At 41.1% G+C, this 72089-nt stretch overlaps 1 non-coding gene across 1 annotated transcript; it reads right to left on the bottom strand.

Annotated features, from left to right (window-relative positions):
- Positions 1 to 53309: 53309 nt before the first annotated feature.
- On the bottom strand, positions 53310 to 53388 carry TRNAL-UAA. The gene has a single exon. It is a non-coding gene; the product is annotated as a tRNA-Leu (tRNA).
- Between the last annotated feature and the right edge of the window lie 18701 nt (positions 53389 to 72089).

Raw genomic sequence — 72089 nt, 5'->3', positions numbered from 1 at the left:
TAATAGTGCCCAAAATGTATTAGATACCTTCTAAACAGAGAGGAAGACACAGACTCTGTTCCAGACAGTGTCCAAACTAAAAAGACAGGGTGGTCAGGAGAAGGAATACAAGATACAATCAAAATTATCAGGGAGAGGAGGAGAAGAGCGGCATAAATTTCAGTTTCATATTTGGTTGTGGTTGACATGGTTTAGTTTGCTTTTTGTTAAATACACTAAGTTCTCCTTCAGCATTTATCTCCCTCCTTTCCCCTCAGTTCAATTCCAAAATGCTATATCATGTGTGGGCCATGAAAATACAGCCAGCAAGCCAGGTGCTTGACACCAGAATGAAGCTAAATAAGTTGTATGAACCTCGGTTCCTTCTATTACTTCAGAAAGTAGGGGGGTTCAATGTTTATGCTCTCACCAATGCCAATTTATGTTTTTTACTGCTTGGGAGGGAGCCAGGAAAAGATATCCTTTTAATTTTTATTCCATTCACTGCAAAAATGCAACACATTTACTTTTGTCAAAAAGCCAATGCACATATCAACTGAAAGCATACTTTCCCTCTCAAAAATAAAGAGATGTGTTTTGCTGAGGTTTTCGGGGAGTAAACAAAGGGTTAATCAATAATATAACTGATTTGTAATACAGTAGTTAGCACTGAGTTTTCATGGTTTTCATCATGTTCTCTTAAAATACATGTAATCTAGACAGAGGGAATAGATCAAAAGCCAAAACTCCCATGGAATATCTAATGATTAAGCAAACATGAGCTGTCCAAAAACAATGGAAAGACCCAATTATTCATGTTCCTTTATTAAAGCATCTTTCATATCTAATGATGTTAATACTGCCCTGGTGGCATGATTTTCAATGCCTTCAACAAGAATTAAACCAGAAAATTTCATAATAGCAAACCATAACTTGTTATAATGAAATTATGTACTTGCTAAACAGCTGAGAAGCGTAAGAGCCAAACAAACACATAGAAAAGACTATTCTGAAGTGAGTAATTCTGATGTGGATGCTTTAGTAATCTTGGCACCTGAAGCATATTTTTGTGCATGGCAATTATTTGTTAAATTGTAATCAGTAAATTGAGATTACCATCTAGGCACATCATTAGTGGCAAAAGAATACTGAAATGATTTCTGTCATGCTTTTGCTAAGCAGTTTTCTTTGGTCTTTAGGAAAAACAACAAGGATAGAGTTAATCAACACAGTCAATAGCTACAACTATTTCAAAACAAAAAGATCCTGACAACCATCTCATTCTATTGAAGCTGTAAGAGCAGATTTAGAAAATAAGAATAATCAACTGCAATTACCAATAATTTACTCCCTATGATTGTTGAAAAATACTATACAAAAATCTATCATAAAAATGATTAAAATTCCCATGAATAACTCATTTCCATTGTGAGGCAATGTGTACAGGTATAAATTGCATTTAATTGCCTTCTGTTGTATCCTTTATGCACTTCAGGTCAAATTATAGTCTCACTTCCTGAAGTCAATGGAGTTGCAAGGATGTAAGAGAGCAGAATTTCACCTTGTATATTCTTAACCATTTTGTCCTAGAGGAGTATTCATTTACATCTTATGTTTTATAGTCAAATTATATATTTTTTCCTATCTCTAATCTAAACAAAACAAGAAATACCCAGTGACACTAAGCTGATTTCCAACACCCTAAAATATGTTTTGCAAAGATATATTTCATCTCTTTAGAGCACCAATGTTACCCAGAAGGTCGTGCATCCAGTTTCTGCACCCTGTCAAGTTTTTTAGCAGGAATTTGGCAGAGAGTCAGGGAAATTTTGACAAGCAACATGCGTACCTCCTATGGAGAGCCAAAAGGGTGGTAGGAGACATCCTTATAATACCTCTCCTTCGCCCTCCCAGAAAACTAATGCAAATTCACCAGAGCCAGAAACTAATGTTATGTATCTGAAGAAGCTTTGGGGGCATTTTAAACATTAAGGCTGCTCCAAGCCAGAGTACAACTGATATATCTCCTTAATCTTGCCAATAGTTAGTAATAGAATTGAATGACTTAATATTTGCTCACTGTGGTAGAAGGCCACAAAAGGAGTTCCAATAATTGGTATAGTGCAAACCCTATCCAGTTCCAGTATAATAAAGATGCCAGCCAGCTATGGGGTTTAAAAAGACAGCCTGCAGAATGCAAGGAGCACTCTCTCTTCTGGCAGCATATTCTCATATATTAGGCCTGCCATGAGTAGTCCCTTCCTGAGTTTGTTTGGAGACCTTAAAAATTAACACCCTCACAGAATACGATTTTGCTCTGGTCCTCTTCTCCAGTGTAGCTGGGGACCATACAGACTAAGCAAGCCCTTTAAAGATGGAATTCAGAAACTCACTGCTGATTTTATTTCCTCTTCTTTTCCTTTGATTGTAACACTATTTTATTACACATGCATAAAAAACATGTATGGAATAAATATAGTGTATAGAATACATAGGACTTTGAAATGGATTCTGTATTCCTCTCTGGGCACTGGCAATGGTATATGTCCAGCCATGTACAAAGTAACTATGAGACAATAGAATGCAATTTCCTCTCTGTCACCATGGCATCCTTCTCCTCTTCCCTCCCCTGCTCTTCAAGCATTTTGGTAAAAAAACAAACTCAGGAAGGAACCTGTCTTTGTTATCTTTGCTCTTAACACATTTTGCTTTGCCAACATTTCTTGTGCATGCCATGAGCATAGCACCTCTCTAGGACAATGGACCAAGAAAAAAAAAGTGGGCATTATTATTCATTGTCACCTTCTGGGGCTGTTTTATGAATGCATGAATCCTTGAGAGTCATCAGCTGCAGAAATCAAGTTATGGAGGAAGGGGTTGCTGAGCTTGCAGGTGATGCTGAAGAGATGGGCTGCTGTTGTTATCAGCTACTTAGGCAAAAACACATTCTCAGCACCCGATTTTCAGAGTCTGAAGAGATCAGTGGGATTTATAGAACAGATGCTCTGCTGGTGTAAATTGTTATAGCTCTCTTGAATTTAGTTGGAGTGATGACAAGTTATATGATCTGAGGATTCCCTGTCCCCCCAAGTGCCTAAATCCCTTTGACCCCTTTGACAATGCCAGTGATAGTGACATGGTCTACCAGAACTGTTGGATTCAAGTGAACTAAAGGGATGGGTACTTCTTCCTTGAGTATATTCACATAAAAGAAAAGTAATGATGAATATAGAGGGCAGCAACATAGACAAATCTTAAGCAGTCCTAAGAAGTATGCAAAAAAACTTCCATCCAATGACTGCTTATTATGAAATCCATATTGGTTTGAGTAAGTTATTTACTATTTGGCCCAGATAAGCTGTATGGACCAGTAAAAGCAGCAAAGAATCCTGTGGCACCTTATAGACTAACAGACTGTTAGTCTATAAGGTGCCACAGGATTCTTTGCTGCTTTTACAGATCCAGACTAACACAGCTACCCCTCTGATGTATGGACCAGGTCATGGTGATCCAAGATCCTGAGGATGAAGCAATGCAGAAGAAGCCTGAGGTGCAACAAAAACTTTTAATTCATGACAGAAATAAATTGCTAAATGGACAATCCTCCGCTTCCAGGGAGATTTGCGTGTTCTGGGGAAAAAACAAAACAAGTCTATCTGTAGTAGTTTCTTCATTGTAAAGAGGCCTGGCATCTGTTGATAGAAAAGGGAAACAGTGTCTCCCTTTGAGAGCTTTCCTTGTGTAGAGGAGAGTAAGAATAGCATGTTGTCATGTTTTTTGTCTAACAATAGCCAAGAGTCTAAAGTTTTTCATACATAGACATCTCTGTCTCTGGAATCGTGACAAAGGCTGCACGGCAGCCAAGCTGTGAGAGCTGCACAGCTGCAGTCAGCAGAGCTACAGCACTCCTGACACATAGTAAGCTGAGGAATTGAGCCTACTGACAAATACCTCAGTGTAAGACTGTTGTACTGAGGTGGCATTATTAACTCTGAGATGATAATACTAAGTATGGAAAGATGCACCAGACACAGGTTTCATTGTTATTTGAACAGTGTCAAAGTTAATGACATTATGAAATTTTTCATAATAATACTAATTCGATTGCTATCTGGAATTCACAGGCAACATTGAAACTTCTGTACTGTTCAATCATTGTTTAACCATAGTGGGATCAGACAAAGCATCTTCACTTTAGATAGGAAAATGGCAAATCACCCAGTACAGATAGGTATGTTTTACACTTGATATTTGGATAATGAGAGGGCACTTTTTGTGTGCCAGGTAATAAATGTGCCATGGGCAAAAGAAATTCCAGAACTTCACCCCAAGTTTTTATTAGCCTGTGATATGATTGTTACCAATTAGATTATGACAATAATAATTAATAATAAATAATATAACACCTGCCCTTATATAGTACTATTCATTAGTGAATCTCAAAGTGCTTTACAAGATGCAGCCTCATGTTTTATTTTATATTGAAATGTATGCTGGAGGGCTAAATCTAGCAGTCCTTATTAGACAAAACTCTGAGTTTTGTGAGGTGTAGCAATTGGCCTGTATGATTAACTATTCAAAAAGCATATACAATAATAAAATGGTAGAGCTAAGGTAGATTGGGTACTTATATTTCTCCCCTTGGACATTCAACATAACCAAAGGGCAGAAAAATGCAAAATGCTGTAAAGAAATAACATATATGGTATGGTCTATACAATTATCCTGTGGAACTGAGTGCCACAATATATCATTGAGGACAACAGTTCAGAAGAATTCAAAAGGAAAACTGGACACTCATATGCATAACAAGAACATAAGAACATAAGAATGGCCCTAGTGGGTCAGACCAAAGGTCCATCTAGTCCAGTATCTTGTCTCCCGACAGTGGCTAATGCCATGTGCCCCAGAGGGAATGAACAGAACAGGTAATCATCAAGTGATCTGTTCTCTGTTGCTCATTCCCAGCTTCTGGCAAACAGAGGCTAGGGATACTTTTTCTGGCCACTTAAGGTTTCAAAAGAAATAACTTTTTTTTAAACAAACATGAAGGTTTGAAAATTATATAAACCCTCATGACTCAGGAGATAAACCAATCTCTTTGTGGGAATGTTATTTTGTAGCTGCTTTCTGCACCTTCTTCTGAAGCATCTGGTACTAGCAATTGTTAGAGACAGGATAAGATGGATCCCAGGTGTGACATGGTATGGCATGTTCTGTGTCCCTATTTTTGAGAAATAATTGGACTAAACAAGACAAAATAGTTGGAACAAGAAAACCGTGGCAGCCACATATGCTGTAGTCAGGTGATAGGGTGAAAGCCAGAGTGCAAGTATTTTTATTTCAAACAGTTACTGAAATGAATACATAGTAGCAAATCAGAATACAGGAATTCTATATCTACATTCTGAGGCACTGACTCAGCAATTTTTTAAGTATGTGAATGCTCTAATTGAAGTCACATGTGCTTAAGTACCTTCTTGAATCAGGGGCTGAATAAATATAAACCATGAACTAAGTGTTCACTTTAGTAAATATATGATATGAAAAATACTGACACTCTCTCTACGAACTCCCTATAGCTGCAAGTTTGTAATTGCACTCTTGTTTGCAACTATTCCATTTTGGCACAATCTTGCTTACATACAAAACGAAAGTGAAATGTGTGTGTTACTAATACTCTTTAGCATTGTACACACATCTTTCTTTTCTGAAGATGAAGTGAAAGGTGTTTTACACTGTTAGACATGAAAGGGCAAAGACCATCATAAAATTCAAAAGACTAACACCTGCTCTTAAAAAGAAACAAGATGTTACAATACCTGATAATAGCATTGGAACAAAATAGCACGTATCTTGGTCGCCATCCTCCTTCTTGATGGTTAAGAAAGTTTGAAGGAGAGAGCATGAGTACATTTATAAAACTCTTGTCTCTTCTCCACTTCCACCACTGTTTTGTATGTTGAAAGAAATCATCAGTAGCCATGAGCTGAAATCATGCTGAAGTGTCATTCAGCACTGTAAGGCGGGGGCCGGAGGGAGGGAGCGGGGAGGAAGAGAACAAGGAATAAAACCATTTGCTTAGTCTTAAGACAACAGGTAGTGGAGGCTAAAACATCCCACTACATATCAATGCTGTCATCAACTTCATTATTTTTCTTAGGAGATAATGACAGCTAGAAGACATCCATAAGGTCCATATGGCAAGGGAGGATGCTGATGTTAACAATATTACTGGGCTACAACTGGGCTACAACTACTGCCCAAACCAGAGTATTTAGATCAGAATCTATGAGACATATGGGACTTTTACAACAGTATCAAGGTTAGTGATTAGGCATACTAAAGACGTTGGCATACATGTTTTTTAGAAAAATCATAACCAGAGAAGATCTGTCTCAATGCACTTCCCACAATGATCTCTTGTGCAAAGGTCACAGTAGAAGTAGATATATAGGTGGAGTTTAGCTATTAATCACCTAGAATGGATAGAATGAACAAATGCCATGTAATGCTCTGATGCTGGAGCTGGATCTATAAAGGTAAACCAATGTTCCTGCATAGAGCCCCGTTACCACAGATCTAGTTGCTTTTCTTTGCTTTCCATATGACACTGGATTATATGTGATTTATAATTACAACATACATTCACCTGATCATTCTTCAGTCTTTACAATTTTGCTGAAATTAGATTCTAAATCACATCCTTTTTTCTTACATTGCTGTTAATTAGGTATAAGCTATTAAGGTCTCAGTTGTGTGAGGCAGTTTATAGGTGCACTGCCCCAGAAGAAACAAATTGTAACTCGTAAAGTCACAATCTGTCCCTTATTTCTCCCCCTGCTCCAGGGTCAACAATGCCCCTTGTGCCAGCTATGTACTTAATTCAGTTCACATACCCCAGTGCAACTGCCCATTGTGAGGGGCGTAGATGAGTCAAGGGTCCTCCCACTCCACATACCCCCACCTTATCTATTCCCCAGCCACCTGTGCAGGGGGAAAGTTATGGATCCCAGGCTTCTTCTCCCTTCTACACCATACTGCTACCCTTCACGAACATGAAAAACTGGTCCTAAAACATCACCCCACCCATTAATGTTAGAGATTTTTTAAGTTAATTAGGGTTTGGGTTTAGATTCCTTGACTGAAAATCATTTATAGATGCAAATAAGGCAATCTGTCAGAATGTGTTTTCTGTCCAATCTTCTTCTCATCTGAAAGCAGTGAAATAAGATACTCAAAGGGTTAGCTGACAATCCAGTAATACAGTATATCAATCATTCAGGGCTGCTCATAGGCCAGATTGTTAGCTGGTGTAAATGGGTGTTATCGCCACTGAAATCAATGTCACTTTACACCAAATGAAGATCTTCTATATAATAACAGCTGTGTTAGGGCCAGAAAACTCTGGATGGTATCTCTCTCCTCTGCAGTCTTTCAGCAGTGGGATGAGTTTTACTCCCCATCTCAAGTCACTGTGAAAAAGTGGGGGTCTGCAGATTCCTCCAGAATTGCCCTTAAATAGGATTTTCCCTTATGTACCTGTACAGGCTTTGGAGACATCAGCTTTCCACAGGGTCCATGAAGCACAGTATATACACCCTAGTTTCACCCTCATCCACTTACTACTCCAATGGCCCAACCATTCATGTTAGGTGGGTTCTAACTCAGTGAGTACTGAACCTGTGTCCCAGCACAATGCTAGGGACCATTGTGCTCCAAGGAGTGTAGTATTTCAGAGGAGATATATAATCAGGGTCTCAATACTTGCAGTACTTAAAGACCTCATGGCATTCCTTGTAGGAATAGGGGTGTTAACTCCTGTGATGTGGCTCAATACTGTGTCAGGTAATTAAATTCTGCCTGTCTAAATTATGACTGAAATTTCAATGATATATGTGTGACCCAAGAACCTTTTCATGCCAACTGGCAAGGGGGTTGCTGGAATGTCCTGATTCTGGTACAATCATTTTGGTCCAATAAAGAATATCACATGGGATGTTAAATAAAAGCCAGGGTCACAATGGTCATTAATATCACTGACATGGAACCTGAATCTCGACTAACTAGGATTTTTAAACCAAACTTCATTAATGTCCTAATGTAACCTCTTCACTGCTGTTATTTCATCCCTCTGAATACATGAATGTGTTATCATGTCTGTTCTTAAAAAGGCCAGAAATGCAAAACGATAATGTGTCTGATAGTAGATCTGAAGTATCTTTTCACTGCTGCCCATATGCTCCCTTTTCAGTTGATAAGGTGCTGCTAATTGGCAGATTGTTATATTTTGAACAGTTTAGCATCTTGAGCTCAGTAATTTTTTCCCAAATAAATGAATTTGACTTCTGGTATTTTACATATATTAATACTTTAAATAGCATTTACACATATTCTCTATATTTTAACTTACTTTTTAAAATAATGTTAATAATGAATGTACCTTATGAGACAAACATGTTGACCTTCCTACACCAGCCCCTCTAGACTTTTAACTGTAGTTTTTTGCAGCACAATGCTACCTAGATAGTCCTGAATTGATGTATGTAGCAGAATTGAAGCCTTCTGTGAACAATAATGTTGACATCTTATATATGATCAGTTTGTAGAATGGGTTTGTTGAAATAAGTTTACAGAAACCTTATCATGTGTATACAGCTAGCCCTTTGGATGATGAAACTGCTGTTAGTTAGGATTTTGCAAGACTGGAGGTTGCAAAATGTAATTTTGCAGCAAAAATACTTGTTTAATCTGCTTCAACCACTGGTGAGCACTCCATCATTACAAAAAGTGCCACACTGACAGCAGTCTGTAGGCGCCTGTAAAGGTTAAATAGTGATATACGGGTGCTAAATTAAGGCTTATCAGGTTACCACACATCAGAACAGTGATACAGCTCCCTCAGGAAACTACCAAATGGAACAAGGGTCTATTCAGGAACTGTTAGTTAACAGATGCACCATTACAATGGAACTCATCTAAATGACAGCATGGCTTAAGTGTGGAATTTTTTCTATGAAGTCAGTAAATTCTATGCAGAACCTGGTGACTGACTTGATTCCTGTGATGTGTGCAGAATCTAGACTGTTATCAGAGATACTGTAGGGCTAGTTTTGTGAGTTATCCAAATGTGATGGATCTGCACAATCAGGCAGGAAATCTTCTCGGAACAGCCTTTCTTACGTTCTTTCAGCATTTTGGCTCCAAGCCCCTACTAGGATGAAGAAGTAAAAAAATATATGAACAAGGATATGTGCCTTTGACCATAATAAAGCTTCATGTTGAATTTTGAGAGGCGGTTCATAGTGAATATTATTGAATCTAAACTATTATTAATTTAAATTTAAAATTATTTACCATTTCTACTTCCAGTGTTGAGGAGGAGACTCTGCTTGGCTCAAAGGGAATGAAGATGCTCCACCCCACAGATTCTCAGTGTACCAGTCAGCTCCCCAGAGGCTGGAGTCTTCTCCATGGAGGACTCCTTTCTCTTCTCTTTTTGTTAGCCCTCTCCCTTCTGATTTCATCAGTCCAACTGAGCTATGTTGCCACTGGCTGCATCCCACTTGTTTATCAGTAGCAGCCAGGGAGGTGACTTACAGAGTGTTAATTCTGCTTCAATCACTAACTCTTGCTGGAATAGCCAGGAGCTTCAAAGGGGACAATGACATGAAGAATGTCCACTTTCTGTTCTTCCACCTTCAAAACCCTGCAGAGCCTCTCATTCTGAGACTTCCAGTGGAGGAGAATCAACTGGATTGCAAAGAGATGGATGAGATGGCATGGCACTGCCTCCTTCACATTTATTCAAGGGTTAATTCATCCACTGAGGAGAGAAGTAAGGGTGGCAATGCCATGCCTAATGCCACTCTTACTTCTGCACTGCTGCTGGCAGTGGCGCAGCCTTCAGGGCTGGACACTCAGCTAGCAGCTGCTGCTCTCTGCTCTGCCTTCAGAGTTGGGTGGCCAGAGAGCGGCGGCTGCTGGCTGGATGCCCAGAGAGGGAGGTGTAAACTACTAGACACAAAGAAGGGGTGTGTGATCAAATAAGTTTGATAACTACTGATCTAGAGGACATAAAAATTGAACTTTCATATAATTTGGAGAATGGAGATACCATTAATAATCTATTTTATAATTTGCTGGATATACCAAATCCACTTGAGAGATGCACACACAGAGATATATCATAATGTATCATTCCACTCATGGAGCCCAGTACAGGCAGTGGAGCTATGATACTGGTATTTAGTTTAAAAGTACAATGTGTAAAGTAATATATACATGTACACATAGATATAAATGCATTTTGAAGAACATCATATGAAAATATAATTTGCTGGTTTAGAGCAAATTAAAATATTTCAAGTCGTTGGTATTTAGAATCTTTGCAGTTCGTCCCTTTTCTGACTTTAGCAATATTGAAACACTACTTTCACTTGGGCTCAACTTTTCAGCTTCAAAAAACTAATAAATCAGACACAGCAAGCTGTAGATCTTGATCTTAGTCATAACAGGAAAGAGTTATTTTCAGTACCAATGATGTAACTGGTTGCTAATATATTTGTGGGCAGGGGGAATGAGACCTATTAAGCAAACAAAGTTTATGGAAAGGCATCATGGCTGTGATTCATGGTCATGACAGCAATTAGTTTCTGATCTTGACATGCCAGGGAAGGAGGGAGTGCCATTCTTCCAAGTCTGGTAGTGAAGGGTAGCAATACACTTTCTTGAAGGTAAAACTCAGTTACTGTACTGCTTAGAGCTTATGTTTTGTAAACCAGAATTTTAAATTGTATAAATTTTACACAGAACTGATATAGTTTCATGAAATTATCTATGGCTAGCCTCTCCTCCACATCCACATCTACCCATCAAACATGTGATCGTATCTTCACTATACATATTTTTGGCATGAAGGATTACAGCAACTGCTGAACTGATTCAGAGCCACCTCACTTTGCGGCAACTTGAATGACATCCTGAAATTGGACAATGATTACAGGATCTGATGTATAACTTGTCCTCAATGTATTTTCCACAAAAAGACTTTAGCCACTTTGAATAGCGAACATCATATCTACTATGTCAAGTTCTGGAACCATAATTCTTATAGTACCATAATTCTGATAGCAACCAGCCACTGACAGAACAGAAATAGGTTTTTCTTTAAACAGAAGTAAAGTGGTAGATATGTATAAGTCAAACTATGTCAACTCAAAGGATCATAGACCGCAGCTACCTTGCTTTGAATATGCAATTTTTCCCCCCAAAATCTAAGCTTTAAAAAAAAAGCAAAAAAGAAAGAAAAAAATGAGTCAGTAGCATTTAAGATTGCAAGGGCCACATTAAAAATGTGAGCCAACTGTAAATTTTTGCAGTTAAGTCTCCCTGAGTCTGTAGGATGACTGAAACAATAGCTGATAGGTGTGAACTATCCCCTATATATTTTATTGCCTCTGGAGTCTAAAAATGAAAATGCAAAGGTAAGCACTGATCAGCAGCATTCAGAGAACACAAGGAAGAAGAGGGATGAGCATATGAAGATATGTACAAGCTACTAAGAATGGTGTATTCTTTTGCCATATCTTTTTGGCATCCTAATTATGCAGACCATAGAAGAGTACCACTAGGGTTTGAGAATTACACTTTGTTGTCAGTGTTGCATTTTTTCCTGCTTATTAATGCAGAAAAGGATTTAACACATACACAAATGCAAACTAAAGATTGTATTGTACTCATCATTATGCTTTATATTTATGCACACATGTGGTCCATCCTGGATGGGTTGAGTTTGTCTATAATTGTTATATTCAGTATCACCCAGAGTATGCAATTCACCCCAGTGAGGAGAGCTGGCACAAAGCTTGTGCACTTTTTTGCAGGCTTAGTGGGATGTGAGTAATGCATAAGACCTTGTGCTGACACTCACCCCTGTGCAGAGGGCCACCTTCTTTGGACAGTTTCTATTTCTTTATCTTCATATATATGCTGAAACTTCCTAATCTAAAATGTTGGAACATTATTTTAAAAGATTTATAGACTTAGTTTGGGAGAGAGATTACTTCCTTGTTTATTGGTAATGTAGATTTCAAGGAGAATGGAACTTTTTGTTCTGAATAGATAGTTTAATGTTTTGTATGTCTGTGCAGAAGATTCTGCTAGAGAAGTGTTGTTACTATTTGATATACTTATCTGTAGATATCATGTGTGAATTTCATATTTCAGATTCTGAAGACTCAAATACAGTTATGAAAGAAAATTCCATTTCTCCCCCTAGAATTTTAGTGAATGTGAACCAGATATTTTTAACTGCCTGTTAGAGTGGTGATTGCTTTGGCCATCAGTAGTACTCAATCAGATTTCTAGTATAGCCTCTCATATACAATGACTCACAAAAGAAACATAATTCAGGTTATGAATTAGTCTCATGATGCTTAGTTTTAAGGCTCACTGGGGAATTAAACACGACATTGGAGTTAATGCAGTGATTCAAGTAGAAATACTATTTTTTTAAGACATTGAGCCAAATCCTGCTGATGGTTACAATGCTGCAAATCCAGAGTGGGTCCACTGTGGTTAATGAAGTAACTCTCTATAAAGAGACAAGGTGGGTTAAGTAACATCTGTTACTTCACCTGTTTTCACTTCTTCACTGCTGGTGAGCGAGACAAGCTTTCAAGCTTACACAGAGCTCTTCAACAGAAGTAGGTCCAATAAAAAATATTACTTCACTCACCATGTCGCTCTAATATTCTGGGACCAACCTGGCTACAAAAACACTATTTCGGTTTCAGAACAGACTTTGGCCCACTCTCTCCACTCTTCACACCTCATTCTAAATGGACAATGAAAAGTGTCATTCTGTCATTGTATAGTGTGGCAAGCAATTGATAAGTAAAGAATATAATTACATAGTTAAACCAGAACTCAATCTGTAATGCACTGAAGACCACTCAAAAGTGATTTTTCTCTGTGAGGAGATACCTTCAGAGTCTGAAAATTCCTCAGAATAATCTAAGAACCTGACAGCGTATGGCATACAATTTAGTTGATAAAAATAATTTGTGCAAGATTGTGAACCCTTTACCCACACTCAGAAGCACTTACTCACAGGAGACTTCCTGCTTAAAACAGTGACACTAGTCCTGTGAATAAGTATTCCCCATTTTGAGGAAGGGGTTTTCAATCTGGTCCTTTGCCTTGAAATGTTAATACACATAAAAAAGCTATTTGCATTTTACATTGATTGCCATTAGTACACTTTTGGAAGCTTAGAATTTTTAAGTAGGAGATCTTGCTTATCAAAGCAAAAGTAACCAAAAGAATTTGCTGCAATTTAAAGACATTTACTTATCAAAAAACAATTTCAGTGAGCTGGAATTACAGGTTATAGACAACCAGAAATCAAGAGTTCTGTGTCTGTGAAGGCTCCACTCATTTTAGATGAAATTCAATTCCACGTACAAGGCTTATGCACAACTTAAGTCTCTAATAGGCTAGTGCTGGGCATCTGTACAAGGGCAAATTTCTTGGCCATAGACTCAGCTGGAAAAAAACCTCAAATTTACATCAGGTAACAATCTTTCCATTTGACTCATCAAGATATTTCTACAAGAATAAGGGCCAGGGGAACCAGTTCCCTCCTTTTTCCGTTACAGTATGTATAGTTTTAGGCTTTTCCATTTCTTAAGGTGTACTAGAAAGAGTACAAGGGAAGGTGGTGGGAGGAGAGAGGGAAAAGAGCAAGGAAATATAATTTGGAAGTAAATAACTGAAAATAATAAAAGCAATAAGTTTTCTGAACCATGTACTAATTGTGGGCCAGATTCTATCATGCTTACATTAAATATAACCTTATTTCATGAGTTGTCCTACTGAATTCAATGGGACTATGCATGGAAGAAGGGACTACTCAGCATCGATAAAGGTGGCAGAAATTGGCCACTTGTATTCAAGAGATTTAAAAAAATAAATCAACCTTAGGTTTAAACCATCTACTTAATAAAATGTCTGTTTAGAACTTGTATTCAATAACAACTAATTTAATAACTGGTATTGTATGCTTAGGGTTAATGAAATTTATAGTTTAAATTGTATGTAAGAGAAAGCAGTACAACATTTTGGGTCCCATAGTCAATATCCCTGTTGAAACTCCCAAAACTGTATTATAACTAAGAAAAGTTTAAATTACAAGATTTTGGAATAGGATTTTTTTTCCAGTCCTACTCTCCTAGCCCTACCTAAATATCACTCATACGTCTCTCATACCGAACAAGGTACTTATCTGTTTGGTTGAAGTGGTTGGTTATTGTTGCAGCAAGTTTTCTTTCCTTTTTAGTCTTTAGTTTATCACAGTAATCTGTTCTTCATACTCCCTTCCCTGGCTCACTTTCTCTTGCCCTCACACTGTCTTTCTCATACGCTTGTTTTCTATTATCTTTTCCTGTTCTGTGTTTTTGAAAGCAGAAGGAAAACAAACTCCTCAATCTCTTTCATATTTGCCAAGATAAAGCAGAGGAGGGTTATCATCTAAATTAGTTTTCATACACTGTGGATTTTCCATCATGTAGGGTTCAAATATTATTGAGATTAGGATTTAGCAAACTGTTGGGTAGAGATGTGGATTTAAACCCCTATGCAACTCATTTCCAATGTTTGGACCTTATTAGTTCCAAAACTCTTTAAGATGGATCTGTATCCAACAAATTTAACATCCAAAACTAGTCCAAAGTTGGGGATTGGACATGTGCAGTTGGATATCTAATTTCAGTTTGGTCCAATCTCTGGTATCATAGATATGAATCACAGTAAATACGAACAGCTGCATAGGGAAATATCAACTAAAACTAAGGATTTAGCAAAATATCCTGGTCCCTAAATCCAATAGGGATTATCACCAGGTTTTATCACTCAACCAGTTGATAACTGTCTAGCAGTTTCACATGGGCAGCTTCAAGGATTTAAATGTTAGTATTTATGAAGGGAATTAATAGCAAACAGTTCTAAACAGACTCCTAGTGCACCCAATTTATGGACACAGTAGTTCCAGATTTTTTTTCTGTACAGTGCGGTAAGAGCATTTAGCCTAATATTGTCTCATAGATCTTTCCCATGTTAACATCCGTATTACTTCTACAGGCCTTTAGAGAAGTTGGTCTGGTCAAATCCAAGACTTCTGGTTCATAAAAACTTGAGGTTTCAGAATCTGTTTTTGCTCCACACTGGAACATAAAAATGTGACCTTTTGAAATGTTGGCACCCTCCCCCACAGAATGACACAGCTGCTTCCAGAATATCCAATACCTTCCTTGTTAAGGTAGTCACATGGGATATAGGCGACCCAGCTTCAAGTCTCCTCTCTAGCAGATTCAGAGAAGGGATGTGAGCCTGGTTTCCCACATCCCATCTGACTGTTCTAACCATCAGACTATAGAATTAGTTTCTCTCTCCTGTTTCAGCTGTTCCACTTTGTATAAATAATTAAATATTCACTGGGCCAGAGAAAGAGAATGGCTCTGTAGCCCAGTAGATAGCTCTGTTTTAGGCTGAGCAAGGAGTTTAATCTAGGTCTCCCACATCTGCCCTAACCACCATCCATGGGTTTGTCTCTCTTACCAGAAATTCCATCGTGGACAAGAGAAAACCTTCCCAATAAACGTTTTGTTCAAACCAATACATTTCAAAAAAAAGTTTTGGTTTTGACAAATCAGCATTTTCTGACAAGTAACATTCCATCAAAAAATTCTTGACTAGCTCTATTTAGGAGTAAAAAAGATGATTTACTTAATCTCTGGATTGCAGTTGAGTAAATCCAAATGGTTAGTCACAGTTTACCAGCTAAAATCTTTCTGTGGCATTTTTGCCCTCACATCAGTACTGAAAAAAAATCTAATATAATGTCTTCACCATAGACTCATAAACTTATAGACTTTGAGGTCAGAAGGGACCATTATGATCATCTAGTCTGACCTACTGCATAATGCGGGCCACAGAATCTCACCCACCCACTCCTGTAACAAACTCCTAACCTGTGTCTGAGTTACTGAAGTTCTCAAATAGTGGTTTGAAGACCTCAAGGTGCAGAGAATCCTCCAGCAAGTGACCAATGCCTTATGCTGCAGAGGAAGGCGAAAGACCTCCAGGGCCTCTGCCAATCTGCCCTGGAGGAAAATTCCTTCCCAACCCCAAATATGGCAATCAGTTAAACCCTAAGCATGTGGGCAAGACTCACCAGCCAGCACCCAGGAAATACTTCTCTGTAGTAACTCAGATCCCACCCCATCTAACATCCCATCACAGACTATTGGGCATATTTACCTGCTAATAATCAAAGATCAATTAATTGACAAAATTAGGCTATCCCGTCATATCATCCCCTCCATAAACTTATCAAGTTTCTTCTTGAAGCCAGATATGTATTTTGCCCCCACTACTCCCCTTGGAAGGCTGTTCCAGAACTTCACTCCTCTAATGGTTAGAAACCTTTGTCTAATTTCAAGTCTAAACTTCCTGATAGCCAGTTTATATCCATTTGTTCTTGTGTCCACATTGGTACTAAGCTTAAATAATTCTTCTCTCTCCCTGATATTTATCCCTCTGATACATTTATAAAGAGCAATCATATCTCCCCTCAGCTTTCTTTTGGTTAGGCTAAACAAGCCAAGCTCTTTCAGTCTCCTTTCATATGACAGGTTTTCCATTCCTCGGATCATCCTAATAGCCCTTCTCTGTACCTGTTCCAGTTTGAATTCATCCTTCTTAAACATGGGAGACCAGAATGGCACACAATATTCCAGATGAGGTCTCACCAGTGCCTTGTATAACGGTACTAACACCTCCTTATCTTTACTGGAAATACCTCACCTGATGCATCCCAAGACCGCATTAGCTTTTTTAACGGCCACATCATCCTGTGATGAACCAATACTCCGAGGTCCTTCTCCTCCTCTGTTACTTCCAACTGATGTGTCCCCAATTTATAACCAAAATTCTTGTTATTAATCCCTAAATGCATAACCTTGCACTTTTCACTATTAAATTTCATTCTATTACTATTACTCTAATTTACAAGGTCATCCAGATCTTCCTGTATGATATCCCAGTCCTTCTCTGTATTAGCAATACCTCCCAGCTTTGTGTCATCCACAAACTTTATTAGCACACTCCCACTTTTTGTGCCAAGGTCAGTAACAAAAAGGTTAAAAAAGCTTTGTCCCAAAATCGATCCCTGAGGAACTCCACTCATAACCTCCTTCCAGCCTGACAGTTCACCTTTCAGTATGACCCGTTGTAATCTCCCCTTTCACCAGTTCCTTATCCATCTTTCAATTTTCATATTGATCCCCATCTTTTCCAATTTAGCTAATAATTCCCCATGTGGAACCAAATCAAATGCCTTACTGAAATCGAGGTACATTGGATCCACTGTGTTTCCTTTGTCTAAAAAATCTGTTACCTTCTCAAAGAAGGAGATTGGGTTGGTTTGGCACAATCTACCTTTTGTAAAACCATGTTGTATTTTGTCCCAATTACCATTGACCTCAATGTCCTTAACTACTTTCTCCTTCAAAATTTTTCCCAAGACCTTGCATACTCAGATGTGTGTATGTTAACAGGCCTATCGTTACTTGGATCACCTTTTTTCCCTTTCTTAAAAATAGGAACTATGTTAGCAATTCTCCAGTTGTATGGTACAACCTCTGAGTTTACTGATTCATTAAAAATTCTTGCTAATGGTCTTGCAATTTCATGTGCCAGTTCCTTTAATATTCTTGGATGAAGATTATCTGGGCACCCGAATTAGTCCCATTAAGCTGTTCGAGTTTGGCTTCTACCTCGGATGTGGTAATATCTACCTCCATATCCTCATTCCCATTTGTCATCCTACCATTATCAATAGCTCCTCATTAGCCTCATTAAAGACTGAGGCAAAGTATTTATTTAGATATTGGGCCATGCCTAGATTATCCTTAACCTCCACTCCATCCTCAGTGTTTAGCGGTGCCAATTCTTCTTTCTATGTTTTCTTCTTATTTATATGGCTATAGAACCTTTTACTATTGGTTTTAACTCCCTTTGCAAGGTCCAACTCTACATGGCTTTTGGCCTTTCTCACTTTATCCCTACATGTTCTGACCTCAATAAGGTTGCTTTCTGATCACTCCCATCTTCCATTCCTTGTAGTCTTTCCGCTTTTTCTTAATCACCTCTCAGAGATGCTTGCTCATCCAGCTTAGTCTACAACTCCGGCCTGTGATTTTTTTCCCCTTTCTTGGGATGCAGGCTTCTGATTGTTTCTGCAACTTTGACTTGAAGTAATTCCAGGCCTCCTCCACCTTTAGATCCACAAGTTCTTCAGTCCAATCCACTTCCCTATTTCCTTAATTCTTTAAAGTTAGTCCTTTTGAAATAAAAAACCCTAGTCACAGATCTATTTTTGTTTATCCTTCCATTTAGTTTGAACTAAATTAACTCATGATCACTCGAACCAAGGTTGTCCCCTACAACCATTTCTTCTATGAGGTCCTCACCACTCACCAAAACCAAATCTAAAATGTCATCCCCTCTTGTTGGTTCTTCAATTATTTGGTGAAGGAATCCATCAGCTATCGCATCCAGGAAAATCTGAGCCCTATTATTATTACTAGCACTAGTCCTCCAGTCTATATCTGGGAAGCTAAAGTCTCCCATGATCACACAATTGCCATTAGTGTTTACTTCATTAAAAATATTTTAAAAGTCTCTATCCATATCCAAATCAGACCCCGGCGGTCTTTAGCACACCCCAAGCACTATCTCAGGGGAGGATCTAGTAGCTTTCTTTCCCAATGTGATTTTTGCCCAGACAGACTCTGTCTTAACCATTCCATCACTTCTTATTTCTTTACAGTCTACCTCATCATTAATATACAATGCTATTCCACCACCTTTGCCTTTATTTCTGTCTTTCCTAAACAGCACATACCCTTCAATACCTGTACTCCAGTCGTGAGTACTATTCCACCATGTTTCTGTTATCCTTATAATATCTGGTTTCACTTCCTGCTCCAGTAGCTCTATTTCCTCCATTTTGTAACCTAGGCTCCTCACATTAGTGTACAAACATCTTAATTTTTGCTGTTTGGCTTCACTGACATTCTTTACCTGATTAGGCACAGACATTCTACCACCAGTATCACCTATTAGACTGGTATCTACACTACCCTTCCTCCTTATGTCCATTCTCATACCCACAGTTGTATCCTTTCTTACTTCGTTTTCTTCCCTCTCAATGTTAAATTCCAGTGTGGAGATTACCTGGACATCTCCCAACTATCTCCCCCCAATTCCTAGTTTAAAGCTCTCTTAATCAGTTGTGCCAGCCACCTTCCTAGAAGTCTATTTCCCTCCTTACTCAGGTGAAGTCCATCCCAAGAGAACAGTCCTCTGTCCATGAATGCCTCCCAGTGGCCATACATCCCAAAGCCCTCCTTACTACACCACTGCCTGAGCCATCTGTTGATTGTCATAATCTTGTCACACCTTTGTTGCCCATCTCTAGGAACAGGCAGAATCCCACTGAAGATCACCTGAGCCTTGATTTCCTTAAGCGTCTTCCCCAGCCGGGCATAGTCTCCCTTGATACGTTCCAGTGAGAATCTAGCTATATTATTTGTTCCCACATGAAGGACAATCAGCGGATTCTTTCCCGTTCCCATTAGGATCCTTTTCAGCCTCAGGTCCACATCCTGTATCTTAGCACCCGGCAGACTGCATACCCTTCTGTTCTCTGGATCAGCTCTAGTTACAGGCCTGTCTATTCTTCTCATTAAGGAGTCCCCAATCACGTAGACCTGCCTTTTCCTGGTGATGGTGCTATTCTCCAGTCTATCGCCTGTTCCCTCTGGCTCCAAGTCCTCTTGATTTCTATTGTCCCTTGCAATCCTCCACAGCCCATCCCGTATCCTCTTGGGGCTCATATTTGGTGTTGTTATTTCCATTGACTCTTCCCCTCTTCCTATAGGACTCGCTGCTCTTCTCTTCTTCCTTGCCCTCTCACCTTCAGCGACCACCTGCTGTGCCCCTTCTTCATTTTCCAACTCCACAAACCTGTTCCTGAGCTCTACTTCTCCTTCACTAGCCCATCTTTTCCTCTGCCTGGTTCTCTTAGTCACATGCTTCCACTGTCCACTTTCCTTACTCAGCAGTCTCCCCTCAGAGTTCTTTGGTCCTGCTTCCATCTGGGATTTATGGTAGTTGCTATGACATTAACATTCTCTGGTCAAACAGGAATCCATAAATCCTTCATCCCAGGGTACTGTGTAAGACTACTGATGACTACAATGTTAGCTCTGCTCCCTAATTTGTTAATTTTTATAGGGGCATCCAGACTGCCCAGACCAAGGCTTTGCTGGAAAAAGGCCTATGGTAAGATGTGTCTTTAGAAATGGTTTTTTTCCTCAACCCTTTTCCAAAGGCAAAGATATATGTATACCTCTCTAGACTTATTTTCAAAGAAGTGATGCCCTTGCATAGTATTTTAATTGTTATGAAATTTTAGCCCTCCTTATACTCATTCTATGGACTGATGGCAAGAGTTGGGCTAATCTTTCCCAGATTTTAACATAGAATGTGCTCTGTCAGTCCTTAACAAATAATAAATAAGAATGCAAGTCTGTCTGATGGTTGCAGGCTCAGTATCTCTGATAAGGACTGCAGAGGAATGCCTTCATGAAGGCTGAGAAGGCTTATGTCTTTTATATTCAAAACCATTACCAAGCTGCTTATCACTTCCAGCCATCTCTACAGCAGAGCTTTCCTGCCCAGAGACACAGAGAGAAGCTAGATGCTGTTTGTGCACAGTTATAAATGTGGCTTTTTATAGTCTTATTCACTAATTGCTGGGTGAACTTCCAAACAATGGACTTGGAGAACTCTATTATCCTTTTCCCTCTCTCTTCAACATACCATAAGTGTTGCAGCATGTCAGAAATTCATCAAGAAAAGATCAAGGCTCAAATCCAGAGATATGTCAGTTAGACTTGTGTAGAGGTGTTCAGACTTGATCTACCAGTGTATAACTACATATAACTTCAATTTCCTTGGTGTGTTAGGTATATATTAAAGGGTAGGTGTGCCATCTTCCAGATACTTTGTGTGAAAGCTGCACCAACACTCAAAGCTGCTTATTGCCTATGTACCAAAGTCTGAGTGAAAAGGGGTCCAACTAGCACATCACCTCTGATTTTAGCCTTCAGCATCCAAGCTCCTTGGATACAAAGTTCTCCAGAATTATCTTTGTATATTTATCAGATGACTTTGCTAACATTGAACAGGAAGTTTTATGGCAGAATTAGGGTTCCTTGACAGATGGATAGAATTATTCTTTTCTTGCTGAGATGACAACGTGGTCATCTCACTTCTTGCATGGAGTCTCCTTGTTGCTTCTCCTATTTGTGTGTCTTAGGCTGTTGGAGAGATAGTGAGTCAACATGGTCACCAATATTTCCAGTATATTGGTAACATTCAGAAATACATTTCTGCTCAATTGAAACTAACTTGACTGGCTTACTAGGGGTCTTGCTGTGCCAGTGTGTGTACTTTACTGAGAGTAACCTGGCTGTGGCTTAATCTATGCTCTATTTATAGGGTCCTTCATCAATGTTATTTTAATTGCATGGTTCAGCCCTGTTCACCTGACATCATTTATAGGGCAAGGTGAATACTAGAGGTAGTAGATACTGCTCAAATTTGAAACTGATGAAATATGGAGGGGAAAAAAACAAAAAGGAAAAATCGATGCACCTTTCACATTATTTCCCAATTTTTTACCAGCTGTACTAACTATCCATAACTGAAATCCCTGGTTGGAAAAAGGGAAATTAAATATGTTTGCTCCTCAAAGCAGAAGTCGTGTAACAACAGTCCTAAAGACATAATTAGTCAAGCATTTTTTATACTAAATTTATTTTAAAAAAAGAAAAGGCACCACTCAAACGTTGTAGGGACCAGGCAAAGTAGTGGGTTAATGCACTAGACATTTTTTAATTTTTTTGTCAGGACTGCATATATTAAGAGAGCTGTGTGGAAAGTTTGTAAAAAGTCTGCTTTCACAATGTATGGCACTGGCCTTTTACCACTAATCCCTCAACTCAATTCACAACACAAAATTCACATATAGATTTTATAAGAAAGGAAAATTGTTGGGGATGAAATATTAGATCACCTTTGTCTAAGCCAGAACCAGGGAAGGGATAAAAGAGATCGAGGACATGGAAACAGCTGTTCTCAGAGAACAGATAATGCATTAACACCAAACTTGTATTTTTTGTCCTTTCCGGGACATCAGCTGTGATATCACTGCCAGCTGTGTCTGAAAAGTCTCTTCCATATGGGAACATTGCTGTTTTTGTTTCCCCACCCCCTGTTGAATCTTGATATAATCTGTTTTAGAGTCCCTGTATAGTATATGGGGCAAATTCTGTTCTCTATTATCATTGTGACCTTGAGTATTGATTTAAACAGTTATTCTAAATTTAGACTGGTATAAATTAAGGCAACACATGGTACACTGCGTTTACATGTTCCATGGCGGGCAAGGGGGAGAAAGATTATATATCCAAAGAAATACATACATCTTCGGGCATCTACACTGAACACTTTTTTGGTAATGTGTAGTTTACATATATGTGTGCCCCCCCAGCACACATACAATAGCAGCATAGATGGTGAGGTATGACTTAGGTGACTGACGACACGACTGAAGGATGTGGGTATTAGGCAAATGGCAGACACCACTGATTTGATAGATTCATGTACCTTCTCTACACACATGCACATTGTACCTCACTTGAAAGCTTGTTGCGTCTACTTTAAGATGAGGTGTGATGTGGATCTGTTAAGTGGTGCCATTACCTTAGAAATGTGGATAAACAGTGACTCCATCAACACATTAAAGTGATAACTGAAATTTTGCATTCATTTCTGTTACTTTAATGACTATTATGTATGTATTATTTCAAGATGAAATTGGGTTGCTTTGCAATCACAGTCTAAAGGGTAAAACAAAATCTAATAATACATTTGTAGAGATATCATTGAAAACCATTAGTGCTGGTGACATTTCTAGTCAACATGATCATCATCACTATGATCTGTCAACAGTGTGTGGTTTACCACAGTCTTCATTGCCTTGACATATACACATTTCTGTACAGGGAATGTTGTTCTGACTACAGACTGTTGATTGTGCAGCAACCCCTACTGGTACAGGCACAGATAAGGTCCTGTAGAATCTCAGATGCCATTGGGCCCTTGAAGAATACAGGAAGTAATTCATCATCCACATTTGTCATCCATGTTGCAGTGGTGATCCCATATCTGGTTTGCCTGTATACAAAGACATCCACATATTTATTTGCCAAGATACTCTATGAACATGCTCTTCAAAATTGTCCTTACATAGTAGAAGTTTGGCCAGCGACTTGTCCTTTTTGGTGGACAGATTCAGGTGCAAGCAATTCAGGCCTCTGTGGGTCTCCTTTTCTTTCTCGTTCTGGTCATACAGGAATGCTACCAATTTCCTTGCTGCAGAAATTGTGCCTTGTCCATCATTCTCTCCCAATTTGGCAACCCCTCTGAAGCTGTCAGCTCTCACTGTTTGGACAACATTAAACACAGATTCCCCCCCCACACACACACACACACAAACCCCAATACCAAATAGGTATCTGGTTAATGTATGTACAGCTGTTGCAGAAGTCAGGAGTGAGTGAATCACAAAGTGCATGCACAGGTATGATGTGACACTTGTAAGTTGTGCTGGTAATAGTGCCTGTTTCAATACACATTATCTATGAATTCCACTTTTGAAAATTAATGATCAGCAAGATCTAAAACATTTGTATCAGGTGACCTAATTACTATGGTTCCTTTCACACCAAGAGATCCAAAACCCATGTTGGCACATAAAGCATGCAGAAGCATCCTTGTGTCTGTTTCCTCTTGAGTATTGTACAAGTCTTGAGCTTCTTCAACACCTCTACTTCAACACCATCATGGAATCCATGACTTCCAGTAACCTCCATGACTTCAGTCTGTGGTGATCGGGAGCTGCAGGGTCCCCTGCCGCCCACAGGGGCAGGGAGCTATGGAGTACCCCCACCACCTCTAGTAGCCCTTGGAGCTCCAAGTGGACGGGGCTGAAGAACTCAATATGTAGGAGACTTGGAATTAGTTTCTGCAATTTTGACTTAAAGTATCTGAATTCTGCATCTTGAACAAGGGAAACGGAGGGGATTTGTAGGAAAGGGTTGCAGACCAAGTTGGATGAATGAGTATCTCAAACAGGTTATTAAGGGAAAGCAGAAAACCTATAAGGAATGGAAGATAGGACAAATCAGCAAGGAAAGCTACCTCTCAGAGGTCAGAAATTGTAGGTAAAAAATCTGATCAAAGTTGGACTTTGCAGAGGAGATTAAAACCAATAGTAAAAGGTTCTATAGGCATATAAATAATGTAAGCAGAGTCTGAATGTGCTCTCCCCCGACATCTAGTGATGAGCTGTGGAAGAGGACTTCAGGAGCTGATCTCATTTACATGGGTACACCCACCCTGCCTATGTGCTCACATGATGGGATTACTCATCCAAATGGTCACTTTTGGCTGGTGTGGGATCCCCAGTATCCTTGTTGTTGGGACAGGAGTAATAAAGGGTTGTTATCCTTGTTGTGTGACTCAAGGGCAGCAGAGCTGTACTTGGCATTTCCCGATTGAGGGACTCACCCTCAACTAAACAGCACTTGCTAGGCAGGGAACATGGGTTCCAAAGCCCAGTGAGTGGAGACAGGTACTTGTACCTTGTGGTGTGGGCCTTGTCTAAGGGCCCTAGACACCATTTGATCCTGTCTCTCTCCATTGTGTAATCACCTGGATTGGTTGGTCTCCAGGTGTCATTAAGACTGTGCCAATCACAACATGTCTGCCATTCTTCTTGCTTTCTTGCCTTTCTTCTCCACATTCATCCGAAACATTTAACAATGTCATCTTCCCATCTTCTTGGAGGCCGACCAGGTGGTCTTTTCTGTTCTCATGGGTACTATTGTGTAATAACAGAGCTAATTTAGACTCAGTTGAGAGTCTTTTTTACATGCTGCAGAGCTGAAATCACTAGGAGGTATGTTAAGTGGGGACATCTTGGTGTGGCTGGCATAGAGGCATGGTGAGCAGCCAGAAGTGTGGCTGGCTGAGAGTGCCAGAGCAGAGCCCTGCAGAGAGTGTTGGTGAATGAGAACACAAGCAGCAGAGTGAGTAAGGTGACTCCTTACCCCCTCTCCACCCAGGATGGGAAGTGAACTCTGCAGATGCACCTCTGAACTCTGGGTCTGCACTGTCCAAGGACAGCAACTATGAGTGGGGTGCAAAGATGGGACAGACACGTTAAAGGGACTTTTGGGTTACTGTTCGTAAGAACCTGAGGGGAAAAGGACACTGCCCAACTTACTTGGTGGTGGGTCTTTTGCTCGTGGTTTATGTTTATAAACCCTGTTTGCAGTGTTTCCTCAAATTAATGCTGCATTATTTCTCTTCTTTTATTAAAAGTGTTTTTTCTACGCTCAGACTTGCCAGAGAGGAAGTAATGCCTCTTAGAGGTGCCCAGGGAGGGATGTATAATTGTCCCAGGTCACTAGGTGAGCTCGATCCAATTTGTGTTGTATTATTGAAAAGGAACCTCTAGATCAGTGGTGGGAAAACTACAGCCTGCAATCTGGCCCATGAGCCATTTTAAGCCAGCTGGGGCACAGAGCCGGGGGGGCCACACCACACGGTTCCCAGAAGCTGTGGCATGGCCCTTCTCTAGCATTCCAGCCAGGGCGCAGGGTTGAGGGCTGAACCACGTGGATCCCAGAAGAAGCAGCATGGTCCTGCTTTGGCTCCTAAGCTCTCCAATGGCCCCATTCCAATGGCCCCTCTGGTGCTCCAATGGAAGCTGCAGGGGCAGTGCCTGCAGATGGGGTAGTATGCAGAGCTGCCTGGCCTCACCTCCATGTAGGAGCCAGAGAAGGGACATGACATTCCTTCTGGGAGCCGCTTGAGGTAAGCGCCACCTGGAGCCTGCACCCCTGAGCCTCTCTCCATGCCTCATCCCCCTACCCCAGCCCTGATCCCCCTCCCATCCTCCAAACCTCTCGATCCCAGCCCAGAGCACCCTCTTGCACCCCAAACAGCTCATCCCCAGCCCCACCCCTGAGCCTGCACCCCAGTCAGAGCCTGCACTCCTTCCCACACCCCAACCCACTGCCCCAGCCCAGAGCCCCCTCCTGCACCATGAACTCCTCATTTCTGGCCCCAGCCCAGAGCCCACACCTCCAACCAGAGCCCTCACCCCCTGCTGCACCCCCAACCCAATTTGTGAGCATTCATGGCCCGCCATACAATTTCAATTCCCAGATGTGGCCCTCGGGCTAAAAAGTTTGCCCACCTCTGCTCTAGCTACTGAACCTGGCCCTTGTTGGATTACAATAAGGGGTTACAATAAAAAGAAAGCATGGAAAGAAGAAGTGGGACCCCCCCTAAGCACTGAGGATGAGGTGAAGATTAAAGATAATATAGGCATGGCCCAACATTTAAACAAATACTTTGCCTCAGCTCTTAGTAAGGATAATGAGAAGCTTAGGAATAGTGACAGGGTGGTTAACAGAAATGAGGATATGGAAGTAGAAATAACCACATCCGAGGTGTAAGTCAAAATCAAAGAGCTTAATGTGATTAAATTGGTGGGCCCAAGAATATTAATGGAATTGGCATATGAATTTGCAAACCCATGGTAAGAATTTTTAAGAAAGGGAATAAAAGTGATCTGGGAAACTACAGGCCTGTTAGTTTGACCTCAACTGTTTAAAGGTCTTGGAACAAATTTGACAGAAAAAGTAGTGAAGGTAAATGTTAAATAGGATAAAATACAATATGGTTTGTAGATTGTGCTTTGAGAAGACACCTGATTTTTTTTAAACGAAGGAAATGTAATAGATCTCATCTACTTAGATTTCAGTAAGGCATTTGATACCATTCCATGTGGGAAATTATTAGTTAAATTGGAGAAGATGGAGATCAATATGAAAATTAAAAGGTGGATAAGGAACTGGTTAAAGGGTAGTTACAATGTGTCACACTGGAAGGTGAACTGTCAGGCTGAAGGGAGGTTACTAGTGGAGTTCCTCACAGGACCCATCTTGGGGCCTAGCTTATTTAACATTTTTATTAATAACCTTGGCATAAAAAAGTGGGGGTGTGCTAATAAAATTTGCAGATGACGCAAATTTGGGAGGTTTTGCCAATATGGAGGAGGACCAGAATATTATGCCAAAAGATCTGGATGACCTTTAAAACTGGAGTAATAGAACTGGGATGATATTTAATAGTGAAAAGTGGTAGGTCATGCACTTAGGGACTAACAAGATTTTTTTCTATAAGTTGGGGTCTTAGCAGTTGGAAGTGACAGAGGAGGACAAATACCTGGGTGTATTGGTTGATCATAGGATGACTATAAGCCACCAATGTGATGTGGCCATGTGAAAAATGAAGGGGAGGGGGAAGCTCCCTTTTATGGACACCCAGCCAGCCAATTAGCTATAAGTGCCTCTTGGTGGCTGTTCTCTGCTTGCTTTACCTGTAAAGGGTTTAAAACGTCCCCCAGGTAAAGGAAAGGGAGTGGGCACCTGACCAGAAGAACCAACAGGAAGGCTAGAACTTTTTTAAATGGGGAAAAAAACTTCCTCTTTTTCTCTGTTGTTGTTCTCTGGGAAAGAGGGAACAGAGAGCAGTTACGCTATGAGAAGCTTTAAGCCAGGTATGATCATAGATCATCAGATCATACTTAGAACTACTAATCTGGAACCCCAAATGTGTAAGTAGATCAGGAATGTTTAGAAAGACATGATTAGGTTTATTTCTGTTTATTTCTTATGGCTATTGGCCTCCTCTGTGCTAACCCCAGATGCTTTTGTTTGCTTGTAACCTTTAAGCTGAACCCCCGAAAAAGCTATTTTGGGTGCTTAATTTTTGGAATTGCTCTTTTAAAATCTAGCAAAAGCCTAAATTATGGATGTATTTTCTTTCTTTTTGTTTTTAATAAAATTTACCCTTTTAAAGAACAGGATTAGATTTTTGATGTTCTAAGAGGTTTGTGCATCTTTTGTTTAATTAGCTGGTGATAACAGCTAATTTCCTTTGTTTTCTTTCTCAGCCCTTCCCTGGGGGGGGTGTGAAAGGACTTGAGGGTACCCCACAGGAAGGAATTCCCAAGTGCGCCTTCCTGGGTTCCAAAAAGGGCTTTTGCATTTGGGCGGCGGCAGCATTTACCAAGCCAAGGTCAGAAAAAAGCTATAACCTTGGGAGTTTAATACAAGCCTGGAGTGGCAAGTATTAATTTTTAAAAATCCTTGTGGGCCCCCACCTTCTGCACTTGAAATGCCAGAGTAGAGAATCAGCTTTGACAGGCCATGAAAAAGGCTAATGCAGTCCTAGGATACATCAGAGGAGGTATTTCCAGGAGAGACAGGGAAGTGTTAGTATCATTATACCAACCTCATTTGGAATGTGTGCAAAAACCTACCATATTGTTTTACCTAACCAAAAGAGGGCTGAGGGCAGATATGATTGACTCTATAAATACATCAGAGGATAAATACCAAGCAAGGGGAGAAGTTATTTAAATTAAGCATCAATGTCAACACAAGAACTAATCACTAATGGATATAAACTGGCCATCAATAAGTTTAGGCTTGAAATTAGACAAAGGTTTCTAACCATCAGAGGAGTGAAGTTATGGAACAGCCTTCCAAGGGGAGTAGCAGGAGCAAAAAACATAACCGGCTTCAAGACTATGCTTGGTAACTTTATGGAGGGGGTAGTATGAAGAGACTGGCTACATGCCATTGTAGACAATCTGCTACTGCAATAGCAAGTATCTCCAACAGCCAGTGATGGGTCACTGGAAGAAGAGGGCTCTGACTTACTACAGAGAATTCTTTCCCAGGTGTCTGCCTGCTGGGTATTACCCACATGCTCCTGGTTTAACTGACTGCCATATTTGGGGTCAGAAAGGAATTTTCCCCAGGGTCAGACTGGCAAAGACCCTGGGGATTTTTCACCTTCCTTTGCAGCATGGGGCATGGATCACTTGCAGGTTTAAACTAGTGTAAATGATGGCTTCTCTGCAATTTGAAGTCTTTAAATCAGGGGTCGGCAACCTCTGGCACGCGGCTCGCCGGGGTAAGCACCCTGGTGAGCCGGGCCAGTTTGTTTACCTGCCGCATCGGCAGGTTCGGCCGATCGCAGCTCCCACTGGCCGTGGTTTGCCATCCCAGGCCAATGGGGGCGACGGGAAGCAGTGCAGGAGAGGGATGTGCTGTCCATTGCTTCCCACCACCCCCATTGGCCTGGGACGGCGAACCGCAGCCAGTAGGAGCCGCGATCCACTGAACCTGCCGACGCGGCTGGTAAACAAACTGGCCCAGCCCTCCAGGGTGCTTACCCTGGTGAGCCACATGCCAGAGGTTGCCGACCCCTGCTTTAAATCATGATGTGAGGACTTCAGTAACTAAGCCAGAGGTTAGGGGTCTATTCCAGGAGTGGGTGGGTGATGTTCTGTGGCCTGCAATGTGCAGGAGGTCAGACTAGATAATCACGATGGTGCCTTCTGATCTTAAAGTGTATGAATCTATGAATAGCTTGACCTCCCTAAACTACAATCACCTGGCTTTGGATAATATTCTAAGCCCTTCATTTTGGCTATTTCAGACCAAAGGATTGAAATGGCATTATATAAAACTAATTGTTCATTTGAAAGTGGTTCATCAGTCTCACTCGCCAGAAGGGCACCCATAAAATATTTCTATGATTTATGTTCCTGTTTCAGATTACCAGCAGCTTGAATAGCATCAGCTAATCTTATTGCATGCCCAGAACAATGGTAGACTTGCCTTGTCCATGTTGTGCATGGAATAGGGTGACCAAATGTCCTGATTTTATAGGGACAGTCATGATATTTGGGGATTTTTCTTATATAGGTGCCTATTACCCTCCCCCCTCCCCCAACACACACACTCTCTCTGTGCTATCTGGTCACCCTAGCATGGAATGAAATTGCAGAGCCATAGTGTTTTTTTAATATTGCCTGTAATTTGATATGGGCATAGCTTGTAGTTTCTACATCTGAGAGAAGTAGGGGTTTGTATCTGTGTAGCAGCTTGGACAGGAAAATATCCTTCACTTCAGTCAGCCGATAAAATGCAATGTCATAAGGTGACTGTATTGTTGCAGTGTAACTAGATGGTTTTGCTTTAAGATTCATTTTACTCAAGGAGGAAAAAGGCATGCGAGTGATAAACTGCCTCCTTAGCAATCAAGTCTTCCACAGGTATTCTGTGCAACATGTCATCATCTCCTCTTTGAAGCACAGCCTCCCTTAGATTGGTTTCTCTCTCCAGTATTTCTGTTTTCTGAAGTTTCCTGTGTATTTTTCCTCAAGCAAACAATGTAACAGGACCAATTGCTAGAGGATGTGCTTGTTCTGGTGGTTATATGATGATCATTTAACAATATCAGATTCAGAGTGTCTTTTTTCCTGGGTTCAGTACAACTCTGACATGTGCAAAGTTTGACTAGATTGGGTATTTCTGAAAGCAACCCCTGTGATAGAGGACTGGTGGCACATCATCTACACTAGAAAACTCAGCTAGTGGCCATGAATGCAATTCATCTCTCCTGCCCATACCACAGAATTCTGTCCAGCACTGGTGGCTTCTGACAGCTTTACATTCTCTTGATTTTCTTGAAAATAACATATTTTTCAAAGTTTATGGAAAGTGTCTTTCTCTTTGATGTAAGCTTTAAGGGGCTTGTATTCTCCATGTCTTCATATGCTATAACTTACCTGTAGAGGTAAGGTTCCTGAAGTTTGTTGTTAGAATTACCACTACCACCATTCTTCATTTTGTACAAGGATGCAGACTTGTACTAAATTAGATGTATATGTTAGTATTAAAATTACCATTTTTGTTTAGTGATCACTTTGACGGAAGCCCAATATGAAGCTGCATCTTGTCACCTCAAACACTAATACTAAGCTGTGCGTAAGTGTCACTGAATTAAAAAGCTGCTTTCTAGAATATTTCAAAGGCTAGTATTGCATGGATAGGCAATTACAAATTACAGCCTTTTTCCAGGAAGACTAGACGCTACATTGTATGTCCAAAAGTTTACCAATGGAGAAGCATTACATTACGAAGTTACATATATTTGTACCTACCTACTACACAGTACAAACTATGGGCACACAATCTACTGAACCTGGTGCCCAATCTTCACTGTGAGACTGATCTGGTCAGCAAATTTCAATGGGAAATATAGAAACCTATTATAATTACTTGTGAGATACTTTTACAATTAAGAATATGAAATCTTAAAACATTTCATGTTATTACTTAGCAAAGTGTTGATATTTTCCATTTTTTGCCAAATACAAAGCAGTTTTAACATTTCTAAAAAAAATACTTGCCCATGCAAAGCCAATAAGAATCTTTCAATACATTATAATTGGTAGCTTTGACCAAAAGCCACCACATTAAGGTGTTGAAATCAGAGGTGGATTATGGTTTTGTGGGGTCCTGAGCCAGGTAAATTGGGGGCCCCTCCCAACCCCTTCTGCCTGCAGTGCCTCCCTTCTGTGTTCCTGCCAGGGAAATGGGGTCAGAGCATAGGGACTTGTCCCGCTCCGCCCAGCGCTCCAACCAGGGTGCAGGGGTTTTCCCTGCTCTGCTCGCCTGCCCGCCTGGAGCGCTGGGTGGACAGAGCGGATCAGGGCACGGGTGTGCCCATTTTCAGGGGGGCCCCCAATTAGCCAGGGCCCCTGGGCATAGGCCCTGCTGGTCCAGTGGCTAATCCACCACTGGTTGAAATTAACTTAAACAGCAAAAAACAGTCATGATGCAGTGTTTCTGGACTTAGCTCCACATCAGACTTCATTTAAAAGTATATAAAATAAGATTTCAAATTATATATCATGTGAGTGTGTGAAGGGCAGGTACATGGAACTCCCAAAATATGGCCCTTTATGGAGAATTGCCACATGTGTCTATGTACTAAAGTATATACCCTATATGTCTCTGCTCGCCCAAGCAATTCTTGGCTTCCCATCTACACTGCTACTTTTAGTAGTGTAGTGTCTCACTGCCTCACTGCTCCTGGAGCCTTTCCCCCAGAAGAGACTTGGGCAGCAGAGAAAGGCTTGAATGGAGGGGTAGCCTCTGAGGTTTTTTCCCCACTTCTTTCCCACTGCCACAGCCTTTCCTCACTGCAGTGAAAGGCTCTGGCAGTGAGGAGCTGCTGAATCCTTTCCCTGATGCCTTTCCTTTGCCAGAGCTTTTCCCTGACACCTTTAACTACATACCAGTGTGGACATGGTGTGCTTTTCACTACAGCGTTCAGTTACGTGTACACTACACACTGCTTGAAGTAGTGGGTAGCATAGACGTAGCCTCAGACTGAGGCACTCACCTACAGTGCTGATGGCTGTAGTATAAAAACCTACGTCTGAAATAAAATTAGACAAGAAAAGACAAATTGTTCTTGAGTCTTGACCTTTGAAAGTCTGTGATGTTTCCAAGCCAAAGTCAAACAACTCTGGACTTTTGCTGATTAGAATCCATAATCAAACAGTTAGTGCAGCCCACTTAGGACTTGGTCTATTTCCCATTTGCAGCCCACTTAGGACTTGGTCTATTTCCCATTGAATCAGTGGTGGTTGGATCAAGGCCTCAATGAGCTCCACAGTTTGCTTTTGCAATTCTCCCATTTTTGATGGGTTCCTGAAAAGTGAAAGGAACAAGATAAGCTGTTAAAAGTTTAGGAATGATATCTTCAAACGTACACATTTTGCCTCTATAACTTTTATCTTCAGAATCCAACTCATGGCTCCACGTACCATAATCAATGTATTAATTGTCTGTCTGTTTCTTCTTTTCAAAAAGGCAGGTTTCCTTCAGTCACAATCAAATGTATTGCTAAGGAGGTTACTTTGTTATTTACAATGATCTGCTTGAATAATTTTTCCCCTTACTATATATACGTGCAAGCAGATCACTGTAAATTCTAAAGTTACCTCCTTTACCAATATATTAGATTTTCTCAATCTACTTCAGTTGTGCATTAGTACATTCTCCTGCCCTGATATCATTTCCATTCTTATTTTCACATGGCTTTTGTTCAAATTAACCCAACATGGAGCATTGGTGTCCAATTCATTCCACATTTTTGTACAAAACGGCATAACTTAAAAGTGGTCTTTTCATGGGAAGGCGGAGTTTGAGGCATGTCTCTCCATAGTCTTATAGCCAGTCTATTAGCTAGACATGTAGCCAATGACATCCTTGTGGTGCATTTGTCTTTGTGTTATCACAGCCTCTGCCCCACAACTTATTGAATAAACAGCGTTCCAGTTGATATGATATCTCCAAGGAACAGAAATGCAGATCCACCTGGTTGGTTGATATCCTCTGGGCTGCGTTCCCTGTAAGCTGAGTGGTTGGGTGGCCACTCAGGAGAGATTCAAGTGCCACCCAGTTGATTACCAGAGCGCAGACATCTAACAGCATGTGTTCAGGTCCATCCGTCCTGCCGTTGCTTTTCAGCCACGTTGTTCCATCCTGCAGCTGCTCCTGGGACCCTCCTGCTGGCTGCGCAGTGTGGGTGGGAGAAGGGGGACCGATGTCACAGGATTCCCCTCCCCTCGCACCTTACCCCATCTCCACAGAGCAGGGGAGAGTGGACAGCCTGGCTCAAGACTCAGAGCTGCTGCACGCTGCAGTCTGAGGTCTGAATGGTGAGTGAGTAGTGCCTTTCTTAAAGAGACAGCGCAGTTTCTGAGACTTCCTCAGCAGCCAGCACACACAGTCTCTCTCTATCTCTCTCTCTCTCCCCCCTATCCATGTACCCCATCTCCGCAGAGCAGGGGAGGGGAGATAGGGCTCAGGAGTCAGGACAGAGCAGGAGAGATTTCTGTCAGTGTCTTAAAGAGACAGTGCATGGCATCTCTCAGAAACTTTTCTAGCAGCCAGCACACACACTGTCTCTGTCTCTGTCTCTGTCTCTCTCTCAGACACACACACACACACACACAAAGTGTCTCTGGGTCACACACACTCTGGGGCACATAACAAAATTTATTCCACACAAGGATGGAAAAAATTAGGGGGAACATTGCCTCTCGGTTGTCTTTAACTTTGGCCTGAACTTCCCTCCCCTCCTCCATTGGAGCTTGTAAGAAGCCCTTTCAGAAACAGTAGAAAAGTGTGTGATTTTTGTGGACTTCAACAATTCATCTCTGTCCACAGTTCATTCCACGATAAGTTTTTCTTGACAATGATGCTCAGTGACCTAACAAGTTTGCCAGAACTACAGGTAGTGGAAACCTTTTTATTCTATTTAGAATAAGTACTATTTTATGTCAAATTGGTTTAATATATTAAATATGTCTTTCATATAGGGATTCTGGTTATGGTATATTGCTGGGTGAGCCTCTCCATTGCTGCTTATACTCCATCTCATCCCATTTGGGTAATAACCGGAATCTTTAAGCACTGCAAATATCACCTGGCACTGCCTTCACTAACATTTGCATAAAAATGCCATGTTCAAGTCTCTGAACATAGGCTTCTAATTATCTCACTATTTTATTTAACCAGATATCTTCCATATTTCCATAAATGGTTATTTTAGCATTTGTATTTTTTACCTTTCTAACCCTGAAAACTCTACTGCTTCTTTATTTTCTCAGAGCACTGTGTCTGAAAATTCCATCCTCATTGCCAGGTCTCTTTACGCTTCTCTCCACACAAAGAATAAAAATATGTATTCACTGCTCTGTATTTCAGATTAAGAAAAAAACACCACATATAACTTAACAAAACAGTTCTCTGTGGGTTTCCAGCCACTGACTATAGTAATGCAATGGTTCTCAAAGCCAGTCTGCCGCTTGTTCAGGGAAAGCGCCTAGTGGGCCGGGCCAATTTGTTTACCTGCCGTGTCCACAGTTTCGGCCAATTGCAGCTCCACTGGCCGTGGTTCGCCGCTCCAGGCCAATGGGCTGTGGGAAGAGGCGTGGGCAGAGGGATGTGCTCACTGCCCTTCCTGCAAACCCCATTTGCCTGGAGCAGCGAACCGCGGCCAGTGGGAGCAGCGATCGGCTGAACCTGCGGATGCAATAGGGAAACAAACCGGCCCAGCCTGCCAGGGACTTTCCCTGAACAAGCGGCGGACCAGCTTTGAGAACCACTAATGTAATGGTCTAAATTAAAAATGCATATACTCTCCTGTTCCTATTATCCAGCTGCTCTGCATTGACTTGTGCTATCAAGAGTCATTCAGATCCAGTAGTGATTTGTTAATACAGAGGATGAAAGGAGCATGTCACAGAAAAAGTGGAACTTGAAGTATTAGGTAGAATGTCATCTCTTTTTGGCTATCACTTTTGTTATGAGAATAGCATGGTTAACAGGATTCAATAAAATTTGACATGATAGGTAAGAATTAGAGGAGGGTGAAAAATTTTACTCACCACTTTCTGTAAAAGTGCAGATTCAGGTCATCTAAAATATTTTGTGTGTTAATGGCAATTTCACTGAATTGTTTTGGTTTTAGAAAATTTTTCTGGAAATGTCAAGTGTCCTCTGATTTTGTGGGTTAGATTCTCAAGGGAACTTAGACAGCATTCAAGAGACAGAGGAGGCAGTGCTGCCTGTCCCTATCCTACTCATGTAGAAGATCTAGGTTTGAATCTTTGTTCTGAAGCAGGGACTTGAACACAGTTCTCCTATCCCAGGTAAATGGCCTAACCATCAGGCTATTGGTGGGTGAAATGTGCTCAATCTCTCTTATTAAAGCTGTTCAAGTTGGTATAAATAACCAAATATTCACTGGAGCAGGAACTCGAACCTGAGTCCCATCCATCCCCTCACCCCCGTGAGTGCCCTAAGCACCAGGCTATAAAGTTATTCTTATTCTGGCACAGAGAGTGGGGGAGTTATCATCATTCCATCCTCAGTTTGGTGACTGGCCCCTAGGCCCCCTGGTGCATCTACCTTTAATTTCCTTTTCTTTTATTTAAACAAACAAACAAACAACAGTTAAAGATCTCCCAAATCAGAATTAAGTGAAACATTTTCTTTGGCCCAAAACAAGTCCTTTCCAACTTTGTTTAGCCAAAACATCTCGGGGGAAATGGGTTTCAACTGACCAGGAACAATAATTTTCCAGTTTTCTGGACCTGCCAGCAAACTGAAAATCAATTATTCACACAACTCTAGTTAGAATAGCTTGTTTAATTCTGCCAAATTAGTGCGGAAAGTCACTGAAAGGCTAGAAAGTCTCTCTCATTTGAGTATTTCTCAGAGTAGTTTTGTAGTAAAGCATTCCACAGTAAGTATACTAAAATAGTCTCTTAGTAACATTCAGCCAAAATAAAGTGGTCAAGCTTTCTAGATCAGGTTGGGACTTTACCTATTATATCTGGAGGAACAGAACAGTAGCAGCCAGTGTTATCCATAAGAGGAAGGGAAGGGGTAGACAAATTGCACTTTGAAAATCTGCATTAGTAAAAGCAGCAAAGAGTCCTGTGGCACCTTATAGACTAACTGACGTATTGGAGCATGAGCTCTCGTGGGTGAATACCCACTTTTTCGGATGCATGCATCTTTGCTTTTACGGATCCAGACTAACACGGCTACCCCTCTGATACATTAGTAAAAGAAATTATTGTTCACTGAAACTAGGTCCTTAAACAGAAAATAAATTCTGGAGATGTAAAGCTAATAAATACATTTCCACCAATAAGTTCTTGGAATGTATTGGGGACAACTTTTTGTTTCAAAAAAATGAAGGAAGTAACCAGAGGGATAGCCATTTTAGACTTGCTTCAGACTAACAGGGAGGAATTGGTTGTGAATCTGAAGGTGGAAGGTAATTTGAGTGAAAGGGAGTGAGAGCAGCAGAATAAGAATTAAAAAAAAGACTTCTGGAAAAAAGCAGACTTTCAAAAACTCAGAACTGGTAGGCAAGGTCCCATGGGAAGAAAATTTAAGAGGAAAAGGAGTTCAGGAGAGCTGGTAGTTTTAGGGTGACCAGATGTCCCGATTTTATAGGGACAGTCCCGATATTTGGGGCCTTTTCCTATATAGGCTTCTATTACCCCCCCACACTGTCCCGATTTTTCACACTTGCTATCTGGTCACCCTAGGTAGTTTCTCAATATTAAATGCACAACTGCAAGCTATTCCAATCTGAAGGAAAGACAGGAGGAATAGTAAGAGGCAAATATGATTCTTTAATGACCTGAAAAATCAAAAAGGAATCCTTCAAAATGTGGAAACATGGTCAAAAGAGACGTACAAAAGAATAGAAAAAGTATCAGAAAATCAGAAATGCAACAGCACAAAATATGTTACACCTAGCTAGGGACAAAGAAGGTGTGACAGTGTACCCCATAAGGCTTTATGGGAAGGGGGTGCTCATAAATGTATGTATGATATAATTGGAATAGAGCTTTGCTACATATGCCATGTAACATATCTATGTAAAGGTTATGTTCATCCTAGTTGTATGCAGGCACCATTTGTGTGTTCAAAGTTATGAACATTGACTGTATAATTGCTTGATTTCTAAGTAGCCTTAGTTAGAACATTTGGTCACTTCTTGGGAAAGGAATGTGCTCAATCAAGAAGCATTTAACAGACAAAAGAGCTTGGAAGACTCCAATCCACATAAGAAGTCTACCTGAGGACATTCAAGGTAGCATGTGGGTAATGACTGTTGCCTGCAAGTCCTGAGTCATGCATGGGCATGTGACTTGCCTATGTGATTCCAAATCTCCATTTTGTGACTGGATTCTACACAGGGTGAGGAGGGGGTCTCCACCCACAAGAAAGAATCTATTTAAACCCCTGGGAGACCCATCCATTTTGTCTTCAGCTGGCTAAAGAAGGAGCCTCTCCACCCCTCCTGGAAAAAAAGACAGTAACTACAGAGGGTGTGAGTGATTGCTGAACCCAGGCTAAAAGGAGATTAGCCTGTAAAAGGGAGCATTCTGGAACTGGTGAGGATCCTATCTATATTTAGTTTGATTAGACATATCCAACCCGTCACAGAAGGTAATAAGAAAAGGTTCTTTGAATGCATTAGAAGAAAGCAAAAGCAAAAGAAACATGTCAGTCATCTACTTAGATGGGAAGATGAGCTAATAACTGGTGACATAGAATCATAGAAGGTTAGGGTTGGAAGGGACCTCCGAAGGTCATCTAGTCCAACCCCCTGCTCAAAGCAGGACCAATCCCCAGACAGATTTTTACCCCAGTTCCTTAAATGGCCCCCTCAAGGATTAAGCTCACAACCCTGGCTTTAGCAGGCCAATGCTCAAACCACTGAGCTATCCCTCCCCAGGCTGAGCTGTTTAAAAAGGTTAATGGTGACCAAATGTTCAACAATTAAATATTAACAACAAGTTGGAAGGAACACAGACCAAAATAGGGAAAGATACATTTAAAGAATATTTAAGTTAGATGTAGTCAAGTTAGCAGGATCTGATTAAATTCATCCTAGAGTACTTAAAGAACTAGCTGAAGCAATCTCAGAAATAAGCAATTATCTCCGAGAACTCCCAGAGGACAGATGAGCTCCCAGAGACTGGAGACGGCAAACATAATACCTATCTTTAAAGAGGAAAACAAAGGACTGAACACCATAACTTTAATACGCGGAAAGATACTGGAACAAATTTTTAAACAATCAAATTGTAAGCACTTACAGGATAATAGGGTTGTAGGAAATAGCCAGCATGGATTTTTCAAGAACAAATCATGCCAAACCAACTTAAATCCCTTCATTGACAGAGGTGCCAGCCTAGTGAATAGGGAAGAAGTAGATATGATATATCATGATTTTAGCAAGGCTTTTGATACTTGACAGCAAACTAGGGAATTATGGTCTAGATAAAATTACTACAAGGTGGGTGCACAACAGGTTAGAAGATCATAGTTAAAGAGTAGTTACTAACAGTTTGCTGTCAACCTGGGAGGAAGTGTCCAGTGGGGTCCCACAGGGGTCAGTCCTGCATCTGGTACTAATCAATAGTCTCTATTTACTTGGTTAAAGGAGTGGAGAGTATTACAAAGTTTGCAGATGGCATCAAATTTTGAGGGATGGCAAACACTTTGGAAGACAGGATTAAATATAAAATGAGCTTGACAAATTGGAGAACTGGTTGAAATCAACCACATGATTGCCACCTGTGTTGTCTAGGAACTATGTGAGAAGCAGCAAAGATGATATCTGCCTGCTTTTGTTAAGTTAGCTTTGTGGCCTCATTCCCATTTTAGTGGGAGATGGTGGACATTTTGAAAGAAAGAAAATCTTTATGGAATTCTATGAAGAAAATTATTCTTCAACCTCTGCTTAAAGAGAAACTTTCAATTAAATAGAATAAAAGAGACCATTAATTCTCATTTTAAAAAATAATTCAGTTATATCTCTTGTTGTTTATTTTAACTACCTGGGAAGTTGGAAGACTCAGCACTACTCCATTAACATCATTAGAGAAAGAAATTAAATTGTCTAACACTAAGTACTAATTTTTAAAAGACCCATTATTAATTAATTTTCACTCAAATTAATTAACAATTTGTAAATTCTCAGAAAACTCATTGTGTAGTCACAGAGTAAGCATTATAATTTTGAGGAGGGTATTTTTCCTTGATAACAAAAAGATTGAACCCTTGCTTGAAAAACAAAACACAACTTCCTTACCTATGGCGCCACAACTGACACCTCCGTAATAAAGACCAGATTTTCAAAATCTGCTCTTCTTTTTGTCACCTAATACATACTAATAATAGCATGTGGAATTTTATGGGTCATAAGACTTCAGCACTAAGTCGCTAAGTCACTCACTTTTGAAAAAGAGACAAGTGGTTTCAAAATTTTTACCCTCGGTATCCTAGGGTACCTGGAAAACAGGTAGTTAGACAGCTACAATTCTAAAGTAACACCTGAAAGTAATTTAGGATATGAAATTGCACCCAGGGTTATTTACTGTGGAAAATTATGAGTAGGAGAAGAGAGGCCAGTTAAGACTGAAATGAAAATAAGTCCTTATGGGTGATTTTTTCACACACACACACACACACACACACACACACACACACACACACACCCTCATCAGGATAAGAATAAAAGATGTAACCTGGTCCTATAGACATGTAACTCCTTTGGGGTTTAGAGAGCATGGCCCCTTTAAATATTTTTCCTAAGGGGGGAGTGGGAGCAGTGAGAGAAACAGGCCTCCCCAAGCAAAAAAAAAATTTGGCCGCTCCCCCACCCTTTTTTTTTCTTTTACACATAGAATCATAGAATATCAGGGTTGGAAGGGACCTCAGGAGGTCATCTAGTCCATCCCCCTGCTCAAGGCAGGACCAACCCCCAATTAAATCATCCCTGAAAGCCCAGCCTGACCCATGTCAAGCCTGATCTTAAAAACCTCTAAGGAAGGAGATTCCACCAACTCCCTAGGTAATCCATTCCAGTGCTTCACCACCCTGCTAATGAAAAAGTTTTTCCTAATATCCAACCTAAATCTCCCCCACTGTAACTTGACACCATTACTCCTTGTTCCGTCATCTGCTACCACTGAGAACAGTCTAGATCCATCCTCTTTGGAACCCCCTTTCAGGTAGTTGAAAGCAGCTATCAAATCCTCCCTCATTCTTCTCTTCTGCAGATTAAACAATCCCAGTTCCCTCAGCCTCTTCTCACAAGTCATGTGTTCCAGACCCTTAATCATTTTTGTTGCCCTCCGCTGGACTCTTTCCAATTTTTCCACATCCTTCTTGTAGTGTGGTCTCAAAACTGGAGACAGCACTCCAGATGAGGCCTCACCAATGTCGAATAGAGGGGAATGATCACGTCCTTCAATCTGCTGGCAATGCCCCTACTATACAGCCCAAAATGCCGTTAGCCTTCTTGGCAACAAGGGCACATTGTTGACTTATATCCAGCTTCTCATCCACTGTAACCCCTTTTCTGCAGAACTGCTGCCTAGCCACTCGGTCCCTAGTCTGTAGCAGTGCATGGGATTCTTCCATCCTAACTACAGGACTCTGCACTTGTCCTTGTTGAACCTCATCAGGTTTCTTTTGGCCCAATCCTCTAATTTGCCTAGGTCCCTCTGTTTCCTATTCCTACCCTCCAGCATATCTACCACTCCTCCCAGTTTAGTGTCATCTGCAAACTTGCTGAGAGTGGAGTCCATGCCATTCTCCAGATCATTAATGAAGATATTGAACAAAACCGGCCCTTGGGGCACTCCACTTGATACCGGCTGCCAACTAAACATGAAGCCATTGATCACTACCCATTGAATCTGACGATCTAGCCAGCTTTCTATCCACCTTATAGTCCATTCATCCACCCCATACTTCTTTAATTTGCCGGCAAGAATACTGTGGGAGACCATATCAAAGCATTTGCTAAAGTCAAGGAATAACACATCCACTGCTTTCCCCTCATCCACAGACCCAGTTATCTCATCGTAGAAGGCAATTAGTTTAGTCAGGTGACTTGCCCTTGGTGAATCCATGCTGACTGTCCCTGATCACTTTCCTCTCTTCTAAGTGCTTCAGAATTGATTCCTTGAGGACCTGCTCCATGATTTTTCCAGGGACTAAGATGAGGCTGACTGGCCTGTAGTTCCCCGGATCCTCCTTCTTCCCTTTTTTTAAAGATGGGCACTACATTAGCCTTTTTCCAGTCATATGGGACCTCCCCTGATTGCCATGAGTTTTGATGAATGATCACTTATGTGATCTGCCTCCAGGAGGTAAATCTTGTTAATTTGAAGCTAGAACTACAGAGCCACAGTATTCTAAAATATACCAAATCAGTTTTAACCGTATCTTTTCACAGTTTTTTGAATGCCATCATTTACATTTACTTTATGCCTGAAATAATTGCTTGTTATTTAACAGCCCCTTGAGCTCAGAAATGGAAATATTGGCTTACTGCTAGCACTGACAGTTTTTCAAGTCTCTTCAAGAGATGCACATTTTTCTCTTTCCTTTTAAATCTTCTCTAATGCAATCAAGTTTCAGCATTTTGCGGTGTATTACGTTCCAGCCAATTTATTTTGTTCTTGCATGCCTTTGTGTTAGCTTTCAAATTCATACCTAAACATCCTGGAGGCAAGATTGGTCATGACAAGCTAATTTTCTCCCCCAAGGAAGAATTTGGGAGACATGACATGCTGCAGGTCTTTCAGAGCATTTTTCCCCCATAGTGCCATCATTTATAATTTACATTGTGGAAGCACCTGAAAGACCCAATCAAGATCAGTGCCCCATTCTACCAGGCACTCTACACACAACAAAATGATGGCCTCTGACCTAAGAGATTATAAGTCAAATCAGTGTTCACTATGTGGTGAAATTGCATTTGACCTTAAAGTGTGTTGGCCACTTTGAGAGGCAGCTTGAATAGCTAGAGGAGAACAGGGATAATGCCATTGTTAGCAGGGCTTGCTCCAGGCACCAGTGAAGGAAGCCGGTGCTTGGCCCAGCCGGCCAGTGGAAAGGGATGGCATGTCTGGGTCTTCGGCGGCAGGTCCCTCAGTCCATCTCAGAGCAAAGGACCCACCGCCGAATTGCCACCAAATAATAAAGCGATGCAATTGAGCTGCTGCTGAAGTGCCACCGACCGGGGCTTTATCTTTTTTTCTTTTTTTCCTGCTTCACCATTTGGGGTGGCGAAAAAGCTGGAGCCAGCCCTGATTGCTAGGAGGATTCTCCCTATTTTCCTTGTAACCATAACTGTCTGGTGATACACAACTCTCAGTTCTGGGCTTGATGCTAAACCACTGAAGTAAATAAAAGGTTTTCCAAAGACTTCTGTAATAGCAGCCCATTATTGCTTTGGATTACAGCTTCCCACTTGTTCTGGATGGCAAAATTCAAATGGATGGCAATTTATGAAAAAGACCTATATAACTTACATATGGGTGATAGTTTATTTAGAAAACTTCAAATTTGCACTAGGAATCTTCAGAGTAAAATTGAGTTCTATGGATTTGGGGGCCCATCTTGCCGTACTCAGGCAAAACTCCTCCTCTAGTCAGACAGCGCTTTTCCTAAATTAGATAACATCTTTGCTCCTTGTGATTTCATTATTTATAATGTGCTAGTATATTAGTGTGTCTATGGACAATATTCATGGCCGGCAGGTTTGTATAATTTTTGGTGGTGCTCAAAATGGGTCCAAGTCCCCCACCTCACACAGACACACACACACACCTGCCTAAGGATCTGGAAGGAAGTTTCGGTGCAGGACAGGGTTTGGGGTGCAGGCTCTGGGAGGAAGTTTGGGTCTGGGAGGAGTGCGGGCTTTGGGACAGAGTTTGGGTACTTTGTGCAGGCTCTGGGCTGGGGCAGGGGGTTGCGGTGCAGGAGGAGTTTTGGGGCGTGGGACAGGGCTGGGGATGAGGAGTTTGGAGTGCAGCAGGCAGGCAGCATCCCTCTCTGGCCTCCCTCCCCAGCCCTCTTCCCGCCAGCAGCAGCAAGCTCTAGGGGAGGGGAAGGGGGACTTCCACCCCAGCCCCTCCAGTACAACACTCACCCAAGCCCCCCCAGGCTGCTGCTCAGGAGGTCCAGCCAGGATAAGCCCCCCACCACTCAGAGTAGATGTGCCTCCTCCCCCCGCCATCCAACCCCATCTCAACCTGCCCCCAGCGCCACTCCCTTGTAGCTGGCAGCAGCTGGCAAGGGAGCACAGAGTGGAGCTGCAGGGAGCAGCTGCCTGCTGCTCAGGGCAGGCAGGGACGCTTGGGGGAGGCATGAGGGGGTGGCAGGCAGGGCTGGGGGAGAGACCCGGCCCTGAACATTGGTGGAGCCAGGTCCCCGGGGCCCTGAATTTGCTAGAGCCTGGGCACCACGGACCCATAAAACACGCTGCCCCTGACAATATTCTCTTTCCAGAAATTGAGAATCAGTTATTAAGACATGCATAAGAAACACACTAATGATCGGGGGTAGGTTTCCATTTCCCCCTCCCTCACCCTTTGCAGAAACTTTCAAGTACATTCAAATTCCAAAGACTTTTTTTATGCCTTCAATTGAAATAGGTAAACTATTCAGTTTGGGGAAAAAAATCTCTTGTTTTGAAAAATAAGTACACTTAAATATATTGTGTTATATTCTATACTGCAAAAAGATAAAAGTAGACATGTTTTGTTTTCATTAATCACCTCTAAATTTGTGTTGGAATTACTCTTTTTACAGTGTTCTTTAACATTTTCTTTCCTATAAATAATATTATAGCTTGTAAAATCTGGCCCTTTCCCCAGATTTAGGGTAAACTACATCATGACTAGGTTTAGTCCAACTCCTCCATTAACTTTGCTATGTTCATTATCAAAATAATATACAGGTGAGACTGAAAAATGTGCTAGTTTGACCAAAAATAAATAGATATGGGTGGCTCACTATCTTCAGTCTGCAATTTTATTTTCCTGTATTTACTACAGGAATGTCTTTGAATGTTACAAGTACTGAGCATAGTGAACTGTAAGTCTTATACGTTATTTAACAAGTTTTTAAGTATAACTGCCATATCGCCTCCATCTGCATTATCTAATCAAACAAATACCCACTTTTTATAATGAAGATTTAGGGATATAGTCTTTCTTTATCTTTCAGGTTAACAAACAGTGAAGGCCATAAGAAAACTCTGGTTTCTATAGCCCAATGCAGTCCACTTCTAAGTCAGACAAAACAATGACAACACGCCATTCTGGTGATCTCTCTGATGCACTGGCCACCTCGGCAGCACCAAATCGACCTAAGGCCCAAGTCCTGGCCCTATTCTACAGAGCGCTCAATGAACTGGGCCTTGACTACCTCAGAGGTCATGTTTTTTACTCTGACCCACCATGACAGCTGCAGCCCCTCAGGATCTTTGGCAAACAGAGCCCAGGGTTGGTTCTTGGGCACTGCCAGGACAAGGAATTCCATTCCATCAGAAATCAGAATAAGCTTTGAATTGTAGCACCTTCAGAGTGAAAGTAAGATCCCATCTCATCATTTGTCTCCTTGCAGTTACGTCAGAATAACCCAGCCACATTCCCTTGGAAAATAAACAAAGAGCAAAGCTAATATTATACTTTTCTTGTACACTCAGATGATGTAAGGAGAACAGTGGTTACGTGAGGAATTTGCTTTACAGAATTCTATTAGCAACCAGATACCATGACGTTGCACATAATATAAATGCATAGATTAAATATGGAGGCAGGCTTATGTTTCCATTTCATTTTAATACCAAACCTTCTACCAGTGTGTACACGTGCACCAGTTTCCATAGGAAAATTCTCCACAGAGAAAAACATGCCATGACTATCAACTGCTTCTAAGTTCCCCTCCATACCTTCATTCCCTCTAGATCCATCAAGCTCCAGCTCCACTGATTCCAGTGCCTTTCTGCTCCATTTTGTGGCCTTCTGCACCACGTAAGATCCTCAAGCTTTTTCCTGCTCTCACCCAGATTTCTGTTCCATATATTTATTGTGCTTGATCATAGACTTTAGGGTTAGCACAGATAAACCTGTAAGCTAACAAACTTTCCCACTTCCTGCAGTATGAGACAAATGTCTATATTTATCTTTCCCTTTGTGTTATTTCACAGCCAGTTCCTCTGTGTTTCTTCTTGAATATAAGTGTTAAACATATCTAGGGTTTTGTAGCCTGCAAACTTTGGCAATATATTAACTCTTCATTTCTTTCTCCAACACAAGCCTCAAATAATACAGAACTGCATCTGTTCTCTTTTGTCCTGAATCAACGTCAATAACTTTATTAGCATGACAAAAGCTTATGAGTAATTCCAAAGTAAAAATATCAAGCATGTGTGTGCATGACATGGCTCTTGGGAGTGGAGAGGATTCTGTATTTTTCTTATATGTTCATTGAGTTCTCTCATTATAAACGCTGTAGTGAGCTTTCTCAGAATCGCTGTGACTATTCAGTTATTGACAGAAAATAAACAACTTTTTCCTCGGTGTGAGCTGCAGTTTGAGCAGACAGTTCATTGCCTCTCGGTTTTCAGTTGCTCTCACTATTTTTCAAATGACATAATCTGTCATCAGAAATGTATTTATGTTTGCTGTATCATCTTTTTTTTTCGTACTTACCTCGTCTTAATTAACTCCACCTGGCTTGAGACTCTCCCTTTCAACAGTCAGCATCAATGCCATTGTACAAGCACAGCAGGAGAAAGCCACAAATCTAGTGAAATTAAATCACTCACCATAGAAACATCATGAACAATAGCATGAGAACATGAAACTAACCAATCATGTTAAGGCACATGGAAGAGTAGAAAAAAAGTTGCAACAAAGATAAGTGCATGGCAGCAGCAACCAATGCACAAAAAAGAGGAAAAAAAATCTTCAAAAAGGAATATATCTCTGACAAACCATTTTCCCCCTACCTCCTCTCATTCTATAACCTTCACCACCCCCAATACAGATGAAAAAATAAAACAATTGAGGTTCTGGTCAGAGCAACAATACAGAAGTAATTTATACTTTACAAGCGTTACATCTTTGGGGTCTAATCCAGCCCCATGCTGAGTACTGCTGATGCAGCTGAGTCCCCCCTCCTCCCACAGGAGGAATTCAGCATCTCAGAATCAGGGCCTTACAGGCCTTCTCCTACTATCTTTGCAATCAATGGCAAAACTCGTATTGATTGCAGTGGTGCAGGGTTAGTCCTATAGTGTGAGGGAAAGAAAAATATATGGTGGGCAGGTTGATTATAAATGTAGGTTTTTTTATGTAAAGTGTTTTTAAACAGAGGAAGGAGGCCCCAACTGCGAAGTGCAGGAACCTAGAATAAGATGCAATGCCCTGAATCTCAGGAAAACAACAGCCATTTAAAAATGAATACCTTTTTTGATTACCAATTTCTCACTTCCCACCCAAATGTATTACAAATGTTTTTGAAAAAAAAAATTGTGCTGATTTTGCTTATTGTTCTGTTGTTTCTAGATAACTTAACCATTTAAACTCAGGGCGGTGCAAGGATGTTTTGTGCCGTAGGCGAAACTTCCACATTGCGTCTCCTCTCCCCACCCGCAGCCCTGTGGCAGATCTCTGCTCCCCTCTCCACTCTAAGGCACTCCCCCACACCGGCAGCTCCCCAACCCCCCGCCCTGAGGCGCCCCCCCCCCGCAGCAGCTCCCCCCTCCTCTCTGTGCCCCCCCCCCCCCAGCGGCAGCTCCCCCTGGCCCAGGGAGCCGTACGGCAGCTCCCTGCCTCAGCTCACCTCTGCTCCACCTCCTCTCCGAGCATGCCGTGGCCGCTCCACTTCTCCTGCCTCCCAGGCTTGTGGCGCCAACCAGCTGTTTGGCGCCGCAAGCCTGGGAGGGAGAGAAGCAGAGCGGGGTGGTGTGCTCCGGGGAGGAGGCGGAGCAGAGGTGAGCTGGGGTGGGGAGTTTCCCTGTGTGCTGCTCCCGCCCCGCCCTTACTTGCTGCAGGCAGCCCTCCCCGCGCCCCCCTGCCCCACCTCCCTCCGCCTATTGCCGACGACGACTGGGGTGGCCGAAGATCTGGCCGCCGCCAAAGGACTCAAAATGCCCCCCAAATGCTAGTGCCCTAGGCAACCACCTAGGTCGCCTAATGGGTTGCACCAGCCCTGCTTAAACTGTAGCCTCATTGTGATGAAAGGAGACTAGTACTCAGATAAAAGAAGGCATTAAATGCACAAACCTAAGGTTTATTCTTTCCCTTTAAAAGGAATGTGAAAAATTTCTTTACATACTACAGACATGCTTATTTTAGCACTTGATTATGTTGCACCAAGTCACATTATGGGCCAGTTTTTGCCAGACTTATTCATATTGGATAGTAACTTAGTCTGCCAATACTCCTACTGATATCGTTCAGACAATGTGAGTAAGGCTGGTAGAATTTGGCTCTAAATTATTATGCAGCCCTCAGCACCCACGCACTGTCTCTTGCCATTTTGACAATCATTGTGTATTCATTTTTGCTGATTTTTCCAAATCAGCAGATACTATGGACATTAATATATGGCACATATTTCTATATCTATTTTATTGCAGAAGAAATGTAGTAATAGGCTCTGATGCCTGTTTACATTTCTCTTGTAGTCTGCATGTCTCCAGAGTCCCTAAAGAGAAGAAAAGAAGAGAAGCACACAAGTTACTAGTACTGCACAAGGTATTTGTAACTAGTATTTCATTCAGGAATTTGGCTATTTCTTCTTTCAGAGTAGATCTTGTTTTCCTCAAAGATGTTGGTTCTTCAATTACTGGTTTTGCAGATATATTAACTCTACTGACTGATCACAAATTTCTGGCATGAATACTCATGCCTGTCAATATACAATTTGGGTTCCCCAAATATTAATGCATATTACTTTGAAATTCATAGTCTATGACAATTTGTGCCAGTAAAATTTGGTTTATCAAATGTCATGGAAAGTAAACACAACCAGGTCAGTAAATATAGATTAAGCTAATTCCCTTTAAAAACTAATCCACCAAAACATATGTGTATACATTGGTAGCAATATTCAATACAAGTTACCAGTAATACCAGTTAGAGTTCTGAGAAACATGGGCCTACACCCTTCACTCACACTGAATACTGATGTTGCTATAACAGAAAGGTGATCATTATAAAGAGTGTGTTCAATAAGGACTTTAATTTAATTTAATTTGTCATTTGCATTGGATTGTGCAAGCAGCCGCCCTACAACGAACAGTCCAGTAAGACAGGTAGATTTTTTTTTTCTAGCTGTATGTACATTGGAAAGTGGTTTTTAAAAAATATTTGTTATGTGTTGTCATCTACTGCCTCAGGCTTAACTATCTCTTACATTTTTCCCCTGATATTTTTAATACCAAATCATTTAAAAAATTGAAACATATGTAATGTTCCTACATGAATCAATTACATTTTAATGGTTCAGTGCCAGGACCTTTTAGATTACAGAGTAGGACAATGAACACACTTTACATTTAGAAACTAGTGGGCGTGCACCTTCTGAGCTAAGTAGTTTGGCGAGGGAGAGGCAAAGTGAAGTTAGAACAAATATTCAACTCCCAAAGGACCTGTTACTGAAATCAGAGTATAAGTTTGGACTGATCATAACTTATTCCTTGAAAAACGTCATGTGTGCTAGAATATCTCATGCAGTTGGATAAACATAATACAAAGAACCAAGTGTTTAGCACCAAGGTGTCAATCAATCACTGTGGACTTCCCAGATGCAGCCCACACATTAGGCTTCATGCCACTTCACATCCCTAGAGTACTTTACTCTGTTGCACCAATTCACAGAATGCTTTCAAACCAAATCCAGCCAGCTTTTCAGTCCAGAAAGACAGGAGTGTTATTTCTGGATCTTCTAATTCCATCTACACTGGCAGCCTACTAGTTTTTAGATCCGTTGGAAAATGATCACAGCTGCAAATTGATTTTTAAATAAAGAAAGAAAAGAGGAGATTGGACTTGTCCATGCACAGTGATAGGAATCACATTGGTTTTGTGCGAGATCTCTTTAAGGAGCTTTACAATACGTTTGAGTCAAAGAGCTATTCAATGCTACTCCTTATAAGGGGCACTATATTTATACTCCTAAAGAAAATGTTATCTTATTGGGACACAAAAAAAGCTTTAGCAAAATACCTTAGAACTGCACATATGTGATAGGGGAGTTCTTTGTGCTCTTACCAGAGTAAAACAAATAAGTACACTCTTCTGAAGAAGACTCATCTACAATTAGTTATAACAAAAGGAACTAATTGACCTATTTGTAAAAATCTGGAAAAAGTGGCACCTTATGGCTAGACAATACATTTTACACTCATTTAAGAATGTTCTGTATTGTACAGGTGATATCTTGATTCCTCAAAGTCGCTTAAAGATAGAAATGATTAACATTAGGAAGGCACCAATAGCAGTCTTCCAATTATATTGCTGTGCTACTTTGATCAATTGCCCACAGGTTACCTATAAAGAAAAACTGCAGTCTGCTGCATGATAGAGGAGAAAGGGAAGATCTGTTAATACACTGATTGTTCGTTTCATCCACCTCTTATATTCTCATTGCCTACATTGCCAACCATTTAGGGAAGGGACTACTAGAGTCTAGAGCAATGTGGGCCCCACTTCCTAATTGGAGCCTTAGGTTACCATAGCAATATATAAATAATAGTAACTGACAATTAATAACTAATAAGTAATAAATACTTATACATGAGGATGTTTTTACAAGAACAGATGACTAAGATTTTCAGTTCAGTGAAAATAATTTTTAAAACATTTTGAAATAGTACATCTGGAGCAAAATATAAGACTTGTTTGAAAAACAAGACTTTAACAAGTCATTACCCAAATAAAATAACTATCCAAATTAGCTAAAAGCAAATATTTAAAAAAGAAAAAGCTAAGCATATTCTGTCATAACTTGGAAAGGAAGGTTTCCAAGAAGATCCTGAAAGAGAAGGATAATTCTGCTAAGTGCCAGAACCTCATATTCTTTTCAGTAAACTGCAACTAAGCAATTGATTATGAAAAGTGAATACAACTTCACCACAGAAAAAAACCTTCTAGAATAAACACAGGTTAGAATTCCCTACCCTGCCCCTAGGATTTTCAAAAGGTTCTTGGATCATTACAGTGACCACATGCATTGAACAAATATAGTTTGCTACAGACTAGGCAGTCTATCCTCACTAGGAAATAGGATACTAAAAGACAACAATGACGAGGCCTGTTAAATAACCATAGCAAGGTTGCCACTACCCAAGCATCCCCTCGTGCCCAGGTGTGGCTCTGAAGCACTCTTCCTCAGTTTCCCCTTCTGCGCAAAGCCCCTTTTAGAGTTTCACATAGTCCAAAAGGCATAAGACAAAATTCTACCCAGACCTCAGCCTCTCTTCCTCAAAGGGCTGTCTCTTCCTGCTCCGTGAGCAGCTGGAGAAGGTGTAAGGCCTGCCCTGCCTTCTTCCTTTGCACTGTCAAAGCTTTTGGCTGTCACTTGAGCACCTCACTCTGCTCTTTCCTTGAACGAGGAGCCCCCAGCCCACCTTCCCAGAGCTGAGATTACAATCAAATAGACCTTTCTGCTCTCTGCAGCACCCACTGGCAGTTCCTTTTTTTTTTTTTTTAATTGGAGATATACCTATCTCCTAGAACTGGAAGGGACCTTGAAAGGTCATCGAGTCCAGCTCCCTGCCTTTACTAGCAGGACCAAGCTGCAGCTTCCCAGAATTCTATCCTGCCTGGCACTGCCAGACCTGCCCAGCTGCAGCATTACTGGCTTCCATTTAAGCCCCTTCCACTCCTTCATGCCTCTGTCTTATATCCATAGGTCTGGCAGGAGTTAGTCACTTGACCAAAATTATTTTGCCACCTGGGAAGATGATTTGAGATTGTCATAGGTAGTGCTGAGTCCCATCTCCTCTTGAGAGGCCAATCATCCTGTGACACTAACACTATGTTAGATGCAACTTTGCAGTCAATGGAGACAAGGCCAGTTGTGTTTAACATCATGTCAGCATATCATGGATAAATATTACTGGTAGCACAGGGTAACCAGGAGTGACTGACATGGCTTGTCCCTGCAACAGTGGGTTTAACAATGTGCTATTTAACATGACTCTTCAAGGTCATATTTAACATGACTTAATTTTCTAATGAAGACAAGGCCAATAGTTGTAATATGACCAATGAATGTACCTGTTGCATGACTAAATATCACCTTTGAACGGTATATAGAAATCCCTTGTGGATTTACAACTCCTTTTAGTTGTAAATCCACAGTTCAGAGCATCAGGCAGGAAAGAGGCAAAATTGAGACATCTCCTGTGTCTTTTCTATCCTCTGCCATTTGCATGGAATTTTACTGTCTCAAACAAAGCCTACAACCCAGGTGCCTTGAAAATCACTGACCCAAGATGGAGGCCAGGGTCACATGAGCATATCACATGTCCTTACATAGTTTTGATGACTTACAGGGGGTGGCCATTGGCCCCTTGGAGACTGAGGCATCTGCAGGAAGAGCTATCTGGGTGGGATGAGTTTCTTCTATGGCCCATTGTTAAGAGTGAAGTGTTCTTAATGGGCCATCAACACATACATTGCTGTAATGTAAATTCTATCAGTGGGTGTTACTCAAGAATACAATACATGTATAATATATCAGTGCACAGCCAATATTCATGTAATATTCATATTCATAAAGATAGAGATAAATATTCATAAAGATGATCATGCATATAAACAGGATACTCATATTTGATGGATTGTAACTTTTCCATTGATACATTACATGACATACTTTGTACAAGATTTGTTGCAATTGTATAGCAGTGGTAATATCAATTATATAAATGGTCATATTCAATCATACAGCATCACATTGCCATCTTCTGAAACTTTCCTGATATATAGGTCTACAGTGCAGGACCCATTAGTGGGCAATAGCTTAACAGCTAAATTTATAGTCACATACAGTCCCACAATCTATGGCTACTGTAAAAATGCAGAGAGAGTCCAATGTTCAAAGATGAGCTACAAATTAATTTCTATCACTTTATATTTAAAGGCACTTATAAACCATATATGGAGCCAAATTCTGCCTGAGCTTTCATATCAGTGAGATTGCACAGGGTGTAAATAATAACTTAAGAACGGGGCTATACTGGGTGAGACCAATGATCCATCTAGCCCAGTATCCTGTCTCTGACAGTAGCCAGTGCCAGATGCTTTAGAGCAGTGGTTCTTAACCTGGGGTGCATGCACTTCCTGGGGGTGTAAAATGCCCTTTCTGGGGGTGTGAGACATGCCAGATTTTTTTTAGAAGGTAAATCATTGAAAACACAAATTAAGCACAGGCATGTAAGTACAACGACTTTGTTTCATCAAACCTATGTATTTATTAACATTATACATTTTGTAATGATTACTGTAATATACAAACAAAAATATCTAGCTTTAAGGGGTATGAGAACATATTTTGAGAACCAAAGAGATGCAGGCTGCAATATCATAGAATATCAGGGTTGGAAGGGACCTCAGGAAGTCATCTAGTCCAACCCCCCCAGCTCAAAGGGGAACCTATCCCCAGACAGATTTTTGCCCCAAATTGCCCCCTCAAGGATTAAACTCACAAAAGTAGGTTTAGCAGGCCAATGCTCAAACCACTGAACTATTCCCCCCAAACAATAGCTACCAGGAGTGGGGCTTGAACCCACACACACACCCATTGGATCTTAAGTCCAATGCCTTAACCACTCAGCCATCCTGGTGCAAGTAAAGATTAAGAGCTACTGCTTTAGAGGGAATGAATAGAACAGGGCATCCATCCCCTGTTGTCCAGTCCCAGCTTCTGGTACTTGAAGATTTAGGGACAGCTGGTATGAAGGTGTATTCCTAACAATCTTGGCTAATAGCCACTGATGTACATATCCTCCATGAACTTATTTAATTCTTATTTGAACCCAGTTTACATATATGAGAGCAGAATTTGTCCCATTTGAGAGTGTGGTCTAAAAAGTCTTCTGTGTATAAAGTGCTAGATTTTTTCTTTTTCCTCATTTGCATTCAGTGCTTACTTATGAACACCTGGATTCTCTTTGCCTTTTTTACTTCAGCCATGGATTGCACCGACAGTTTTATGATTCTGTCTGTTTTCATAGGTATCATTTCTAGGTCCTATTCACCCTTTGAATTTTACACCAAGTGCATGTTTGGCATCTATTTTTTCCTTCTATTTCAAACTGAAAAACTGAACTACGGAATGGTGAATTCCAAGAAGCTTCATTTATTGTGATGTCCACAAAGATCTGGGAACCCAAGTTTAGCCAAGCATGAAACCAATTTCTGACTTTTCTGAAGTTGGCATAGGGCAGACTCTTCCACTCCTTAGATACACGGGTAGTTTCCCCACACACTATTCTCACTCACCGTCAGACACACTATACAGTTCAAATACTCCCAGGCCACAAGGGACCATTATAATCACCTAGTCTGACTTTCAGTATAAACACAGTCCAGAGAACTTCACAAAATAATTCCTAGAGCATTTCTTTTGAAAAAAAAACATCCAGTCTTCATTTAAAAATTGGCAGTGATAGAGAATCCACCACCACCTTTGGCAGTTGTTCCAATGATTATTTACTTTCACTGTTACAAACATACACCTTATTTCCAGCCTGAAGTTGTCTAGTTTTAGCTTCCAGCCTTTGGATCTTGCCATATCTTTGTCTGCTAGACTGAATAACCCGTTACTAAATATTTGTTCCCCATGTCGGTACTTATAGACTGTAATCAAGTCACTTCTTAACCTTCTCTTTGTTAAGCTAAATAAACTCAAAAGGAGTTCAGTCACTATAAATCATGTTTTCTAATTCTTTAATCATTCCCGTGGGCCTTCTCTGTACCCTCTCCAATTTATCAATATCCTTCCTTAATTGTGGACACCAGAACACAGTATACCAGAAGCCATCGCACCAGTGCTAAAAACAAAGTTAAAATAACCCTTCTGCTGCTACTCAAGATTCCCCTATTTATGCATCCCAGGATCACATTAACTCTTTTGGCCAAAGCATCACACTGGAAGCTCATATTCAGCTTATTATCCACCATGACACCCAAATCTTTTTCAGAGTCACTGCTTCCCAGGATTGAGTCTCCTATCCTGTAAGTATTGCTATATTCTTTGCTTCTAGATGAATACTTATACATTTAGCCATATTAAAACACATATCTAGTTTGAGCTTAGTTTACCAAATCATCCAGATCGCTCTGAAATAGTGACCTGTCCACTTCATTAATTACCACTCCCCCAATTTTTATGTTATCTGCAAATTTTATTAGTGATAATTTTATGTTTTCTTCCAGGTAATAAATAAAAGTGTTAAATAGCATACAGACAAGAAAAACACAGTTTTGGTGATGAGTTTCCCATTTTCTTCTGAAGGGACAGCTTTTCTTCACCAAAATACAAACAATACAAATAAGACAAAAGAGCAAATATTAAAAAAATGTAAATATAAGGCGGAAAAATTATCTGAACAGTTATAATTATTCCATGGTCCTCCCACAAAAATAAGAGGCACTCCATATAGCAATTGACACACACACTATATATACATTAAAAGAATATTAAAATACAAAGTCAAGCACCCAAACGTTCAGAAATGCCAGTATTAAGTTTATCCATGCAATGTTAATTCTGTTCCCTTCTGCATATAAATTATGACACAGTCTTTAAATATATGATTGCATGCTATATTTTCCACCAGTTTACGAAGCAGGATTTAAGACCTTCAGATCTACTGAGCTAACTTCTTCCACTTGAGCAACAGGAGATACCGATTACAATATTAGCTTCCTATATAGAGGGCAGACCCTTAGAGACTGATACGACACACACTTTAACAATGAGTTTGACAAATATATGCTAGACTTCATGGAATGCCAGTGTGAAGATTTACTGTAACTCTGTGTAGCTTATTAATTCTGTTGGAAATGATGAACTCTCTCTCTATATATATCTTTATCAAACTACAAACTTCATTTTGATTGTAAGGCTAATCTGTCTTTTCTGCTCTCTTTTTACCTCCATCTTGGGATGAAATTTCAAGAGGTGGAGACACAGAGCCAACAGTGGAGGGTTGTTAAACCGTAATCATCTTCTATTCATATAGAAGCACCCTTGGACAAAGAAGGTGGCCAACCCCAAAAAACTGGTTCTGCCATGTTGGCTAGTATCCAAGCAATGGATGGTGGGAGACTTTGAACCACCTGATTAGGCTGATCAGGTGGGAGACTTTGAACCACCTGATTAGGCTGATCAGGGAGTCACATGACAGAAGGGACTGCCACTTTATGAAAAGAGGAATCACTCATCAGACTCTGTAGAGAGAGGTAAGCAGGAAACAAAGCTGTGCAGGAGAAGAAAGGGACAGCCTATGTGTTATATGCTTCAACTATCATGTGTCCCTGGAGAGGTTCTGGAAACCAGAGTAACCACAAGGTTGGAATTCTGTGCAAAAGGTGTAACTAAAAATTGGGGTGACTTGGAGGATCAAAACTGATGCTGGGGGCCTAAAACAGCTGGACCACAAGGTTCCCATCTGTGAAGGAGTAACAAACATGGTGACTTGCCTGCCTGGTATGAAGGTTGTGGATCTCTTGAGACATCTAGTTAGACTTATGTGTAGTGCTGGGAAGGAGCTGGTGGTCATGGTATATGTACATACCAATGACATAGGGAAGGATAGGAGAGAGGTTCTAGAGGCCAGATGCTAAGTAAGAGATTGAAGTCCAGGACCTCCATGGTAGCATTTTCTGAAATGCTTCCAGTTCCACACACACAGGGTCAGTTAGACAGGCAGAACTGCAGGGTCTCAATGTGTGGATGAGATGATGGTGTAGGGAGGCAGGGTTTAGATTTACTAGGAACTAGAAAACATTTGGGAAAGGGGCAGCCTATACAGGAAAAATGGGCTCCACCTAAACCAAAATGGAACCAGATTGCTGGCATTTAAAATAAAAAATAAATAAGGGTCATAGAGCAGTTTTTAAACTAAGGGATGGTGTCCCTTGCCTGTTTGCCAGAAGCTGTGAATGGGCATCAGAAGATGAATCAGTTATTATTACCTGTTCTGTTCATTCCCTCTGGTCACCTGGCATTGGCCACTGTCGGAAGACGGCTTACTGGGCTTGATGGATCTTTGGTCTGACCCAGTATGTCTGTTCTTATGTTCTTAGAGACTGTGTCCAGGAAATGGGCCACAGAGGTTAAAGAAAGAGTCAGTGCTGGAGCCTACCCAGACCAGAGAAATTTAACAGCACATGGGTCCAGCATGGTGAGACTCAAAAACAAAACTTGATGAATAGTCCAGCAAAAGGAGCTCAACAAGGGACATGCAAGCCAGATAACAGGATTTCAGGGTTCTGTTCCTGACGCTAGGAGATTAGAGAGCTGATTGCAGAGTGGATAGCCAGGCCTATAGATTTGGAACATTAGTTCTGAAAGAAAGAGTGAAAGAGACTTGGCCTTGTCATATGGAAGACATGCATTCTATTCTCTGACAAAAGTGACATTATATAACCTCCCATTTGCCTTATGACTGTCTGCCCCTTGGTGAGGGACAAGAGTCTGTGGTCGGGAATACAGATTGGGAACACACAGAAATATCAACTGCAATTAGCAAAAGAGTGAGACTGTACCCAGGGGTCTGGCTTTGAGCCTAGGGCACCTTCTCCCTCAGTAAAAAGGCAGTCTGTCTTGATGTTCTTATATATGCACAAAAAATGTGAGATATTACCCAAGATGCTAAATTCATGAATATCCCCCAAGATAAATGACACTTAATGGGTCTGGGTCCACAGTCCCGTATTTGTTCTGTGAAAACTTTCTGAGCAGAACCTCAAAACGCTAAGACTTTCCTTATAAAATCTTATATTTTATAAAGCTGTTTCACAAAGAAAGCCCATGATTATGTTTTCAAAAAATAGTAACATAGTACTATCATTAGTAAAAATACTAACAGTACAACAGTGAATTTTAGATATATTGATATTTATATTATGTGCCAGTTTCTGAAATCCTTATTCATGCTGAGTATCACCTTCCTCCACATACTCTCCTACTGACGTCAATTGGACTGCTTATGAACTAAAATACTATTCAATGTGAGTAAGGGTACCAGAATCTGGCCTATATTCCCATGTTTTTAAAAAATCAGTCTTAAAAAAATAAAGTTAAATGTAGAATGGAGGGAAAATTCTCCTGCAGGAATGAACACATAAAATATTAACTATCCCACTGCAAAGACCCACAGTACAATTGTGATTATGTCACACACAGGTTGGTTATGAGTTCTATATAATCATGCTCACTATCAAAAACAGAGATGGAAAGTGTGACAAACACACCCTCCAATTTACTACCATTGCTATGAAAATATACAATCAAGAGGCCGAGGGGAGTGCATTGTCTTGGCTGGAAAAAAATGAAAAATTAATTAACATGCAAGAAAAAAGACTAAAAACATACTGCTAAACATAAGTGAAGAAACATGATCTGGTCCAGATGGACAGTTGTAGTTACCGAAGAGGGATCTTTAGCTCAAACAGCAATTCACATTCATATAAGGAATATGAGGTTTTTAATAGGAACAGAAACAAGGTATAGATCAGTACTGCCTTTACCACATATATAAGATAGTTGATTGATATCAGTTTACAGAGTTGGAGTGGATTGCGAGTGTCACATGATCCTGCCCCCACAATCCTTTTAAACCAAACATGTTCCTAGAATTCAGCCTAAGCATAAGGATTGTTTAAAGATGGTTTAAGTAAGGTTAAATGTTATTTAATCATTCCCTAAAGATGTGTAATACCTAATAAATACGTCAATAAGCATTTTTTATTTTCCTAGCACATTGCTGGTCATCTAGTGTAGCAATAAAAATAAATGAAAAAAAAGCAGAAGTTGGCAAGAAAACCTTAAGTTCTAATGTTGTTAAGATATATATTCATATAACAACTCTATATGACTAAACATAAAAACCTATGTAAGCTTTTAAGAAATACTTTATATTAAAGTTCCTAAATATGTATTACACTAAGATTTATTGAGATTACCATTGTGCATTATTTAAATACTAACTATTAAAAACATACTTATTGGAGGTTTAACCACTATCTAGTTGAACCCTATATTCAACATAGTGGTTAGACCTCCAATAAGTATGTTTTTAATAATCAGCTGGTAGTTATGAACACACTGTAGAAATTCCTTTACCACAACAGACCAAAGATTCATCTAGCCTAGAAACTTGCCTCTGGTTATTGTCAAATGCTTGAAAAGATGGTCTAACATGACCAAAATACACCCAATAATACAATGCTGTATTAATGGAAATTATTTCTTGAACCCAGCTACTGACCAGTTTATACCAAGGAAAATGAAAATTAATACTATAAACAAGTAAACAGAGTCACTATCATTACAGCCAGACTTTGGGCCTTCAAACTTTGAAAAAAAAAAAGACCAACCAGCCAAACCACACTAGACTTACTAATAGTATCTGTGTCAACCCGGCAGTGTAACTTGGGGATCCCTTTACAATGCCTTTCTGGTCACAAACAGCCTCCAGCATGTAAGTCACTCTCAGCTATGTCTGTGTGTGCTGCAGCCAGCCAGACACACCTTGATTCTTACTAGCCTTAAAAATTACCACAGGCAGAACCTCGATACCTTCCCAGTCCTCAAATTTTCCCATCATGTACAGCCAGGCCTCTTCTGGGCAATACAAATTGTATTGTCTGTTATTCCTTGAAGGGAATAATGTGTAACAAATTGTTGCACCAAATGGAATTACCCAGACTCAACTTGTACACACTCAATGAGACAAAACAATAAAACAAGTTTATTAACTAGAAAGAGACAGATTTTAGGTGAATACAAGTAATGAGGCATAAAAGTCAGAAATGATTACAAGAAAAATAAAATATATTTACTAATACCTATTTTAACAAATTATATCAGATTCCAGCAAAGCTTCTCACCACAGGCTTTCAGAAGTCTTACTGACCAAACACTTTAGGTCAGGAACCCTCCCGAAGAGTCCAATGAATGCTTCCTTTGTTTCTTCAGGTTCACTGAATGTGATGGGCAGGGAGAGAGAGGGGTGTCCCTTGGGGTGTATGTCCCTCCTTTTTATAGTTTCAGAATCCCTCTTGAAAACATTTCCAGATGAGAACCAGGAGCCAAAGAGTCTATGTGGAAGGATGTTCCCTGCTGGGTTTTTTCCACCTGTTTAAACTTCGTTTGATTTCCCTTCCTGCTTGATGACTCTGTTTACTGCTTAAATGCAAATTAAGCAAAGCACAAATTCCTTTGCTTAGGATAGATCTGTTTGCCAATTTCTGTTTGGGCAGGGCTGTGGGTTTTGGAACATGTTAATAACACCATGCAGGGGAATCTTACAACTAAAATGTTACCATATATATTTTACCAGGACAATTCTCACCAGCAATTTATGAGTTTTCAAATGATACTTTACAAGGAATACTTTGCACAAAGATTATTAAAATAGTGTGTAAGCTGTGAATACAGAGGTGTATTCTGTCACAGGATGTTACCATTGTCTGTGGCTGCAGGAAGCCATAGTCCAAGTAGCCCTCTGGACAGATCACTGATAGCACTAATGCAGGCTGGGAATTCCCTTTGGCCAGCTGCCTACATCCGTGCTGTGAATGATCTTCTATTCAATAATCAAAATGTCCACTAGCCATAGTGGGGTGAAGCAGCCGAGCAAAGAAAACACATGCTGTACAGCTGAGATCAGTGGGGTAGCCTTATGGAATGCAGCTCAGGCATCTGGCATCTGAGACTGATTGTTGCTGGAGACAGGGCAACTCTCTTTACACATGCTGTTCAAAACCTACCCCTTCTCTGGTGTGGCACATCTATATCTATTGAGAGAAAATATAGGATGGTGTGGGATAGAGGTTTTATCACTGTGAATTAAATATATTCTCAAAAAATTGTGTGTAGACATATATAATCAACCTATTGTACAATACTAATCACAATTATACATATAATAAAAATGGTGTTATAATAAAATGCCGAGGTAACATTATTTAACAGGTTTCAGAGTGGTAGCTGTGTTAGTCTGTATCAGCAAAAACAATGAGTATTTTCCACTCCATGCATCTGATGAAGTGGATTCTAGCCCAGGAAAGCTTATGCCTAAATAAATTTGTTAGTCTCTAAAGTGCCACAAGGACTCCTCATTGTTTTTATTATTTAACAGGTCACTCTATGCTGTGTCTAAGAAAAAAAGATAAGTTTGATTTTATCAATACTATACAAATATAAATAATGAAAAAGTATACTAAAGTACATTCATTACTCAAAGCCGCGGAGGTACAGCTTAGCTGTGCTGAGTACAAACCTTCCTGAAACTAGTGGTTATGTACTCGGCATGACTAAGCTGTGCCACCACTGCTACTACGTCTACACTGCTATTTGTACCTGTGCTAGTGTAATGCTGGGATCAACTGGAATCAAACCTGGGATCTCTAAAGTTTAATGCATGAGCTTCTACTGCATGAGCTAAAAAGATACATCTCTCTTATTCAAGGCTGTAGCAGATTTGTCAATCTCTATCTGCCTCTACAGGGGGACAGAATGCCACACCAAGCAGGCATGGGTTATACTCACTCAATGAGAACTAGCAGCAGGAGGTGTACATGGGCAGGGACTCACACCTCTTGCTTGTTGTGTAGACATAGCCAGAGTTTAGATAGAGTGTAAAATCCTGACCTTGTAGAAGTCATTGGCAAAATTCCCACTGACTTCAATGAAGCCAGAATTTTATCCAGACTCTGAGTACTGATCATGTCTTCTATATATCTGTAAAGCACATGGATATCTGCATTGGTAATATATTGAACATGATCCAAAGACCATTAAAGTCAAAGAGTGTCTCTCTGCTGACCTTAATGGGCTTTAAATCACCCCCAAATTTGCAGAATAGATACAAATTTAGGTCTAACAGGTAAAGCAGTTTGCCTTCCTATTTTGTATGAGACTAACCTATATTTTTGCAGTACTGACTTTTTTCTAAATGTGTTATTTCAAATGTTATTTTGTCTAAAAAATGAAATATTTTGGGAAATTAGTCATCAAACACCCATTAAACTCTATTTGTACAATTATCTGTTATCTATTTCAGCATTTCCTATAAAGTAAATGGAGTGACCAGTGTCAACAGGCAACATTTTAAGAGTTATTTCTTTCTGCTCTAGAATGGTTTTTGCCACCCCTAGGGACATTATTTGTATCTGGCAAGAACATTAACTGATGGTGCTATTTCAATCTGACAGTTCCTGATTTTTAACAGAGGGGGAAAGGCAGAACTAATGGATGTGAATGAGCTTAAAAGCTAACAAACTTATCAATCACCGTAAACAACTGTATCTTAGAAAGCAACTACGGGTACATTTGAAAAGAAAAAAGTCAACAGATAATTTCTGGAACAATAATAAGTACAATCAGTTTTCCTTTATTTATTTATTTATTTTTGCATCATAATACTTTCGTCAGTATGAATTAATACATAAAATTCTCCAGACCCTATATGTAATGCACCACCTTGTAGTAACAAAGAGAGCAAATCATGAGGTCCCAACTTAGCTTGCTTCAATAAGAACAGGGAATCTGAACTCCAGGATTCAGAGCAGAGTATTTTATGAAAAGGGATTTTTTAAAACAAATAAAAATAAATAAAATCTAATTATAAATCTCAGTGAAATCTTTTTTCTTACTTGTCTCATTTTATAGTATATAATGTTACAGGACTAGATTTTGCAACCTTTCTTCACTTTGCTGGGCACTTACACGAGTGGATATCAGTGGGGGTATTTGTGTAAATATGTGCTCAGAAATGTTTGAGAGGCTATATAATTTCATTTACAAGGTATCTGATACTTGTGCTGCTGTCTTAAGCAAAGCTCACTTTGACCTTAGTGCAAGATGTAATCTTAGTTATGATGGTCTCATTCATTTACATGTTAACATCTATAAATATGGTAATAGCCAGTTGTTCTGCAAAAACCTTAAACCTATTTTCCATTGGCCTGATTCTCTGTAACATGAAGGCCCCTTTATTCTACTGTGGCAGTATAAAGGGGCATTAATGTGCGTGTGTAACTTCCAGTCACTTAAGGCCATTTTATTGTGCCAAACTGTGTAAAAGGATTCTCGTGTAACAGGGGAATGGAGGCCTGGAGGAGGAATCAGAACCATGTATCTGGATTAAATAATTGGCAAGAGTTTAATAGTGGCAGATACTTGTTACACTGCTACATTTGTTACACTGGAAAAAGAGTACTGGTAACCGTATTACAGTTCTAGGAAACAAATATAGCATTATTTTGGACATAACCATTTACAATGCAATGGTCATATACTGTATTTTGTTCTCCTAAGCATTCATTGTGCCAGCCCTAGAATTACATAACAAACAAACTTCTGAAAGTATATTGTTATTTTTTCCCCTGAATCAAAACCGTGGTAACTGGGACATTTACCAAATAGCTAAGTGCATTTCAGTCTTACCTCTACATTTGAGATGAGAGGTGTGATTCCCAGCTCACATAGATTCCCAGCTTTGCTGGATCCAGCACCTACAAATAGCAGCATGACCAGGCTAGCACAAGTGATAGGTCAGACTAGCCATTCGAGTACGTACTCACCCCATGAGTGCATATTCAGGGCAGCTGGCCTGAGCTGCCACCCACACAACACACATATTTTTAATGGGCTCTTGAGCAACCTAGTAATCACAGTATCAGAGGGGTAGCCGTGTTAGTCTGGTTCTGTAGAAGCAGCAAAGAATCCTGTGGCACCTTATAGACTAACAGACGTTTTGCAGCATGAGCTTTCGTGGGTGAATACCCACTTCTTCAGATGCAAGAACAGGGAATCTGAACTCCAGGACTTGCATCTGAATCAAAACCGTGGTAACTGGGACATTTACCAAATAGCTAAGTGCATTTCAGTCTTACCTCTACATTTGAGATGAGAGGTGTGATTCCCAGCTCACATAGATTCCCAGCTTTGAACTTGCATCTGAAGAAGTGGGTATTCACCCACGAAAGCTCATGCTGCAAAACGTCTGTTAGTCTATAAGGTGCCACAGGATTCTTTGCTGCTTCTAGTAATCACACACACTCAAATGTAGACATAGCCTTATTAATCAATTGTTTTATTTTATTGTAATATATAGATTCCTAATGCTTTTCTTTGATCGTGAAGATACATGATGGAATTGGGACACCCACTATACAACACTCTACAGCTGACACCAGCCAGTTCCTGGAGAGGTGTATCAAAACAGATTAACACTCAAGTGAACACAGAGATACATATTTGAGTATTGCTTGGTGCCTGTTCAAGGAAAATACTCTTTTATTACTAAGAATAAACAGAATTCCTGGTTACTGTAGCTAAAAGAAATCAGTCATCAACATGATGCCAGACAGTATCACTCACTAGAGTCACATGTCAGTCTTATAATTCAGCCTTTGCATTCTACTGTAAAAAAGACAATGCACCCATGCATTACTTTATATCTGGCAAGTCTGAATGGGGTGGGCTTATTTTCTGGGCATGCTGTACACCTCTACTCAACTCCTTGTGATCTGAACTGATTTATATTTTAAACTCAAAGTGACCACATCCAACTATTCTTTTTCCAGATAATCCTTCAGAGAGCCAAATTCCGAATGGAACAAATGTCTTATGGCTCTACACATATGAGGTTGGAAGGAACTTTACAGCAGTACAGAATTACTCTATATAGTTGTTTCCCCCACCCCATTGCCAGGGGTGCTACTGAATTTTTGTGCAAACTACCTCAAGTAGAAGCTGCAAAATAAATAAACTGACAAAAAGAAAAAAAAGTTGAGAAAATCAAAGTTTGCTTCTTAAAACAAACCACAACAAAGTTAAAACCAACAACAAAGTTGATCATTTCTTTTAATGGAAATATCCAAGTTAAAGTGATATCAACTCAATTTACATTCTCCACAAGCTTTATTTTTCCCTGTTGAGCCAGTACAATATTTATATTAAATCCACTTTATCAACAGCATTTTTGCTTCTTTTAGTGGACAATCTGACTGGAAATTAAGGCCAAGAATTTAAAAAAAAATAAATGCTAGCCTCATAAGGTCAAGATTCTGATTCCCTCACTCATATTGAATACCATATTCCAAAAGTAGCCCCATTGATTTGATTGGGGCTTCATGTAAAGGAAAGGTGAAAGGGAGAGGCATATAAGCAAATGTACATAAATAAGAAAGCTCCAAACTTTTGTAGGGCATGCTAATGTCTAGCAAGCAATGAGCATGCTGCAATGTTCTAAGGAGGTGGAATGTTGACTTGCTTATCAAATAAGCTGTGTTTTGTGGTGACAGGCTTACTGTTGCTGCTATCTAATGGCTACTGGTCAGTAAGTGATAGCAGGCCATCTCCAAAAACTACACCTGGCAAATGTTACTGTCAGGTTTTTCCACGTGCCCCAGGGTTTAATTATTGACCTTTGCTAGTGATCCCATTAATCTGAATATGTCTGTCAAACAGCATTGCAGACATTCCCATCTGAGAGTCAGATTAAGGGAAATATTAGTCACTTTCGCTTATTTGAGAAATCTAACTAAAGTATACAGTAGTTCAATGTTTCCCAAACTTGGGACGCTGCTTGTGTAGGGAAAGCCCCTGGCTGGCCGGGTCAGTTTGTTTACCTGCCCTGTCTGCAGGTCCTGCTGATCGCGGCTCCCACTGGCCACGGTTCGCCGCTTTAGGCCAATGGGAGCTGCTGGAAGCAGTGTGGCCCGAGGGACGTACTGTAGTTAATGGACTCTAAGACAAACCAGGCTAGGCTAGTTATCACCCCTACAAATAGGTCAACCTCAAGGTGTTTAAAGTTTTCCAAGCCTATCAAATACATTTTTATGTTTGCAAGAGTCACAAAGCTAGTTAGAGTTTGTGAACAATTTCCCTCCAGTAATTTTAAAGCCATGTTTATCCATTCACTTCTCCCAAGTATGGCTTATTAAAAAAAGGAAAAAAGAAAAACTGTGCAAACACAGGCTTTGCCATCAATAGAGGATGGTGCAACCCTAATCTTCAATGATTCTATTATGGGGGGAGGGATAGCTCAGTGGTTTGAGCATTGGCTTGCTAAACCCAGGGTTATGAGTTCAATCCTTGAGGTGGCCACTTAGGAATCTTGGGCAAAAATTGGTCCTGCTAGTGAAGGCAGGGGGCTGGACTCAATGACCCTTCCAGTTCTAGGAGATTGGCATATCTCCCATTATTACCAAAAAAAAAAATAGACATAGCTGAACCCTGAATTCCCAAAAGTTAGGCTAGTAAAGTGGATGGCCTGTATATGGCATCCAAACAGTATTGCATTGTTTCAGTGGAATCTTTCTCTCTCCCTTCTTTTACTCTTTCTGTATTTACTTTTTACTGTAACTGGTTGTTTGTTTGTTTTTTGCATCCACTGGATGTCATTCTCCCTCCCTCCTTTAAACAATTGCTCATAAGTGGAACATTTGAATTTGAGTGGAATTTCAGTGTTGGAATGATTTTGAAATAATGCAAAAACAAGGTGGCACATCCCTGTGTTTTAGTATGTATGGTCCTCATGGATTGAAGATAGGGAAGACAGGACCAATACTTAACAAGCGACAAAACTAGGAATGATGTGTACTCTTACATGGTCACACCTTATTTCATTGTAACACCTCAGCCACTGTTTATAATAGCATGAGTATTCCTTTCACTTGTGGATCTAATATACTGTGCTGTAATTGATTTTGAACTAATCACACTAAGAGTAAAGTTTTTTTTCCTCCAACTGTTTGGTCCATGAGTGACAGCAACATTCTGAGAGTGACATACTCAAAGAATTAGTTCCCCTTAATCACTGTATATCTCTAAACCAGGCTTTGTTCACATTCAGTATTTTGCAGGAAACTGTGCTTTTGCATTTGACACATCAATTTAACACCAGTTAATGTAGCTTTCAAAAATCTAAAGTTTAAACAAATATTTTGCATCACAGAAACTCTCTGAGCTGCTCCATCCATAACACTGTTTAATACCATGTGGGAAACCTGAGTTAGAGTTTCAGTTCACTCTTTCACACCAGGGTCAAAAGCAACTGGATGTGCTCTGGGGAAGGCCATGTCGAGTTTCAGAGACAGAGCGGGCTTGGCTGATTTGAGACTGTATTGTTAGAGGTAGCAGATAGACATGGGCTGGGCCAGGGGTGGCTCTAGCTTTTTTGCCACCCCAAGCACGGCAGGCAGGCTGCCTTCAGCGGCTTCCCTGCGGGAGGTCCCCAGTCCCACAGATTCGGAGGCTTGCCTGTGGGATGTACGCCGGTCCAGCGGCTTTGGCGGCTTGCCTGCGGGAGGTCCACCGGTCCCGCAGCTTTGGCATACCCACTGCCAAATTGCCACTGAATCTGCAAGACCGGCAGACCTCCCGCAGGCAAGCCGCCGAAGGCTGCCTGACTGTCACCCTCTCAGGTACCGGCAGGCCGCCCTCCGCAGCTTGCCGCCCCAGGCACGCACTTGGAGCGCTGGTGCCTGGAGCCACTGCTGGGCTGGGCATGGCTGTGAATTCACAGCTAAGCGGACTCAATGGTTAAAACCCATTGTAGAGAAGAAGCAGAAAGGCCATGGATTCTATTGCAGCCTTAAGGGCTTGGGTGAAGAGAGGAGAAAAGAATGTCCCTCCCATCTGACCTCCTCAGAGAATTCTTGTATAAGGCCCATTTACTTCCAATTTGGGTAAGTATGAAAATTTAGCCCTTCTGAAGCTATCTTCATCTAGCCCTCTTTATCATGAGGAATAGTCCTCATGGATTGAAGATAGGGAAGCAGAAAGAAAAAAAAGGCCCTTCTGAAGCTATCTTGATCTAGCCTTCTTTACCAAGAGTTTACCCAGAGGAAAGGTCCTCCTGGATGGCAGATTAGGAAGCAGAAAGAAAAAGAAATCCATGAAGCAAGAGCACCTTCAACATGTAATGACTTTGAGTACTTGGCATGTTGCAGAATTGGGCCCTTCATTACTATTTATGTTGCTAACAAATACAGGAAGTGCTGTGTGTGGCTGAGTTAATCCTAGTTGATTTCCTGATATGGGACAGGCCCAAGTTCTAGCCAGTTGCTGGTTCTGCCTGCTTATTTGCTGCTGAAATGTAAGTAAATAAGATGATGAAGAATTAAGGAAGTTCAGGGGAGAACAATAAATAAGATAAATGGGAAATCCTGACATGAGAAAATATTAAAAGTGGTATATATGCATTAGCATTGTTAAATAATAACTAAGGAGGCAGGATAATGGTTCATATGTACTTCAAAGATGTAAAGGCAGTGAAGCCGTACTACCTGTTGGTGCACAATTCACTAGATAGACTCTTGGGTGTACAATCTCTATGCAACCATTTTATCTGTTCTGCATGTAGCCAGGCCTCAGTTTTCCCCAGTGGAGAAATCTTGCCTGGGCTGTTGGGAAATTCGATGCTTTGGCCTTGGGGCGAAAGCAAAAGTTCTCTTGGTTTGCAAGCATGTACAGTCCAAACAGAAGGCAAATAACAGAACACTTCCTCTTGCCTCCTCAGCCTAATGTCCTTCCCCCTTGGCTCTAGGGGTATTTATAATCCCTTTATCCCCCACATCACAGGGGTTTCCAAAAGTCCTTCACTAGTTCTCCCCTATGATAGGGCCCATTTATCTTTTGCCTTCCCAAAGCTACAAAGTTCCTTCTGCCTTTCTCTAAGTGACATGGTTTTTCACCACCCCCTCCAAGGCCCTTTCTGTACTCTGGGGTCCAGTTCTGAGGCTTATAAGCTGCTCACCACAAAGGCCTGGTCTACACTAGGACTTTAATTCGAATTTAGCAGCGTTAATTCGAACTAACCGCTCAACCGTCTACACTAGGAAGCCATTTAATTCGAACTAGAGGGCTCTTTAGTTCGAATTTGGTACTCCACCCCGACAGGTGGAGTAACGCTAAATTCGAAATGGCTAGCTCGAATTAGGCTAGGTGTGGATGCAAATCGAACTTAGTAGCTCCGGGAGCTATCCCACACTGCACCACTCTGTTGATGCTCTGGACAGCAGTCCGAGCTTCGATGCTCTGAGCAGCCACACAGGAAACGACCCGGGAAAATTTGAATTCCTTTTCCTGTCTGGACAGTTAGAATCTCATTTCGTGGTTGGACATCGGGGCGAGCTCAGCAGCACCGGCAGCAATGCAGAGCTCTCCAGCAGAGGAGTTCATGTAATCTCTGAATAGAAAGAGGGACCCGGCATAGACTGACCAGGAACTCTTGGATCTGATCGGTGTGGGGAGCGAGTAGTCTGTGCTTTCGGAGCTGCGCTCCAACAAACGGAATGCAAAGACCTACGAGAAGGTCTCCAAAGCCATGATCCAGACAGAGGATACAGCCGTCATGCAACGCATCGCCGCATGAAAACCAAGGACCCCAGACAAGGCTACCAAAAAATCAAAGCGGCAAACGGACGCTACGGAGCCTGCCACCACTGCCCCACCAGTGACCGTGGACTCTGACGATGGGACAGTGTCGACGGCCAGTTCCTCGGTGATGTTCGCGGACGGGGAAGATGAGGAAGGGTTTGTGGAGGACGAGGCAGGCGAGAGCGCTTACAACGCTGGTTTCCCCGACAGCCAGGATCTATTCATCACCGTCACGGAGATCCCCCAACAACCCTCCCCGGCCATTAACCCGGACCCTGAATCAGGGGAAGGAGCAGTCGGTAAGTGCTTTAACCATGTTAACTTTTATTCTTAATATAACAGGAATCTTAACTGTGTGAAAAGGAGGACTCTCTATATATGGGGATAGAACAGAAATCATCCTGGGAGATCTCCACGAAGCTCTCCTTGCGTTAATCGAAAAGCATCAGCAGGAGGTTCCTGAGGAGAGCTGCCTTATTGGGTGCTCCGTGGTAGCACAGTTTTCCGCGCGAGGCTTTCATGAGGTACTCAGGGAGCACTGCCTCCCCGAGCACGGCTGCATCGGGCCCTGGTTCGTGCTAGCTTTCACGCAGCATGCGCTCTCTATCTCCTTCAGTGACCCTCCTCAGGGTGATTTCGCTCGGAGAATCCTGCATCTAATTAGGTTAATTACTGTAATTTTACGCCTGGTCCAAAGTATTTTTAAAAAATCTACGGACAGACGGCATAGCACAGACTCAGCACGCAGCTGCGTGACGAGCGTAACGGAAAGCCAAAGAATATAATGGACGCTCATGGAGGGAGGGGGGAATGAGGACGCAAGGTATCCCACAGTTCCTACTGTCTCTGAAAAGTATTTGCATTCTTGGATGAGCTCCAAATGCTTCTAGGATCAAACACAGTGTCTGCGGTGGGTCAGGGCATAGTTCGGCAATTTGCGCACACACCCCACCCACCACCAGAAGTGAAAACAATCCTCTGTTGACTCTTTTACATGTCACCCTATCTTTACTGAATGCTGCAGATAGACGCGATGGTGCAGCACTCAACACCAACATCCTTGCTCCCCCGACGCTATGGATGGCTGATGGTACAAAATGATGGAAATCCATCCTCATCATCAGCCTATTGGCACATGGGGCAGTGCAAAAGGGCTGGTAACCATGCCGACTAGCATCAGTAAGGTCGATCAAGGGCGCCTGTCCCTAATTTTTGATGGCAGATGGTGCAATACGGCTGGTAACCGTCCTCATCATTGCAACAGGGGGCTGAGCTCCATCAGCCCCCACCCTTCATTGTAAATAAAAGATTCAATTGCCCCTGGACTAGCAGAGGGATGATGGGCTCCTTCATCCACACTCCTTAATGTCCTGCCTGGACTATCATTGCAGCTGGAGGCTTCCTTCCACTCATTTCTCACAAACAAGTCACTGTGTCTTATTCCTGCATTCTTTATTACTTCATCACACAAGTGTTGGGACAATGGTATGGTAGCCCAGGAAGGCTGGGGTAAGAACGGAATGAACAGGTGGTGTTGTTGCAGGAGCACCCCCTGTGAATAGCATACAGATCATAATTTCTGCAGGATCTGACACAGAGCAGCTGTGCTCTCTGGTTCTATGATACAGTGGTTATCTAGTACACTTGCCTATATTCTAGGCAGGACTGATTCTATTTTTAGATACCAAAAAGGAGGGATTGACTCAGGGAGTCATTCCCAATTTTTGCTTTTGCGCCCCTGGCTGCTCGGCCAGGGGCACTTATGACAGCACCGAATGGGGCAGTGCAAAAGGACAGGTAACCATGCCCATCTTATTACCATCTTATTACCAATTTATGGTATGGTAGATGGTACAATATGGCTGGTAACCATCTCTGCTGTCATGCAAAAGCAAAAGCATGCTGCTGTGTAGCGCTGCTGGCCCGCCTCTGTCAGCGGCATCTAGTACACATACGGTGACATACACAAAAGGCAAAACAGTGTCCATGGTTGCCACGCTATGGCGTATGCCAGGGCAATTCTGGGAAAACGGGCTTGAAATGATTGTCTGCCGTTGCTTTCCCAGAGGAAGGAATGACTGGCGACATTTACCCAGAATCCACCGCGAAAATGATTTCTGCCCCAGCAGGCACAGGGGTCTCAACCCAGAATTCACAGAGACAGCCTAGACTCAGTTAATTGTTCGCAAAAATGTATCTTTGCAAGGAATTCACTCCCTGTTTCCCATCTCACAGCTTCCACTGTCTCCAGACCTGCCACAGCATCCCCCTCGCAGAGGCTGGCGAAGATTAGGCGGCGAAAGAAAAAGACAAGGGACAAGATGTTCGAGGAACGTATGGGCTGCTACCTAGCAGAGGCGGACCAGCAGAGCCAGTGGAGGGAGACCGTCTCTCTGTGCCAGCGCTCACACAGCGAACGGGAGGAGAGGTGGCGTGAGGAAGACAAGCAGGCGACTGAAACAATGCTTGGACTAGTGAGGGAGCAAATGGACACGCTCAGGCGCCTTGTGGATGTTCTGCAGGACCGCAGGAGGACAGAGCCCCCCTGCAGTGTATCTGCAACCGCCGTCCCCCGCCACAAAGTCCCATACCCCCCTCACCGAAAATAATCAGGAGGAGGGGCGGCCGGGGACGTGAATACTGTCACTGCACCACAGCACAGTGCTCAAGTACCCAAAAGCTCTCATACCCTACAGTTGCCGAAGTCCTTCACTTCCAGACTCACAGTAGTCCCAATCCCAGTCCCATCCCCTAACTGTCTACTTAATTAACAAAAATGATTTGCTGTTAATTACTGTTTCCGTTATGTTTTTTCAAAGAAGACTGTGTTCGAATGGGGGGCGTGGGGAAGGGGGTGGTTAATTGCATAGGACAGTCACCTTTCCCAGGGTACAGACACGGGGGCAGGATCAGCAGCGG

The sequence above is a fragment of the Mauremys mutica genome, chromosome 1, assembly GCF_020497125.1.
Source record: "Mauremys mutica isolate MM-2020 ecotype Southern chromosome 1, ASM2049712v1, whole genome shotgun sequence".
NCBI classification, from domain to species: Eukaryota; Metazoa; Chordata; order Testudines; family Geoemydidae; genus Mauremys; species Mauremys mutica.
This window is presented reverse-complemented; position numbering and strand designations above follow the sequence as displayed.